Raw genomic sequence first — 72,089 nt, 5'->3', positions numbered from 1 at the left:
CTCTGGCTTGTAGGGAAGCAGGACATACTGGATTCCCAAAAGCGGCACCAGGATGAGGGTGGCTCTCACTGCTTTCATGTAGAGGCTTGACTCTGCTTGATGGGTCACCTTTAACTTAGTGATGAGCACTCTCACAATGTTAAGCAGGAAGAACAGATTAACCTGAGGGAAACAAACCACACCAATGTAACTGGGTAAAAATATAACTAGCATTATTCATGTTTACAATAATATACAGTATAACAGTAATAATTTAAAATATGTTAAAAAAAGCAGGTAAAATGCCACAATTTTTACACGTTTATGTGTTTCTCGTCAAGCATTGCAATTTCAAACTTTGTTTGGTTGCCCTTGAACACACCATAGCTGACTGGCTACACGTTGACTCTTGACAAATTAAGAGTCGATGCTGTTCTTTTGGGGGCTGTGAGTGCTAATCAGGCTCATTTCTATAAAGCAGCACAGGTCTATGGGGAGAATATAGACTCCACGAGCTAAACAGAATGAAATGATATCATCCAAGTGTTGCACATTGTGCAATAAAATTGACGGGTGGCTTTACTTCACAGAAAGCAAACCTTCTTACCAGGAGAGCAGCACAGATGGGGCCATGGATGATGTAGAGGAGTGATGTTTTGGAGCTAATCCAACAGCTAACAGAGGGAGAAGATGAGAACAAAGAAAAAGCATCATTCAGGATTCATTTGACACGAGGAAACAGCTCGCAGGGATTGAAGGGGAGTTAATTAGCAAGTACAGATGTACGCTGAAAGCATCGATCTGTCAATCTAAAAAGGTACATGTGTTGTGTTCCTTACTTGTCATTGTAGTAGTAACTTCTTGCAATTGCGTGAATGGAAGCGGGAATGAGAGGGAAGCCTGAAAAAAAAAAAAAAAAAACTTGGCTGCAGTTACTTTTGTTGACTGTCCACAGTGTGTGTTGCTGACGTACCCCAGCCAAGAAGATAGTACCACATCAGGTGCTGCTTCTCAGCAAACACAGCCACCACAATAAGTGTGTGTAGATATATTCCCTCACACAACATCCAGAAGTAATTGCAACCAAATAGGTAAAGATGAATGAATTGTGACACTTTGCAGCTTGTCTAAAGAAAAACAACATAGTAGACATTGTGACAGCTTGTATCAAATGTTCTTTCTCCTGCATTTCACACATATATTATATAATGGTAAGCAAAACAATTATCGTGCAATATGCAAAACCAATAACAAAAACTCACTGGATTCCTCTGCACAAGTTCTTGATTGTTTGCAACTGCGGTTAACCAAATAATGGTAATCACAGAGTTGAGCACAAAGGAAAAGAACAGGTTTTTGTGAAGTGTGATCCTTTGACAACTTAAACTCCTGCAGGAAGAAAAAAAACATGAGATGAGATGATGAGTCCTAAATATTTATCAATAGATTCTGTTCAAATAAGCTATGATCACACACTTGAAGTGGAAGAATATTCCGAGAGAGACAAATAGCGAGGTCAAGGACAGTCCATGTCCTATGAGAGCTAGGTAGAAAAGATTCATTGCAGTCTGCACGAAGAGAAAAGTGACATCATTAACTTGGAAATAAAATAATTAAATATAACAAGAAAAAATACATTGTAAAAAATATAATTGCATATTTCTGCATTTCATTTCAAATATTATAATTACATACATACTCTAGCCCTTAGCTATATACACACTATTGACCCAATTAGTGTCTTACAGAACTTTATCCTACCACTCTGCCTTCGCTGGTGTGTTCATTGCAGCGAGTGTAGTTGGTCCATGTACGGTTGCTCTCGGGATGCAAGAACCATTGGCCGCTGTCTGTACAAATCTTTGTAACCATCTCTGCACATAAGATGAGGATAAGACAATGATACTCTCCATATTAGGTAGTGTAACCCTGACTTTGATCAGTATTCATTAGGCATTTTGAGTAAATGATGTCAAAATATGTCTGTTAAAACTGCTACCCGATCTAAGGTTTACTTCATCCTAATGCATCTGGTGCACCTAAGTTGAGTATGAATGGAACTCACCAATGATACTACAGCTCGACACATGGAAATGGACTCAGTGTATGTGTCAAGCACAGTTCATGGCTCACCTGAAGGATCAAAATCCTGGAAGTAGTCTGGACAGTGCTGCTCTGAGCTGACGCCTGCCTTGGTGTCATCCCAACACAACCACCCATCCCAAGTGCGATTACACATGGGCTCTAAAAGCACACACACCGCATTCAAATATTCAGACCCATCGAGAAACATCAGCGGGAAAAAAGTGTGAAGAGCCATTAAACCCGGCAAATGACTGTACCTTGTCTGTTGGAAGGGTTGTCCTTCATTATCTTTTGGTAGCACTCAAACTGTGCTGTGACTATCTTGTTCCTGGTGAGTCCCATGTCATGGTACACATTAGCGGGATGGTGCTGCTGAGTTTCATTGACATCAAGACTTGCCCACACGCATATCTGCAAAAAGAATGGACAGGGAAAAAAAAGATTTTTAACGGGCCTGCCTGGTGCTAACCTCTGGTCCGCTGTAGTATCGGTGTAGGTTGTTAGCATGCTAAATGCACAGTGTGGCCTGAATCATAGGTTCCTAATAAAGTAGCCATTTTCAAATTTAGACGTCAATTATATTACTATGGTTACACAAAATGTTACCAGATAAAAATTGGGCTCTTCCCACCACCACTGTCTAGTGATGTAACATGTGGAGTGGGAGTTCCATAGGGTCTGTTTTCAACTTTGTTCATCAATTTTGTTGCTATGATTACACAGAATGTCACAGAGTATAAATAGCACACGACTCACCATAAAGAACTTTCCAGTGATATAACATTCTTTGCATAGTTTGTCCTGCCTTAGTTATGACTGTAAGATAAGATATGCCTTTATTCATCCCTCAGTGGGGAATTTGCAAAGTCCGGTGTGTAAGCCACACTCACTAAATTTTGAGGAAAAAACAGATTTGTACATATACAAGCCGTGTTGGTGTATAAGCCGCGAACGAGTCTGTGAGGACCAGGCAGCTCTTTATGCGACAGTCAATCATGAGTTCAATGAGCTTGTCATCCGATCGGTTGCAGGAGGTCATTATACCATCTGACTCATAGTGTTATCTCAACAACAAGGTATACCTCAAAAATATGCAAACATGCACCAATACAAGTTAAAAATGACAGGAAAAACATTTTGAAGTTTTCTCATCATGCATTTTGTTTGAGCAAACCATTTCATTGGAGGACAAGCAGCATACAAACTGGTGGATGGCACTGGAACGCCGCCTCTGTCCTCTAGAGGGAGCCAGAGGACCTGGAGCCCAGTGGGAGGCTGAAGTCATTGCAGTGCCCCAATTAATCAACTGTCGTTATGCTGTTATATATAATGAGCTCCTACGTTTTCCGATGGGTTGACAAGCCTGTTGAGTGCACTGACAGCTCATGATTGACGCCTGCCAAAAAAACAGCTTTCCTCGCTGACTCGCGAGCGGCACAGTATTTAAACCATTTGTAGTAGTTCTGAAGTAAAGGTTGTCAAGAATGTCAAGAATTTAGCCATAAATTAGGTGCCCTGCTGCATAAGTCGCTGGGTTAACGGCCGAAGCCGAATTCACATCAACACAACACAACCAAATCAAAATGAGAAATAAATGTCGCTGTTGGAATATTACAAGGCAGATGTTTTGCTTTGTTACCAGAGCAGATGTGTATACATCATTAATCATAGTTTTTCCAGGGTTTGCTTACTTGGCAGTCCAACAGAGAGCACAGCAGCATAACTACTACTACTCCACTCTTCCAGACACCCTCCATCTTCATTTTCGCCATGCAGAGACTGTTAAAAAATGCAGATCTGGAACAGAATAGAAATGAAAAATTACAATGAGAGGAAAATTCATCTGCAGTCACAAATGAGATGGTGACAAGCATCGTGGATAGTGCCGATCAATTTTTGGGTTTTTTAGTTAGTAGGGTGGTGGGGTGGGGTGGTTTGCAGGTAAGAGATGTCAACATTTATGTGAAAGTATTTGCAACCATGTAGGTGTGGATGATGAAGCTGGAACCAACCTAAACACAAAGTGGGGTACGTCAATTGCTACACTTTACGTGTACGTCAATTGCCAAGTAATCTAGTATGTTGCTTTCAAAAGGTTTGAGTATTACATTTCATTATGTTGACGCTGAGAAAGTAGTTCTGGATGTTGCGCAAGTGAGTTTTTCAAGAGGTGATCTCTCCCTAGATGCTTCTAAAAAGCACACACACCATTATTGCTCTGAGGTGTTATATGCAACAATTTAACAAAAGTATGTTTACGGCATTTTTAATGGAACATAACCATTTGGTTTAGTTTCCACCTTATGGAGTACAAACCAGCAAATGTGACATTATAAATATGTATAATGCAAAGAAATTCAACCCGATATTAGGCTGCCTATAAAAAGCAGCTGAAAATAAATTGAATATGCTTGGTATTGGCTTTCTTACCAATGTTGTCCAGTACTTCTTTCCAGATAAACATATCAATCAATACCAACATGGGCAGCTGCTCTTCCCTCAAATTAATCAGTTAATCAGGTCATCTTTTTGTCAACACATTATTGTTCGAAACTAAACAGGTCGAAATAGTGATAACACCGGCAAAAGTTGGCGGAAAGTGAATGGAAGCTAGCGGGTTAGCTTAGCTTAGCATTGTATTGTGGTTGTGTGCGCGACTCGGGCTAGAGTATATATATCCTCCTTACAATAAAGCGGTGAATATATATTTTTTTCAACCCGATTATATATATATATACATATATATATATATAGTATATTTTCACCACTTTAATGTAAGGAGTGTTTTAAAATGCCCGGTGACAACGTGCAGGTTCTGACAGGAAGCATGCCACCCCTCACCCCCAGCTACCCCCAGGAATATAAAAAAACACGACTAACATAACTCTTAACTCCAATAATTACTACAGTGGTCACATTTTCAGTTGAAAAAATACACTGTCGAGGTACCAAAGGGGCTGAATTTCCTAAATATAATAAAAAAACTCTTGTCACTGTTGAAAATACCTCTTGACCTACTTTTACAAATAAAATCTTTAAACCACAATTCGTGGAACTACAAACAAATCCATTCCAAGACTTTGAAAATTCAATAGAACAACAGATGCGATCCCATAATTTCCACAAAATTTTAATAAAAACTATTCTCAACAGGCTAATACCAGCTACAGTACACTTGAATGTTGATCTTTTAAGGTCCATTTAACTTAACCACAAAGCAGCGTGGGCGGTGCACCATTATGTGTAGGGTCTCACAGAAGTGGTTAGTCATGTACAGTTTGATCAAGAGCTGACGTCAACTATTGCATCTGATACCTGGAAAACAGCTTCAGCAGAACAGCTGTTGTCTTCCAACCCTGTGCCAGAGCTCAGCTTGCACTTATCAACTCCCACCATCCCTAAAGAGATACTGCATTGTAAACATCTCTCAGTGATTCAGGATGTTTGGCACCACACACTCCCAGCTTCCGCTTTGTGGAAATCACATGTTCGTTAGGCTGGTATCCCTCCAAAGATAAGGCAAGCTAGGAAGACTGTATATTTCATAGTAATAAAGGAAATATTGTCTCATCAAATATATATTTCATATATGGATTTATACTACAACGTTTCAAAGTCTCCCCCATGATCTGACCAAATGCATACACTAACCTCCTAAAAGTTATCCACCTGAAAGTATTGAAAGTGCAAGGAACCATTCCTACAGTCACTCCATATGTCAACACATTTCTACATTGCTCCAATATATGTCCATATTCATTCTACATTTCAACTTTCAAACATTTCAACAGCAATTCAATACAGCTTCAGCTGTACACAACATTTTTTACTTTTTATTATCAATGTGAAAAGATCCAGCCCTACATGGTGTGTGAAAAAGCGATTGCTCCTGGATTCAAACGTAATTTAACTGGGATTAATTGACATCGTATAAGTCTAAAAAAATAAACATGGAACACACACAATTTTTTTCTTGAGTCACTATCAGCCTTTAAAAAAAACAAACAAAGTTGACTGGCTGGGGCACAGTGGTGAGTATCTTGTGCTTATTGTATCAACATGGGACATGAAAATGTTCCATACAGGAAATAGCTCAGTTGTGCTGACCCGCTGTCCTTTTTAGAAACTGTGGGAAGCAGGAATTAGTTCTTAGCTATGTTCAATTTACTTAATATACTTATTTAATAATCATAAAACATCTATCTTCACAACAATAGGTAGTAGTTAAGGTAAAGTCATGTTTGTAGTTTAATGATGTTTCCAAAAGCACTTAAATCCACCACGGGTGTCAAACTCAATCCTGTCCGGGGCCAAAAACTCAAAACCAACCCCCCATTTTCAATAATTGTATATTTTTCTATATTCCAAGAATTAAAAACCCTAAAAAGCCTCTATTATGCTATTTCCAATTTTCTGATCCACAAATGTAGTTACAATTTCACACAGGACTGTTGAACATAAACGTGAAATATCTGCCGAACTTTTGCTGAAGACAGAAGCAGGGCGCTCTTGCCAGGAAAGGTGCACTAATAGATTGTCTGTAATGAGTAAACGGGGCGCCCTCACGTCCAAGTTCTGAGCTCCAGGGCACCAGTGCATGCCTCTGACAAAGTGTGTCCAACAATGAGTGCTCCTCCTCGGGCAGGCGAGGTGGACGCAGCGCTCTCGCGTTCCGGTTCTTCTGAGTTTCACGGCACTAGTAATGCTTCTGACAAAGTATGTCCGACAATGAGTGCGCCTCCTCTCCAGCTAGTAGATTATGAGCTGCCAGTCGCTAATCATTTATTATCAACTCCTATACTTACTAAATTCGAAACTGTTGTTTTAACTAGTCAGGAAGTAGTTTGGGAGTTTGACCAATCACATTGGAGTGGGTGTGCCCCGAGACGGGCCGTTTGTGGTATAAATTACAACAGACCGTTTTGGCAGGAAGCACAAATCCAAGGAAATACAGCTGGAATAGGTGCAGATTCTGGAGGATCTAGAACAGGGGTGCTCACACTTTTTCAGCATGCGAGCTACTTTTAAAATGACCGCGTCAAAATGATCTACCCACTACAAAAATGCAAAACATCTATTTATTTTCAAATGTATTGAGGATTATTTGTACGTACAATGTATGTTGATGTACCTTACATAACCAAATGAGCCAATATTGCAAAACACACATAATTAACTATTAAATTTTTTTGTAATTACCTGAGTTTACTTTGATGACTTGCACTGAATTGAACCAGCCAGGGATGCATAGTCCGGACAGTAGCTGCTGATAGCCAGCCTCAAGCACACTTCCAAATGTTTATCAGTCATGGATAATATCCGTATCACAATATCCGTATAATATTCCATATCCGTATGGAAGTGATATGTTTTTTGCCTTTTTACTTGGTCCAGTTTTTGCCTTTTTACTTGGTCCAGCTCCTTCACTCATTTTAGTGACCATAAACTTTAGCGAGGGCTTAAAATCTCGCAATTCGCCGACTAGCTTAGCACTTTGCATCGCTGTTTACGCATGAGCGGTGACCTAAAGGTCAAAATTCAGTTGTCATCTGATTGGTTGTCCTGTATGTCAATCAAGTAACGGGGATGGATGATAGGCTGACATCGTAAGTTCTGCTGCACTTACAGACGTTGTTTGATTTGATTGGTCGCCCGAAGGGCAACATTCAGTTGTCATCTGAATGGCTGCCCTGTATATCAATCAAGTGACGGCATTGATGCTGGGATGATATTTTTTTAATATCACGCCGCGATCGACCAGTGATCGACCAGTACCACCTCCGCGATCGACCGGTAGATCGCGATCGACTTAATGAGCACCCCTGATCTAGAACAAGGGTTATTGTGTGTAGCTGCTCGATAGGAGTCCACAATTCAATACAAAGGGTAGAAAAATGAGCAAAATAGGTCTCCTTATCTAGTTCCTTAGTTAATCCTACTGGAAGGGTCTCACAGTCCATCAAGCAAAGCGCCTACCAAAGTAGCACAACAACATTTTTGCAGATTTCTGAACTAATAATAAGGCACACTGTCATCTTTGTAGAAAATTAAGTGCACCTTATAGTGTGGAAAATACGGTAATGAAATACCAAAATAGTCGTCGATTCATTGCACAATTGCTTATTCATCAATTAATTGTTGCAGCTGTAATTGTAATGCCTACCCGGACATTGTAAGGAGGGGGTGGTCGATTGGCAATGTCTTCATTGCAAAAACAAACAACGCTTAAACATCAGCAAACTCAACTGTCTTCTTTGCTTGCAGCCACACACACAGTAAGGACACGTCATGTTCACAGAGGGTCGGAAATCACACTACTCTCTCAGTACACAGTAGAATGCAGTACATTGCCAGGTCACTGATTCTCTGAAAGCAACCATAATAACCAAGCAGTGCCATGTAGTAGTCGTATCATTGAGAGAGAAAGGTTAAACCTTTTATTCTTTAATTGGCATTCTTGTTGTTTGCATACAATCCAAGAATGACTCAAAGAAGTTTCATCCATTCACTTTCTATACAATCTTTACTTTATGCGACACATGAACTACAAACATGAATCAGTTACACCCTTACACAAGGGTGTTGATCATTCTCACATGGTGATCGCAGGACTTTAATCAGTATAACACTAAATTACATCATGGAGATTTTTTACAGTTGGACTCCACTGTCAACCTTATGTTGGATACCAGCCCGGTTTCCCTTTGCATTGAACACATGCAACACCTCGCTCAAAGTGCAGTTTATGATGTATTAACATCAAACATGCTCTGTGGGAAACCACCTGCGGCGTGCAGGTGTTCATGTGGTGAATTAAACTACACTATATGAATTGAATTAAGCCATAGTGTTTGTGAAATGTTAATGTTTCCTGATCAGATCAGATATGATAGTTAACTCATTCACTACCTAAGGCGTGTTTATATGTTTTTTTGCACAAGAGGCACAAAGAGGTGATGTGCACAATAGAAGAGATCTTGTTTAGATCTTGTTTTAGTGCAGTTTTAAGCCATAAAAATGAGTAGTGGTAGAACATATCTGTGTGGAGTTGGCATTCTTGAGTGCATTCCAAAAACATGCATGTTAGGTTAATGGGCGACGCCAAATTGTCCATAGGTATGAATGTGAGTGTGAATGGTTGTTTGTCTATATGTGCCGTGTGATTGGCTGGCGACCAGCCCAGGCTGTACCCCGCCTCTCGCCCAAAGACAGCTGGGATAGGCTCCAGCATGTCCGAGACCCTCGTGAGGATAAGCGGTATAGAAAATGGATGGATGGATATATATGGCTAAATATGTTTCAAAGTGAAAGTTATGCTTGAAATGTATGTTGACAAAAATCACTTTTTCTCCTTTATTGAGAACTCATATCTTGCTGAAACTTACCTTAGTTCTACTGCTGATTAATAGAGAAGGGAAGAAGGGAGAAACAAATCATCTATTTCTGATGAAAGATGAGAGCCGAATCTTTCTTTTGGTGTATACCATGTTTATACAGCGCTAGAACCCAATATTCTATGGGCCTTGAAGGATCAGTCAAAATCCTTTAAAATGGTCAGTACTGGAGAAGATGTCTTTTGGAAAATGTCTGGTCGTTAATGACTTAATATGTACACAGGTCAATAAACCCAGAAACTTGAAAATTTGTCAACCCTTAAAAGCTTACAAACTGTATGTTATCTGTGCTTGAAAAGAGCTTGGTTTGAAGAGGAACTCCAGAGCAGGAAGGATCAGCTTGGAAACACACTCCCTCCAAGGGTTTCCTCTCTCAGTCAACCACACCAAATATAGCTAGTGGACATTTCCCCTGGGATCAGCTGTACATTTAGATAATCTCTCTCATGTGAGTTTAAAAAAACATATGGATCAGAATTTATCATCTTAGACAGTGACATTACTAATCCCAGGACATAAGAGTCACCCTTGCAAAAACCTCGCATTCGCCAAAGGCACTAACAGATGTCATAGAGTACAATAACATTCCCACACAGATGTGGGGGTGGAGCCTTCTTCAACTCTCAAACATTACATCCGATGCATGCAATATTGTGTGCGTTTACATGTCGGTGAAGTTGTGTTTCGTTTAATGGGAAACAACATGAGATGCATAAACATTCGAGTCACTGCATTCATGAACTTGCTGCCAACAGTTCTGTGTTCCCAGGGCAAGCATGTGGACGTGCACAGAACTGTGGTTATGGAAGAACAGGATGACTGGATTCCACTATTGGTTTCGCTCCTGGGAGAATGTGGATACTGAATCTATTAATTTTTGCTATTTGATTAATTCTTTGTGTTTCAGGGAAAACAAGATATTTGCACCCATCAGCTTTGACTTTGGAAAACTGTGACCAAACCACTGCGTTGGTTCATAATGATCTGGTCCTCTGATCTGATTCCTTGGTTAATCAAAACAGTTAGCTTCAGATTATGCAACTAAGAGAATAATAAATGATAATAAATTATTTGCAGCCCTAGCGGTATCTAATAATGTTGACCTACATTAAAAACCAAAATGACTTGCCCATAGGGAATCCTTAAGGTGAGAACTACTTGCCCGAACTTGCCCCATGTAAAATGAAAAGACTGCCATAATGATATCATGTAATTTTTTTGTGGCATCACATGAGAATCTCAAATAAAGATGAAATGAGAGTCCTACCATAATACCTTACACTTCGTAGTCGTAGTAAGCAGTGATATTTAAAAGTTGTGCACCACAATGGAACATTATTGAATAGACACATTTGTGTACTAGTATTGTGTTTTTAATCCAGAAAAAAAAGCTCAATGGTCAAACAATAATTTGTGAAGCAAAGGTGAGAAAAATACACAGAGAAATGGAAGCGCTAGATTTTGTAGCTCGTGCAAAATCAGCACTTGACAACTTCAAATTGTCACAGCAATGTGATTCACTCACCTGTGCCATCATTTGATTTGCTGCCGCTAATAAAATACTTGTTTAGGAGGTTCATCACTTTTTGGTGTTTCCTTCAGAATTAGACGACATTGGCAGCGACGCCATGATGGATGTTTTCATAGTCAAACGATCGCTGATTGGTTGATCGCGAACAAGAACGGGTGTGGGTAAAACGCGGACTGTGGATTACGGACCGCGGTCTAAATAAACGATTCTGATGGGTCCATTTCAAGATTTGCAAGGATTGCTTTGCAAATTACCACCAGAATTACGCAGTCCGTGTTTTACCAACACCCAACAAGAACCGCTTTAAAAAAAAACTCTTGGCAGTATGGCATGCCAAAGTGCACTTGCCCGACGGGAATATCACTGATTAGATTTACTTGCCCGAATTTTGTTTTAACTTGCCCCAGGCCATCGGTACATCGTTATTGTCGAGCCCTGCCACTGTGAAGCAACACGTCCCAGTTGAACAAGTCCTGGTTCCTTTCAACAACAATATTAGACTAGGATCAGGATTATTGATCTTGCCAAATGCACGGACAGTGTTCATTTTCAATGATACCCAAAAAAAAGGTGTACGTGATGGACAATGTAAAAGGTCAACTCTGTAAGCTTCTGACATTTTCAAGTGGCACGAATCATACTGACTCCCTCAGGGTTGAACGTGTGCTCTGTTGAAATGCTAAAGGCTGTGTTTTCCGGAAAGTCAACTCAACAAGCAAACACAACACACATCGACTATTTATCTCCTGAGTTTCCTGTGTTGCTTGCCACTGAACAATGGTGACTGAAGAGAGACACAGACTGTTACTTGAGTTGGAACTAATCAACGTGGAAGAAAAGTTATCCGTATGAGCTAGAATCACACCAATAAGACCAGAAAGTCCAGGTTAGGAGGAGTCCTGTGCACCTTCACCTCAACACAGAAGGATAAACTAAGCTTTGGGGATTGTTGTTAGACGTAGGGATGGAGCAAATCCGATCCAGTATCCGTATCGGGTTCCGATACCAATGTAATTAACGTATAGAAAATTTCCAATACCACCTGCTGAGATTTCCGATCCATGAGCCAAGTCTGTGCCATAATGTTGTTGTAAGCTTGAATAATATCGGCAAACGTCACTGGGGCACATTTTTTGGATTGGTTGCTGTTATTTAGTAATTGAAATAATTTATTTAAATTGCATGATAATAATAACACATATAATATTATTTATTTTTAAATAACTTTTGATATCCGAAAGTGAAACAATGTCTTTCCATTTTGACATACATGTGGACATTCCATTACTGCACCAAAACACGGAGCCAGTACCTTCTCATTTACAGAGAGTAGAAGGAAAATACATTCCTTCCCGAATAAAATAAGCTGCAAAACACAGATGATGACGGTACACTATGATAACAAGCATGCCAGTCGTTGCACTTGCACATTCCCCTTTCTGTATTTCTGTATTTCGGATCAAGAGTTGACTTTGGAGGGTTAAGGGTACTTGGGGGTTTTATCATAGCAAAGGGATCAATTTCCAGGGGCCTCCTGCATGCGCAAGGGAAAATTGTACAAATAGCTTGATAAAAATACACTGGTTAAAAATAAACCCAGCCAGCACCATCATGCATTGCACCAGCACAGCTACTTCTAAATCTCCTCGTATAAAACGTTTACTTTGCATTCAAGCAAAACATGACATAACCAGCTAAGTATGTGCTGTACATCCTTAACCTTGGGCATGCAGTGCAGTCTGGTGGGAAAACGTACTTAATTCCACCAATTCCTTCCACTACACGCACTGATACTTTCACAGGTCACTGGATTCCATTTGTCAAGTGCAGAAATAGGAGGACTAAATGACCATCTACAACAAATACTGGATATATTTTTAAACGGTTGTTCATATCCTCATCTTATTATATTTTTTTCCCTTCTTCTCTGCCAGCCAATACAAACACCACCACCCACGACTTTGTGTTACTGACGAAGGTATCCAAGCAATATTCCAACAAAGCAGACGCTACACTCACCCCTCCAACTGAGCTATTCACATCATTAATAAATAGCTTGAGTGTTCTCATCTTTTTGAGGCATAGTGCTGTATGTTAGTCTGAGTGATTCTTCCTGAGGTGTGATAGTAGATATTAGTGCTTTAACAAATTGTATTGTATTTTCAACCCGAAGGTAAGACACACCATTCGTATTAACAGCAGAAAAAACTGCAACAATATCGTCTGATATGTCATTTTTTATGCTTATATTGGTTGACATTATTGAACATCCCAAATAATACTCGAGGGTTCACATTCTGTCCAAAACATTATTTTCCAGGACTTTTTCAGCCGCTACCGAGACAAGTTAGTGTCCTATGAATCAATGCTGGAGATGCTTTAGCTTACAGTTGCTTGTTTTGTCTCTAGGTGCTAAGTTCTTAACGGGGTCTGAAAAGATGCTAAATCTAGCAACAAAGTCAATCAGAAGCACTAACTTGCAGAACTGCTTCAGACATGCTGAACTTATAACCCGTTTACATTCATCAGGCAAAGAGAGGATAAATCATTTCACTGTTTCCAGCATATTTGAGCATTTCCCCCCCTCATTTTCCATGTTTTGCATGACTTGAACCGGGAATCATTTCTCCGGTTTTCCAGGGCACATGTGAACCCTGTACTAGATACGAATCACTGATTGTATTGCTCCATCACAGGACAATTACCGTAATTTCTGGACTACAGAACAAACCAATATGTAAGCCACACCCACTACTTTTCAAGAAAAAAAGATTTGTACACATATATGGTCTATAAGCCACAGGTGTGCAAGGTGTAACATAGGATATTTAGTACACAGAACAAAATTCAAATTAAACGGTGTGTGTAACACAGCTAGTTAAACCTAGCTTACCAGAAAAGTCATTCATCACTTAATTCTCCTCCTGGGAATTAAAAACACTAAAGTTGTCTTCTCTAGTTTCAGAATTGAAAAGCCACATAATTCCATTGTCACACACTTTGTCAGCCCCTCTCACTCTTCCTTGCTTTTGTTTTTGTGACACCAAGCGTGACATTGCGTCAGATAAATTGACTGCGTTAAACTTGAAAGCTGCATCATATGCACTTCTTTGTGTGTTATCCATGATGCGGGGTAGAAACTACGGTAATATTGGTGGGTGACGACATAGGTAAAAGTTCCTGACTCATGAAATGCAACAGAAGGAGTTGTTTATAATAATAATAATAATAATAATAACAACGATATTTCATGAAGCACTGCACTATGTAAAGTATGGATTGAATGGTGGAAGTCCAGAGGCAGACATAATTAGTACCAGAGCAAAAAGTAAAATTGAATTACAGTCATATTTCCATCTTGCATAAGGAAGACTTGGGGGAGAATATAATTATCTTGATTGATGTTGCAATCATTGTATGCAATAAGAGCACATTTATTTATTGCATAATTGTAATCTATGTGTGTATTTGTGCTGGAGTTGTACTGTGTGACACCTTACATCACAAATACAGAATTTGTTGATGATACACTACCAAACAGGTTTTGACTATGCTTATGTGTGGCCAGCTAATTTCACTAATTCAAATGTCAGCATGCAGCGGCACTGCATGCTCACCTTTGGAGGGCAGATGCACACAGAACCTCCCCTTTCCTCTACATGCACGCCAGATGACCCCTCCCACACTGTAAATCAGGAAGCTTGTGTCAAGCCCGATGCTTTGTTTAGCTCACGCAAACACGGAACACCTTTAGAGAGTCCACGGCCTCTTTCCACTGTGCACCATTGCACACTGACAAAGCTCCCCGGAGGACATTAGCCTGCGAGAGCTCTCGTTAAGCACCTTGTGTGCTGAAATTAAAACTGGATAGGAAAACATTATGAAAGAGCGGAAATATTACATCAAAAGGTTTCAGAACTGAACTGAACACAAGGGTGGAATTTTAATACTCATGCATGGGTATACTGTTCTTCCACGTTAATATAACTGGAAACTGAGATGAAGACATAAAGAATTGTTTTTCACCCGAGTTGCTGATTGAATTGAACTTGTAATACAATCAATGCTCAACTTGAATGTCTCTGAAAGACGCTAACACAAATGAGTGTTGCCAGGTGCCTTATTAAATGTACTGTATGCTTGCATAGTCGCATCGGGAACAAAGGATTAGGCCATAAGAGGAAGGCTGCAGGAGCCCACTGCACCTCAATGATTTATGATGTGGTTATGTTTCATGAGAATCATCATCACTCAAGCTTTATGAAGCTTTTATGAAGAACGCTTTTGCTCCTATCTTATCGGGTTAGAGTCCATGATGGCTGGCAAAAAATACAACAGACAATTACTGTTATGTTAAAGATATAGGGAATTGCTTAATTGGATCGTTTTTCACTAAGGCTATTCTGATTTATTTCATGTCAGTGTTAATGGGACAAGTCATACCTCATCCGTATGCAGATATAAACCCAATGTCAGGTCGCGAACGACTTTTGGCTTACGATACTTGGATATGGGTACACATTGATGTCGGCAAAAGCTCTACTTGGCACTCCAAAATTATTTTATTATTATTGTTATTATTATTTGTATTAGTGAAGCAGCTCACGGAAATGTCCCAGCACCGACATGTGGGGTAGTGTGGCTCCGACATCCACCCACACACTCAGAACAGACATCACAGCAAGTTCTCCATGAACTGCCATAGCCAAAATTATTGCCCTCCTTCTTAATCTGCCATGCATGGTCATTTGGTTAAGATAATATTGACTCTTTTGCACAAAATCCTTGCCACAAATGTGCAGAGAGCACACACACACAAACACACACACTTCTACGGTAAACACATGCAAATGCGGGTGACATCATGCGTACATGTCACTTCCTGGACGCTTTGCATTCACATTGACAAGTCGTATGTTTTTTGGTAATATGAAAGATCACATAAATTGAGACCACATGATGCACCTGAAAGCACAATTTTAGAAAGCTTGAGCAGCACTGACAGCAGTTTGCTAGTTTTGATCCTGCTTGTTGAGTATTGAGTGTCCATTATCTGATTGGAATAATTCCATGGTGTCCCAACTCTAAAAGAATTTTAAGAACTCTTCAAGATGAAACACTCTTGATGCACAAAGTAATCATTCAAACTTATTAATTTGTTGATGTGATGCAAGGAACAACTGTCTATTCCCTGATGCAGTCTCCTCGCACTGTGACGCATTCAGGCTCACTCATCATTTTACCGCAAATTGCTTTTCATTTTTATTCACGTACCTCCTATGGCAATTGACATACCCCCAGGGGTACGCGCACCTCACTTTGGGAACCACTGCTGTACACCATTCAGCTGTGGTGTGAATGAGATTCCACTGACACACTTTGTAAATGCCACTGCTTTAGGAACAGATCCACCAGGCCATTGAGATCGCCAAGGCTTTGGGAGCTATGCTGCCAAGACCTTTGTCTGGCCTACATGTACAGGCTGCCTTTAGACTCGGACACTAAACACCCAGCGTGAGAGTTTGAGTGTTAGACGTGACGGCATGCTCACCATACTCAATGCACTCAGCTTGTGCATTTAGTAGGTGTACCTCGATTTAAGGTCAAGGGTTGGTTCATTTTGGCTACAGTAGGGGAACATAATGCTGGCAGAATGGAAGAATCATTTTTTGACTCAAACATTCATAAATTAATTTTCTACCGCTTATCCTCACGAGGGTCGTGGGCGTGCTGGAGCCTACCCCAGCTGTATTCAGGCGAGAGGTGGGGACACACATCACACCCTGTCCGAGGAGTGTGGGGATGATGCCCTCAGCTGGTCGCCTGATGAGGAACAGCCCGCCGGACCGCCAGCGCAACCAGTTCTTCCAGCTGACCGGGATGTGCTGTCCGGTAGGTTACCTCTCGTCAAAGACTCACTGTGCTGTTCCTCTGCTCCACAGTCCAGCCAAGACCGAGGGGTCCATCCATGGCTTCTGCTGGGCCTGCCGTCATGGCCGTCCTCCAGAGGAGCCCGGTTCCCTTCGGGCTGCTCACCCTGCAGGCCGCCCTCCTACGTGGCCCTGCCACCCTGGCCGACCTCTGGAGAGGTCCGGCCAGCAACCCACCTCCGGTCCCCCCCCCTCCCATCCCTCTTGGTCTGTGGACTTTTTGGACGTCTGGGATCCGTCCTTGAGGGGAGGGTACTGTCACGATGTGGGCGTCACCCTCTCGTGACAGCTCCCTTAGTTTCCTTCCTTGCCTTTGTTCCAGTTTTCATGCCCTTATTTTGGTACTACTTCCTTTCTTGTTCCCTTCTGCTTTCTCTCTGACTCATTTCACACACCTGTCTCTAATTTCCACTCTCCCTATTTAGTTCAGGTGTGTGCTCCTTCGTTTGTGGCTTCATTGTCTTTGTTTTTGGTTTGCCTGTAGTTGCTGGCTACATTGCTCAAACGCCATTAAATCCCTTGTACCTACATTTTTGGTCCTGCTCTCTGCATCCTGGGGTCGCATCGCTAAGCTCGCAAGCCCGCTCGTGACAACTATATTAATAAAACGCTAATGGTTTCATGGTTGACTACAGCCTGTTATTAACATATTTGTTATTAACATTGTTATATATTAACATATATAAGACATTGTGATGATAGGTAGCATTCTACACTAGTCACTAGGTATCAGTAATGTAACTGCAATGCTGATTGCTGGAACAACAGGCCTTTATTGCATGTTTGGAATAATATTTCCTAATTAAAAACAAGGGCTGCTGTTGTTACAGTAACCCAGGCTAAAACTTGACTCTGTACCCTCATGTCACTTCCTGTCCACTCATGTACTCGGCTCCTGTAGAACCCGACCATATTTCCAGTCTTATAAATAAAGGATCCTACTTCTGGGAAAGTCGCTGACTACAGTGGGGTCTGGAACCAATTAAGCGCGATAAACGAGGGATTACTGTATACAGATATTGTGCAGCATTTCATTTCAGTGGAAAGACTGCATTACTGCAGATGCTGCACCAATCTCATGCTCTAATCTACCCTCACTCATGAACAAGAGCCCAAGACTGGGCCCTACGATTTTCAAGTGAATTTGCTGTTAAACATGGAATCTCAAGGAAAATGATATAATGTCAATGGCATTATTGCATGTTCATGTGGGGAAGTATTTCTCCGTCAGAACGCCCAATAGTGGCGAATCTGATCACAAACGCTAACCCACTTTCATTCCCAACACACACAACAATGTCCGTTTTTCAAAATAAGAGCACTGCTGCATCTTGTAAGCAAAATAAGGGTATCATTAATGTCTTCCTCTTTTAGTTTAATGACGGGTTGCAACCATGAAAAGGTAGAAGGCCCTAGAGGATCTAACTCCAAAGCTGCAGAGTGAAATCCACCCTTTTCCATCTGAGAACCATGGCCTCAACTTTGGAGGTTAACCCCTTACTGCCTCTAAATTTCTTTTTTTGGCCAAATTTCTCAAATAGTCATACCTTAAATAAACCATTCTGAGTAGAGTCATGTCTAATAAGATGAGTTTTAAACCCAACAGTCAGAATGTCTATGTGCTACTGACAGAGGATTAGGTGTTTGTTTGAATTCACTGAATAGGAAGATAGTAGTGTTTTTGTACAGAAAAATATGCCTTCAAAATAACTAATTTGGCGATATAGACTAAAAAAATAATCGCTTGAGTTCTTACCTAGTCCCATTTCAAATTTGACAATGCAAGTACAAAAATTGAGTATTTTACACAGGTTTGAATTAGGTATTCCAAAGATGTGACAAGTCATCACTAACGCCATGCAAACACAACTCCATGGTTTCCTGTCGTGTCTCGTATATCTGAAGACTGTTTTGTCATGATTATTTCCAACCATGACACACAGTCCACATTTTCCCACATGTAGGAGTTCCTTGCTTTTATGGCAAAAGCCGACCAGTCATCTTCATGTGTTCATATTTCATCTTCATTAAAATGCCATCTCATTGATTGACTTCGCTTATGTCATCCAACTTTCCTGAAGGGCAATAAACTCAAAGCCCATGTGTATTAGCATCCTCGTCATATCTTACTCTCTCTTAGACATCATTCAGCATGTTTCTGTCCACTCTTGGCAGCCCGCAAACTTCCAGCATGTCCAAATCTGCAGCTTATGTAACCATGCAGATGATTTAGCAAACCATGGGCATGCCTTACATCAAAAGCCTCATGATCACCATCAGTTTGGCATTGTGCTTCAAACAGCCTCACATTCCTGGGCCTAACAAAAAAAACATGAATGAAGTGCTTGCATCTACTTGACTGTAGTCTGTATGGGAGCAATCAGTGGTTTATACAGTTCGAACACAAGACAAAACGCAGAAATTAAGCTTGTATAGTACAGTATTCATTAAAAAAACATCATAAAGAGTCAATCCATGACAAAGTCTCAACCATCAGCGTCATGATCGGTACTTCTATGTTGTTATGTGATGGTTTCTAAAGGATTGAGGACATGCATTTCACATTAACACGCACGGCTGCGCAAACCGCATCGTCAACCGAGTATTCATTTGCACGACACATCACTGTGACGCTCGGCGAATAACACACACACGTCACGACGACAGCATCTTACCGGAAGGTGAGCCCGATTCCGTTAAAAGAAACACACACACAAAAACAAAATCTCCAGTCTTCGGTATGGTCGATGCAGACGAAGACGTAGTCTGACAGGGTGAGTCCCAGCTCACACTGAGCGCTGCTAAAAGGCTGTCAGGTTGATATTGCAAAGCCACCCACCGCTTCCTGTGACGTCACAGCCAGCCTGCAGTGAGAGACACACACGCACACGCACACGCAGGATTGAATTTCCACAATTTTTTTTTTGTTTTATCTCATTCATGAAACCCTCACACACTTTGCACAAGTAAATAAGTAAATAAAAGATGGTTTCTTGCTAAAAATGTAAAATGAAACCTTTTATTTATTGTATCTTCAAAGTATACATTGGGCCACTTTGTAATGTTTATATATTTAGTATGAAATTAATTTTACATACTTATATATAAAGTCTTTGTCCCCACCCTGATTTCTATTTATTTATTTCACAGACAGATTTAAACATTAGTCAGCGACAACAAAAAGTGCAGTTTTAAATGAAACTATTATTACAGGAGAAAAAAATCCAAACCTACTGTACTATAATGGGAAAAACAACTTCCAAAAACTTTTTATCTCGTCAGACATGCGTTAGCGTTCTGGACTTCGGAGCGGGTTGGAATCTCCACAAGTAAGCACCATCGGTATTTGTCAGGAAGGGCATCCGAAATGTAAAGGTCTCAAGCCAAAAATCAGTATCAAAAAGATCCGCTGTGGCGACTCCGTAATCAGAAAAAAAGCCGAAAGAAACAAAACAAAAGACCACAGAGTATTTTCCCAAAGGTCTTGGAGATCATCAAGATGTTTTCTGGCAAAAATGAGATGAGCTTTAATGTTCTTTTTGTTCAGCAGTGGTTTTCTTCTTGGAACTCTTGCCATGCAGGCCGTTTATTCCCAGTGTCTTTCTTATGGTGGAGTCATGAACACTGACTTTAACTGAGGCAAGTCAGGCCTGCATTTCTTTGGATGTTGTTGTGGGGTCTTTTGTGACCTCTTGGATGAGTCGTCACTGTGCTCCTGGGTTAATTTTAGTTAGCCGGGCACTCCTGGGAAGGTTTACCGCTTTCCCCATTTGTGGATAATGGCTCTCACTGTGGTTCGCTCGAGTCCCAAAGCTTGAAAAATTGCTTTATTGACTAATAATTAAATGTGTTTGATTTCTGATGGAACATTTAAGTATGCAAAAAATAAGAAATCAGGAGGGGGCAAACAGTTTTTCACACCACTTTATATAAACATATATATATACACACACACACACACACACACACATATATATACACACACACATATATATATATATATATATATATATATATATATATATATATATACTGTGTGTATGTCGCCATAGCAGATCTTTTGATCCGCATATTGAGTTTAGGCCCTTTATATTCCGGATGCCCTTCCCGATGCTTACTCATGGAGATTTGAACCCACACACAAACATACATAGCAAAGCCTTGCGTTTTTAGTTACTAGAATCAATATTTTTCACATTTTTTCTGTTCAATTTGATTTCTACAATGTGCCGTGGTCTTCGGACACCCCTGCATAAGGACAATACTCATAAGCATGCTTAACACTAAAAGGCTTATAACATTCCATAATCAAATCACTACTACTACTACTACTATAACAATAACTGATGCTTCAGGTGGGGCAGTGCCCTCTACTAATTTAATATCCAGTATTAAAACATCATGGTTCTAGACTCCATCCATTTTCTATACCGCTAATCCTCACTGGGGTCGCGGGGGTATGCTGGAGCCTATCCCAGCTGTCTTCGGGCGAGAGGTAGGGTACACCCTGGACTGGTCGGGTTCTCGACTCTTAAATTATTATGACACTATGCCAGTAGTAGTGATTGTTCTGCTTCTTGGTGTACATCACTGGCAAGTGATAGATGAATAAAAATATATTTGAAGGCGACACAGCCGACACACGTTGATTGCTCATCGAAAACGATTAATGTCAGGTCAATAGGGTAAACGAAATTAACACCTCTCATATAGGAAGTGGTGAAATTGATAGCAAAGTATATTCTTGATACAAATTGTCTAGCTCCTAAACCTTCCACCTAGCTCACGTCCGAACCCTGAACTCCTAACTCTGACCTGCCAGGGGAGGCTGTAAAACAGTTTTTTTTTAATTCTGTTTTTTGTCGTTCAATTATGGAACTTATGCTCAATTATGGAACTCCTATATTTTACTGGTATAAACCTTAATAATGCCATAATGTTTCTTGTCAATTTAAGTCACAATATACCAAACCAACGAGTAAATTTCAGTATGTATTTCACCTCCCTGCTGTCTTCATGCCATAAAAAGAGAACAATGAATACAATGAAGCGTAGTTACATTTTAAAGAAGAAACAAGAATATTTAAAAGTCAACACTGCCACCTAGTGCTTTGTAAAAGCATCTCTGTGTGAAGTTTGCATGTTCTCCCCGTGCATGCGTGGGTTTTCTCCGGGTACTCCGGTTTCCTCCCACATTCCAAAAACATGCTAGGTTAATAGGCCACTCCAAATTGTCCATAGGTATGAATGTGAGTGTGAATGGTTGTTTGTCTATATGTGCCCTGTGATTGGCTGGCGACCAGTCTAGGGTGTACCCCGCCTTACGCCCGAAGACAGCTGGGATAGGCTCCAGCACCCCCGCGACCCTCGTGAGGAAAAAGCGGTAGAAAATGAATGAATGAATGAACTAGCAGTAGAATGTTTGTGCTGTGGTATATTGTACAAATAAACACGTCCCATGCCTTCGTCTTTAAATTAATTAAACTGACTATTGTACTGTGGAGAGCAATTAACAAAACAGTGGATATCTCCACTACTGTGGAAAAACAAACTACATAGAACGTACAGTATTTAATAAAGTGCAAATACAAGCTGCATATACATTCTGTGCTCATAAAAGTTACTTGTCAAATATAAAAGCAAATACATTTTCTTTCCAACACACTTAAAATTTGCAAAACATGCAAATGTGTCAATTACTTGGTGAAATCGTGTGCATAATAAAATTGCACTATAAAATGTGGTCAGTACATATGATTACAGTGTATTATCAAACCGACTTCAAGGCCCAAATATTGAAACAATATGCAGATAAATACAGGGGACTGAGAAATGCGGAATCCAGTGCCAACTTTGAAAAAAAGGGTTCAGGTGGAGCTATTAAGAATGTTGTGAAAATTTTCCTTGCTCATTCGGATCATCTTCATTCCACGATCTGCAGAACGAAAAAACAAGTGTCAAATGTGCAACACAGACTTTTAAAATAAAACAAAACACTTCTAGATTATCATCAGAAAAATACCCTTTCGAATTTTAATGCATTTCTTGACACATTGTCTGCGGTGTTTAAAATTGTTGTTGTTTCCGCCGCAGCCGCTGTAGTGGAACACGTGGCACCTCTTCGTCTTGGGATTGTACGCGAACCTGCGCTCCTGGCTGAGGCAAGCGCCACTGTCCACGGGACTGAAGCACAGACCCGGCGGATGTGAGTCTGCAACAGATGTTTAATTAGCTTGGCTGCTGGTGAGGAAGCAAAATTCAAATTTTGGTCTCGGGTAGTAAAAACCTCGACCTTATGGGAAGCAGGTTGTAAAGCTGTGCATCTCGGTGTTGCCACAAGGTGTCAGTGTTTGATTTCAAAGGTGCAGCATTTCAAGGTCACATAACACCATATGACTCAATGCAATAAAATGGATTGGCGGGTATTCCAGGACAATAGCTGTTGTGTTTTGGACATTCAGGAGCCCAAATACATATTCCAATTATAAATCTTGTATAAATCTTACTCCTGCTGGAATAGCATAGGACGTGAGTTCATTGCAGACACGTAATAAGTGTTGACAAACGAAAGCATCCAGCTCCTTTTCACCCTTTAACAAAGACAAGTGCAGTCTCTACCCCGGTTCCTTAATAATTCCTCCAGGTAATATGGGGATTCCCTCAGAATTAAGCATGAACTTTTTTTCGACACCAAGTTTCATTGGAATTTCTTTACCACAATGAAATACAACAGGCAACTCAATGTAGCCACAAACTGCCATAGCCATAATTGTTGCCCTTTATTCTTAGTCTGCTGTACAGAATCATTTGGTGAAGAAAATATTGACTCTTGTTGCACAAAATCCTTGAAATTGCCACACGAGTGCACACACTGCCCTAATCTTTACTTCCAAAACACATGGAAATGCATGTGACATTGTGCTTTTGCATGCATGCCACTTACCTGTTGATGGGCTTGGATCAGTATCATTCATTTGCACCACAGCATTGTTGGCTGTTGGCTCATCTGAGAAATACACGACAAACATCTAAGAATAGGGTAGACATTGTATTTTCACACTGTTTCCATAGTTTGGCTGTATATCGTATATATTTGTATATTGCTAATTTGACATAGACCGCCTTTAAATTAAAGTGTGGTTGGTGGTTGAGTTTTTGACAACACTTGGTGGCTGCAATAATTGACTGGGTTGAGTTTGTGTTGCAGTAAGACACACAAATATGTATATATATATATATATATATATATATATATATATATATATATTATATCTATATATAACAGCAACTGATTCACATCGTCATCCCCAAATTGCCAAAAAGCAAAAATTACTTTAATATATTGGAAATGTTACGAATGCCATTCAGAAACATTATATAACACCTCAAGGGTGAAATTCTATCGGAGTCTCACCAGTTAGTATGGTTGGTTGCACATCACTGATGTCTCTAGAACTGGTCTGGAGGGGGACTTCCACTTTTTCTAGTGAGCCCAAAGAGGGGTAAACAGACAAATCATGAATCAAGTCTACAAAAGCTGAGTTACTCTGTAAAGTACTGTCTCCTTAACCCAGGTCAGCTGTTTTATTCTTTTTTTTTAAATTGGTACAGACAGACAACCTTAAATAGGGAGGTTTTTTTAATGCATGCATTTAGTACAAACGAGACTGCCATTAGAATTGGTCACAGTCCAACAACTTGCTGTTATTTTCTTTGGCAATTTTACTATCCAAATTACTTCTTAGTTGTGCCTCAGTCTGGGATAATAGAATGCACTTTGACATCATTTAAATGCTAAATCATTTGGAATGCGATTTCATGGTCAGCCTTAATTTATCAGGAAGTTCTCTGAGGTAGAACTCTCTTTGGATTTTTGAATTTTCTCTTTGGATATTTCATGTTCCGATGAAACAAAAATTTACGAACCTCTGGCTAAAAATGGAGGTCTTCATTTTAGATATATAGTGGTATATAAAAGCATTTGCTTCCTTCCCGAGTGTTGATTTTGTCACACTTAATGTTTCAGATCATCAAACCAATTTCAATACTCAGTGACAGCACAATTGAACACAAAAATGTAGTTTTTAAATGAAACTTTTTATTATTACGGGTGACAAAAACTGAGATTAAGAAAGATCTATCAGTCTACAAAAGGTTGTAAAGTCGTTTCTCAAACTTTCGGAGTCCAGCAAACCACAGTGAGAACCATTAAACACAAATGGCAAGAAAACATGGAACAGTGGTCAACTTTCCCCCAATAGCGCAGCAACGACACATCCACGAGGTCACAAAAGACCCCACAACAGCATTCAAAGAACTGCAGACCTCACAAAAAACACTAATGAACAAAAAGAACATTAAGGCTCATCTCAATTTTGCCAGCAAACATCTTGATGATCCCCAAGAGCTTTGGGAAAATATTGGTCGGATGAGAAAAACATTTTGGAAAATGTGTGTCTCGGCCTGTCACGATAAAATAAAATAAAAATACAAAATCAGGTCGGTAATTATGAGCCCTCAATAAATTGACATATACCAGGGCTCTACGTTAAAAACAAAAATGACTTGCCCATGGGGAATCCTTAAGGTGAGAACTACTTGCCCGAACTTGCCCCATGTAAAATGAAAAGACTGCCATAATGATATCATATATCAATATATGCTGATAATTCATCAGATAATAGTACTGATGCATTGTATTTGGAGGAATGTCTGAAAATTTGTGGAGATGTATGTTAACATGGCAAGCCATGCTACCTTACACATGGTAGTCGTAGTAAGCAGTGATATTTATAAGTTGTGCACCACAATGAAACATTTGACACATTTGTGTACTAGTAAAGTGTTTTTAATCCAGAAAAAAATGCTCAATGGTCAAACAATAATTTGTGAAGCAAAGGTGAGAAAAATACACAGAGAAATGAAACCGCTAGGTTTTGTAGCTTGTGCAAAATCAGCACTTGGAATTGGATCTAATGGGTGGTGTTTCATTGTGACCACTTCAAATTGTCACAGCAACGTGATTCACTCACCTTTGCCATCATTTGATTTGCTGCCGCTAATAAAATACTTGTTTAGGAGGCACTGTTTCATCACTTTTTTCTGTTCCTGCAGAAGTTGTTGAAGAATTAGACGATGTTGGCAGGGACGCCATGATAGATGTTTTCCTAGTAAAACGATCGCTGATTGGTTGGTCGCGAACAAGAACGGGTGTGGGTAAAACGCGGATTGTGGATTACGGACCGCGGTCTAAATAAACGATTCTGATTGGTCCATTTCAAGATTTGCAAGGATTGGTTTGCAAATTACCATCGGAATTACGCAGTCCGTGTTTTACCAACACCCAACAAGAACCGCTTTAAAAAAAACTCTTGGCAGTACGGCATGCTAAAGTGTACTTGCCCGACGGGAATATTAATGATTGGATTTACTTGCCCGAATTTTGTTTTAACTTGCCCCGGGCCATCGGTACAACGTTATTGTCGAGCCCTGTATACAGTAAGTGAATGCGCGTCTGCGCCATCAGTTTCTCTGTGCTATAACGGCTGGAGACAAGAGCGTTCACTCTGCATGTGCCTGTGTGCACTGGCTCTATATGACATGAACACAGAAGAGGGTGAGCTCCTTCTCAGCTATTAAGCCTCTTTGGGCTACACGAGTGCAAGCAGTTAGCAAGCAGACACGGATATGAATGAAGGCACAAAGGAGATTGTAAGTCGAATGCCACAGTTCCAGTGTGAATATACAGCGCAGCATTCCTCCTGTCCAGTCAACACTTACTGAGATAAATGGAACCTTGAATTCTGCTGTCTACCAAAAAAGGAGAATATCCGGCCATCTGTTCGTGACCTCAGGCTGAAACGAACTTGGGGTCTGCAGCAGGACAATGATCCAGAACACACTAGCAAGTCCTGCACATTGTGTTCAAATGTGTTGTCATAGACCAATACTTATAGTTTGATGACCTGAAACATTTACGTGACAACAAAAAAGAACCCAGGAGGGTGGCAAACACTCTTTCACACTACTGTAGAATTGAAAAAGGATCCGCTTGTTGATGTCACAGTCTTATATTGTAAAAAGTTGATCCTGACCCACCTTGGTTTTGACATTTTGTATGACACTCTGCCATGCTTCTAAAGTTGTTGGCATTGCCAAAGCAACCCCCATAAAAGAAACGCTTGCATTGCTGACTGTTGCTGTCGAAGAAGTAACGTGCCAGCAACCCGCGGCAGGGACCTGGAGCTTCTGGCAAATGACAGGGGCTCTTGTCATCTACAAACGGAACAAAGAAGGAGAGAGGGAGAGCAAGATCATGTCACAATGGAGAAACGTGTAGCTGCAGAAACTATCTATGCTGCTTTGTAAACAAATATTATCGTGACATGTTTGACAATGGCACAGAGGCGACTCAGGATGCCAGGTCCTTCTGGCGGATCTCCTCAGCTACCAGGCCACCTGCCTCCTGGTCTCTTCCTCAAGGTGCAGTGCACCTGCTTTTGAACACTTTACCTCCCATGAAATATGCAAATGTACCACAATGAATGCATAAGATGAAAGCAGCATGCCGTCGTTTGGAACAGTGATAGACGCTTCAAGGATTAACTCTGCACTTCAGGTAAGGAACATTACTAAATATCAAATAATCATCATTCTGTTGAAACTCTTACTCTTGCACTTGTACCTTCCAGAAAACCCCAAAACAAGACCGTAAACTTGGGGTGTCCTAAGTGTGGCCTATGGTCCATTTTTGGCATGTAACTTGTTCTTTATTGGCCCGGGGCTTATTCGTAAAATGTAACTTGTTATTCATGAAATATATTATTAGGTATTACGGCAGTTTGTTTTGTCACCTTTAACAAAGGATATCTAGCTTATAGTACAATATACTGACTTGTGTTTTAGTATCTATAATGTACACAAAGTGGCCTCCAAATCCTTAAATTGTTCTGTATGCTATATAAATATTTAAAATTTTGAGAAATGCATTTATCAGAGAATTACCTGCCAGTAGACTGCAACTGCATTTTAATGCTAATGATATATATACCTGTATAATAAATAATTATTTATTTTTACAAAAACTGTAACAAAACCGTGGCTCATAAATCAAATACAGACCAAAATCAAAACTTCCCCGCGAAACCTCTGATTCTGAATAAATGTACCGTTAACACCCTGAACAACCCACTCTCAACACAAAACTTTAGCAACTTTCTATATAACAAAACAAGTGCCACGAGGCATGCTGGGAAGCAGAGATGGTCTCCCAGTGGAATACTTGATGTGACCCTGCCCTTTTTAGTAAGGTGTCGAAAAAATAACAAGGACTTTAACGTGTCATAATAGATGATAAAATACATGCAACACAAAATGGTAAGAAGCACTTCTATCATATCTAAACTATTGTGTGGCGGTACAGGGAAGTAATTATAAAAGCACACTCCACTCACTAACCACACTGCAAAAAGGGATAATCCATCATACAAAACACACAAAGCCCTTTTTCCTAAAATCAACAAGTTAAACACAAGTCATGAGCAGACTGAACAGATCAATAAATCCTGAGACATGGAGAAGGAGTCAGATTAAAAATGCTTTGCTTCTTCTGACTACTTTGGTCCTTAATTTTAATTCAGTTCAGCATTTTTGAAATACACTAAACCATTACCATCGGAAACACCAGTGCCATAGCTCATATGCATCAAGCCTTAGCAAAACCAAGTGGGCGATTGCCACACCACCTACGGAAATCAAAGTTAAGCAAGCAAGAAACTCATCATCCCCAAAATATCGACATAAGGCATTAGATCCCGAGCCTGCACGCAAGATGCATTAAATGAACTGCAGACCCACTTTGCAGTCACTAACCACCTGCTCACAGCAAGCTCACTTCCTGTCTCCACAGCTATGTATATCATCTGATTCCCAGATCCACTCCCATGGACATGGAAAGGGCAATATTTCCAACAACAACATCTTTATGTTCCCTTTGTGTAACTCTGCTGTCTTGTGCAGCATCTCAGCTCCCATTTTGTCTCCAGGATTTATTTAAAACTATACATTGTCAACATTGGCCCAATCTTGATGTGTACTTGCTATTTGTTCGTTTGTTTTATGATAACATGCAGTATATGTCTGAATAAGAGGGTGTAACATAATTTAAATGGAGATAACTGGATCTGTTTTCCAAAGTGAATTCAGGTTGTATTTATTCTGCACTTCATCCATGTCCATTCTTCTATGTGAGACATGAACACATATGTCTCTCTTTTCTGTGTGTTCTACAGACATACGCAAAAACATATAAAAAGAAACCGCTCATTAGTGCATGTAATGGGAAACATGTATTCCGCCTGTAAAGCCTCCAGAAAAAACCTCCAGAAAACCAACCAACAATGCTACAACAATGTATAATGTGACATGTGTATTAACGAAGATACAGTGACATTGTTATCATTATTATTATTAACATTGTTATGCCAAACTGCATTACTACTGTATTGACACCTTGCCACACCACACCGGCTTTCACCATACACTCGTCTGCATCGCGCTCTCAATGGCTCGGGCCACAACCAAAAAGGTAAGGCTACATATTAGAGCTGCCTCCCCTGCTGATGTGTTTTTAGTTTTGAGTTTGGAAAACTTAACGCTATGTGTAGGTGTTTGTTTCCATGTTCCTATGTAAAATCCAAAAGTTGAAATTCGCAAAAATGTGCAGTTTTCCTTTATCAATCTACATGGTTGCTTGCCCTTTCTTAGTGTGTAGAAGTTGATGGTAAACGGGACGCAATTGTCATGGAGGGTTGTCTGCTGCCTGCTGTTTATTTAATAAGCAAGCAAAGACAAATTACACTTTATGCCAGATGAAATACATCACCTTGCAGCACTATTTGCAAAATATTTTCAGTTGTAAGAAATGGAACCACACAAGTGGTTGACTAAACACTGTGACTGACTAAATATCATTCTGGGGTGCTAGTTCAACACACTCAACACATTCAACAAAAATAATGTGTCATTCAAGAAGCGGTGCTGCTTCTAAAATATATTTTGTGTGAGGAGTCGGCTAATGCACGGACTGGCTTTGAGCAGCTAATCCCCTCTGAAATTAAAACAATGAGACTTAGCTTACTTAGCAAATGTCAACAATAATGTGGAGGTGGAATAAGGGGTATAGTATGAACAAAATCATAATGATAATAATCTAGGCTCCAGCATAGTCCTGCGACCCGAGGATAAGTGGCATTGAAGATGGATGGATAATGACAGTAATAAACATCACAATCATAAATTACAGTAATCTCACAATAATTTGAAATATAAACCAAAAACATAGCTGACGACATCCATAAGCCAGTACAGTGGAAAGTTTTTTGTTAATTCCTTCCAAGAGGTTAGGCAAAAACTGAACATGCAAAAAAAAAAAACATGGCCAATTAAACCATTCCAGAAACACAAAAATATTAGCAAAATGTAAAGATGTAATAATGTGTAAGAGTAGAGTTAAGAGTTTGTAGATTGCTATTACAGCAATATCAATAAAGTTGATAAATATTCATAAACAAATCTAATTATGTTATACTGTAGTTGATATATCTTTTGATGATAAGTGAGTACATAACATGTAAATTATTCAAGTAATCATAGGGCATGAAGAATAGGTAGTAAGTGCAGGTGTAATTTGACATAGCAAAGTATGCACCCTGCAGTTCAGGATTTATGGCTCCATAAAGAATAACAGTGTTTCACTGCAACCAAATACCTTTGCATTAATTTACTTAGGGGTACAAGACATTTTATCATTGGGACTCATTTTGCGACTACAACTCTTGACTATAAGTACTTTGTTTGTTCATTTTCCATTTCATGCATGTGCTGTATACCTGAGCTGAAGATGCCAAGTTGACTGACAATTCAGGGTTTTTTGTTAATAATGTGGCTCCTCTAACCAGGTCTGTAGTTTGGAAAAGAAATGTGTTGAAATACAATGACTTCTAAGCCGAAAATGCTTTTATTTTGAATGTATACCACTAAGGTGGTCATTCAAGTGCAATTACAGGTGAAGACAGAAAGTGGCGAGGACGAGAGAAAGAGTGACTACTCACCAAAATCTAAGTGAGTACACAGAAACCATACAATGGCAACCCAATTTAGTTGAACTCTTTGACACAAACCGGCCCCTGTCATCTACAATCCTTATGTGAGACATGAACACACATCTTCCGAAAAAAGACACAGGTAATTAATGCACATAATGGGACACACAAATTCTGCCTATAAAGCTTTCTGAAAAAAACTCCAAAGCCTCTGCTTTCTGGGCATTAATTACCAGCCTCTTTTTATCTGTTTGTATATCTTTAGAACACACAGAAAAAACATGTGTGTCTCTGTTTCTGGATGATGGGTAAAATAAAAAACTGCAGTTTTCCTTGACATATGAGCACTGGCAGAGCTAATCAGGGAAATATACTCAATATGTAAAGTGTTTCTGTAATCAACCTTGGGTGTTGTTTTTGTAGCCATTAAATCTGGAGGACCGTTACAGAGAGTGGATACTGACATTTGCTTGTTAAATCTTAAAGGGGACTTATTATGCTCATTGTATTGCGTTGTGGGCTCCTATGGAGTAGCTACACACGAACCCGCACAGAAAGCTTTCTAGATCTTCCTGAATGTGCATCTATTGGAGCAGTATTTCCTTGGATTTACAAAAAAGTCTGTTTGAATTTACTCCACCCACAGCCCACCTCCGGGCAAGCCCACTCTAGTGTGTTTGGTGACACTCATCTTGTACAGCAAATAGCTTGGACAGCTTGGACCCAGTCACACCCATATAAGGAAGTCACCAGCTGAAACCGAGCGTTCAGAGCCCTCCCAAATTTCTTTCAGAGCTCACTTCCAAAAGGCGCAAGTGTAAAAAGCCTAATAGGCCTCCTTTAAACACCATATGGCAGCACTAATAGTTAGGAAGTTTATGATGATGCTTACAACGATAATGATGCTATTAATGTACGTACATCTGTTGTAAAAAAAAAAAAAATGGGTTGATAAAGAGCCATCTACAATCTTCTCAGCACTTCTGAAGTTCAGGAAGGTTAAATTACACAAAAGCTTGACAGTAACAGTGTGGTGTATTATGACCGAACCCCAGGTTTCGGTCGATGAAATGATGTCAGCCGCTCAGTCAAAAATGGGGTTTTGCATTAACCATGATTTGTTTGTTAAGGATTGGACATTGAAAAGTAAAACTTTTGAGAACGCTTGAATTCACTCCTCTGAGTCATTCGGATGTTTAATGGAAAACTTGAGATGAGCCTGTACATGTGCCCTCTTGTGCAGTGTAGCCTTGCAGGCAGTGTGGGATCTTAATCCAGCACAGGAAAGAGTTCTACCAATGTTTTTTTTCACTTTTCTCAGAATGATCCTTATCCACGAGGTGAGATCATGCATGAAGCTCCATAGTGAGGGCAATCGAATGTAATGTAATGGTTCCATTTTCAAATTATCAGTGGTCTCTATCTTACGATGAGGCTGATTGGGTCTTGCTGATGGGAGATGAACTTTTCGGAACAGCGTCATTCTAGTGGTTTGATGAAACACAGACAAACACCTGAACAGCACAGCTGTATGCACTGGAAGAAACGGAAAAGGTTGGCTTTACTTGACTCACCATATCATTTTGCAGTATGGCATGTTCTCACAAGCCATCACCCCATCCTGCCTGAAATCATCTACCGTCATCCCTATCCGAAAAGGACAGCCTCAGTGACTACAGGACTGTTGCACTTCTGCCTTGAGTAATGAAATGTTTCCAGATACTCGTCTATCAGCACACCTGTCTTCCTCTGATCTAATTGATATACCATTTATATTATTGTGTCTTTTTTTATGTGTTTTAGCTTGGCCATATTGTAAATCACCCCACTACCTAAATATAAAATAGATCAATAAATGGCCAATGTATTGTATTCTTTGTTGTTTTTATTCTTTACTTTGATAAACACATGGAAGTGCAAGTGGTGATGTGCTTTTGCACATGCAAGTCACTTCCCAGACACTCTGCGTTCACATTAACATGTTGCATTTGTTTGGTAATGTGAACAACCAAAAATTTGATTTGAACAACAAATCCGAATTGCGCATCATACGTAGCCTTGGAGTTTTTACCGTCAACAATCAACACTATCATGCACTCACCTGAAACAATGCATGTTTCTTCACACATCTCCAAGGTTTCAAAGTTGTTGGCATTTCCTCCACAACCTCCATATTCAAACAGCTCACACTGGCCCGTGTCAACATTAAAGAAGTATTTGTCCCTAATGGCCCTGCAAGGCCCTGGGTCCTGTTTAAGGGCACACAGCTCCTTGAAGATGAACAGTTCAGGTAACGGTCCCTCTTCTGAAAAACAAAAAGATATTCATGGCATTGTATAAAATGTGTCTTTAATGTCAGTGGTCTGACATTCATACACCATATATACATACCAGCATCTCATCAGTGAGCATCTCTTCACAATTGTTCCCTTCAAAATGTCAGAGAATGTAACACAAGCAAAAGGTTTGCAGAGCGTGAGCAACGTCTGCATCAGCAGTGATGACAGAATTATTATGGAACACTTTCAATAATTATCCCAACTGTGCAAAACAGTTTAATTGAGGTATTTGTGAATGTACTTTTGGCCAGAAGCATTATTCATAATTGGCAGATAGTTGTCTTTCAATCTGAAATTGTCACACAGGAAAAAAAGGGTAAAATTAATCACTTGGGTAACAGCCCCTCATTTTAGTTATGCTTGGTCTGTATTAAAACGACTTTCTTAAACCCATTTACTTCAACGGTGACAGAAGGCGTCACTCCTTACATATCTATCTTCTCACAGCTAGTTCTTATATTAACACAATGATGTCAGTCTCCCCTGAGGTTGAAGAAGTGTTGTATTAGTTTGTCCGTGTGTCTTATAATAATGAGTAAGATAATGGCACCATAATAATAATTTGTCAAACATTTGTCAACAATCAAAGTAAAAGTGACGTTAAATGTTAATTTATCCCTTTTGTTCATCATTTATATTGAGTTTTCTGCATGCAAAACTATGATTTGAAACCTATTAAAGTGTGTTGTGTTAACATTTGAGTGTCTCAGACCGAGAACAGACCCTCGAAAATCCCTTGGATTCATGATATATATAATTGGTAGAGATGATCCTTGTATACAAATTGCACAACAGAGTGTTGTGTCAGACTAAAACAGCAGGTTTTGCACTGCCAGTATTTTTAAAGAAATATTATCAGTTCAAGCTGTTTATAATGAAATTTCTTGCCATTGGCATTGTTGAGTATTCCCAGTTGTTGCCATTATAAGATTGGATTTTTTGCCGAGTATGTGTTTTTTCATGTAGTTTATCGTACAACCCTAAAGAAATGCATTAAAAAGTTTGGAAATGGAGTTTTCCTTCCTGCAAGGTACACATTTTAATACAAGTTGGAACTGCTATAATCGGGGCAATCAGACCATAGTGGCCTGACAGGGTAGGAAGGCCAGCAGCCTACCACTGCAATCTGTCAGATTTTAATTTATAACCTTGGACTGGGGGACACTTATCAAATTGTCCAAATGTACGTGTGCTGAAGTATTTGGTCCCCTGACTTACAGAACGAGTGTTGCATCCATGAGGTGGGATGGGAGCAGAAAACGGGGGTGTGAGAAGATATACCAGGGTGTGACAAGATTTCTCTTTGAGAAAAAATGTATCATGAGAACAGAGTAGCCAGAACCCAATCAGACTGAACTATGGCCTCGCTACTATGAATAATACGGCAATATGGAAGTGGCCATCAATCCATTTTCTATGCCGATTATGCTCATTAGGGTCACAGAGGTATGCTGGAGGTCTATCCCAGCTGACTTTGGACTAGAGGCAGGGTCCACCCTGGACTGATTGGGAAGTGGCAGTGTGGCATAATTGGAAGCGCACATTAAGTGCTTTAGACAAACTTGCAATGAAACCTACCTTGATGTTCATAGCATCAGTGTGATGTGTGGCTGATGTCCTAGCAGAAGCTGTAGTAATTCTACATTTGATCAACTTTACCTAAATATTTGTCAGATCAACCTATGTACATGTTCTGACTTGTCTGCACACTGCACCCTTAATCATCGAGTTGTTCTTTTGACACTCATTGCATTCTCAGCGTAGAGATCCGTGTAGACAATTTAGCAAGTATTTGGTAATTACTGTAAATACAAGCTATCAACAAGAGTTAAAGCATCCCCCAAGCAGGCATGTGGAAGTAAGCCCCACTCTGTACAGCCATGCAATGCACATCTCAATTTTGCCCATCATCCACAATCCAGCTGTCATTGGGATACACCTATTTTGACTATGAAGCCTTCTAAAAAAAACTAACAACGTTGCATTGTTTGATATACAATACATGCTGTGATCAGGCATTAACACGTACAATGATGATAACATGTAAAATACTAACAACACATCGCTGACTGCTCGCCTCAGCGTCATTCACAGACAGAAGAGTGGATACGTACCTCTCAATTTCACTACAAACACTCAACAAGAAGCTTGTTTGGTCAGTCTAAATGAAAAGGTACTATAGTGAGAGGGGGAAAAAATACATGAAGACAATGTTAACGGATGTAAGCTTCTAAGAAACCTATAAAGACATGACCTAATTTTTGTTTGAGCCTCCACAGTACTTTACTGGAGGATCAAATCTGGCATACTCCTTCTCAGTGGCATTAAAGAATCTGACAGCAAAAGTACACGCCTTTGGGAGAAATCTGTAGGCATTTCTTTAAACAATACAAGCTTTTTGAGTCTTTGTGACTGGGAAAAAAATGACTCCTCAAGGTACAATATAATTATGATGGTGTATGTGTCTATGAATATATCTGGCTACAAAGTACGCTACCCACACAAAGTTAGAGATATGCATAATTGTTATGTTAGAGAACAGAAAGTTGTGTGTTAAGCATTGAACATGTTAGTACATTTTAGGTTAATCGTGAATTGTATGTGAAATATCCTTAACATCTTGTGAGTAGTATACAACGAAGATTGTTTAGTGCCAGAGCAGCTGTCACGGTTTTGCACAAAATAGAAGGGGCCACAGGAAAATCACAGAAAAATGTGTGATGCATTCATTTTTAATCAGAACCTGCATGCTAATGTGGCAGGTGATGAGGGAGGAGAAATGCACAGTCGATTGTTGCATTATCGCTCGAGAGGCTTTGTCGACCTATTTGTCCAAATCAGATAACATTCATCACAGTTTGTGTTTACTTCCACGGCCTCAGAAGAGTCCTATCTTGTTCTTATTGGAAAGATAAACAACAACACCTCCCTTTGTATTACTATTATATATCTTTACTAAATCTAAGTCGAGACCTATTGCCAGAAGCCCAATCTTAACAACCAAGTACAATAAAGCTCTTAAGTTGTACTGATTTTTAGCTGTTAGCACAATACAAAAGTGAGTCTGTTCTGTAATGTACTGTGAGATTATCTGAATTTTGTGTCGCAAAATTCTGTTCTCTGAAACTATGGTTGTATAAAGCAGATGTAAAACAAAGTCGGTACTGAAGTGGGTAGTGAAAAACTTACAACTTTCATCATGTATATCATTGAGGTAATGTATACCTGGTGTTATTGCTGCAATTGAAATAAACAAATACATTTTGTGTACTGTTAAAACCCCCAAATAATATGTTTTATCATGCCACGTACTGTATTTAGCAAGCGTCTCCATTGGCTGCCATGTACTTTTACTTCTGACCAAAACATCAACCTTTGTGCACCGCAGGGACTGAACAAGAACTTTTCTGATTTATCTGGGTACACATTAAAACACTGACAACTGATTATATCTCTGTGGTTTCACAGACTACAGGTCAAAATCATGACCAATTACAATCTGCATCTGTTGTTGTTGGCAGTCTAATATTGCTTTGTGCCTTCATTTTAAAGAAAGTACAGCAATATTGTCTGCTGGAAAAAAAAAGATTCAAAAATGATCATTAAGCCTGAAATGTATTGTTGCCATGTAAATTATTACAGCCGAACTAGTTCTCTGAAGAGAATGCTGATATTCGGTAATAAGGCCACAGGCAGGGTAGGGTTGCGTCACGAAGACCATTAGAAATGCAAGCCAGTGCGCAAAGGGGACAAAGTTCAAACAAATGAACTGAGATGTTACGAGATACAAAATGACACCACTTACACTTAATTTTGTCATTTTCATCACAGGCAAAGCTATTACCATCTAATTAACACAGTGAGGTCTGAATGGCACTTCCAAAGAGACACACAAAGACAGCAAACGCTCAGGAATACATTCTTTTCTGAGTTGTACTCCTTTACCGTTGTAGAAATATCCCTTTGAAGTAAACACAAAAATGTGATTGGATAATCTCTGTAGATTGTGATTAACATTAAATTGGAAAGTTTCTAATTAACAAATTCAGATCCTATGACGAAACCACTTCACTTAAGAAAGACTTAAAGATGCAGGAAATGTAGCCATAGCCTTCAACAGATGGGCACTTGGAAAAACTTTACAGGCTCAGTCAAGATAACACTATCGTTTTTGAAGAAACTCCAGTTCAATGACTCACAAGGAAAATGTCCCCATGTCTCCAAATGATAAACTGACTGTACCAAACAAAACCGAAACAGTTTAGAAATATATATTTTTAAACCAAACAAAAGACCGTAACCACAAATAAACCGTTGCATCTTTTCTCCTTGGTTGGTGTGATGTCCCTTTTTCTTCGTGAAACCTACAAATGTGATTCGTCTTACAAACAACATTGTGGATAATGGCTCAATTTTTTAATAACTGCATATATTCAGACACAGCTAGAATGTGTCTTCAGTCAGCGTATTATCAGGGGCTGTCATATCAAAAATTCAAAGATTTCAGCAAATAAACAGTTTCCCAGCAGCAGCTCTGCGTCTGAATTTGTGTGTGTCAGGAAATAAATGATGTGGCCATACACCATGCTATGTTTACTGTGTGTACTTCAAAGGCATAGTATTTAATAATTCTATCGCCTTGCCACCCACTCAAAAAATACAGAAAAGGGTTTTAAATCACATTTTATTGTAATTTAGCATTACAGTTAATCCACAAATTGCTCCATGTACATTTGGGTTACATAACTTGTCATAATAACCTCATGCCTCACCACAAAAAAAACACATGCTTGTGACTCTTTTGTACTTTTGAAAATGTACAGTATGTAAACCATTAATTATGACAATTGACTAGATCTCTGCGATACCAAACCAGTAGACATGTGATTTCAATAGCAGGGAGCTGCTCTCGAGCACTTTAAAATAATATAATAAATAAATAAATAAATAAAAATAAAGAAATAAATAAAATCTGAAAAGCAAAATATTTGACATTAATACAATAAGGGGAATATGAGAAAGGATGAGGAACAAGCAGACCACATAAACCAGGTGTGTCTGTACTGAAAAATGAAAGGATGCAGGGCCACTTTGCTATTTTTGTGGGCAATCATTTTTATATTTCGGTATAGCAGTATGAATATAATATAATAATAATATAATATAATAATATAACATAGTATCCTTATAAATGATAAGCAAAAAAATATCGAGTTGATGGAACTGTTTTTCCTGCAACCGCGTGCCGCGGCATACTGTAAAGACGTATTGGCACCTCAAGTCTACCACAGAATGGTCCAGCGGTGGTAGAGAAAGCAGAGCAAACAACAAAATAACCTAAAGTGTCAACAGCTTCTTGCAAAGCACACCACAACAACCAACGCGGCGTATCATTTAAAACAGGTAAGGTTGTGATGCCAAATTCATTTTAAATCCCCACTGCGGATTTCCATCCAAGATATTAGGCTGCTAACTGCGAGTTTTGGCAAGCTGTCGTTTTTCAAGCCATGTTGTTCCAATTTGATGTGCACTTTGTTCATCTAATTATCTCTGTCACTGTCAGGTTCATAACTAATGCTATATTCATTCTATCTACATTTTATTCTAACAGTCACCAAATAAATTAAGATACTTTTTTTGCGCACCTACTATGTTTGTAAGGTATCTGAGTGTTTGAGCCCTTTTGTTTGAGGTGGAAAATATTGTAAATGAGATGAGTTTATTTGTAGGGATGGGCATAAGCTAACAAATCAGATTTGACTATGAAAACCGTAGGTCAAAGACAGCCCTACATTAGCTCAATTTTACTTTTTCACTATGTTTTTTTTTTTTTACATTGTGTCTGTTATTTAAAAAAAAAATATGTACCTTTCATATTTTTTGGAAAGAGGGTGCACTTACAAATTCAGCAGGGCACCACCATGCAAACCACAGAGCTCATTGTAAAGACCATAGGTTTTGCAACGAAGCTCTGAATTATTCCCATAATAGCTCGGACAGGAAATTGCTTTCAGTAGATAGCTTGTGTCAAATGTCTCCCAAAGCCCCGTAAGACTGAGAAAAGATACCACTATCAGAAAAGAAAATTCCAATGAGTCATTAAGCTATGTGACAGGGCAGTGTCTTCATTACTTTAAAGCGGACCCATTATGCTCAGTTTTCGACGCTTTGGATTGAGTTGGGGATTCCTATAGAGCAGCTACAAACAATACCCGCACATAAAGCTTTCTAGTTCTTCCAGAATGTGCAGCTGTTCAGTTGTATTTCTTTGGATTTTGTGGCTCCCAGAGATGGTCTGTTTTAATGTATTCCATCCACGGCCCAACTCCAGGCATGCCCACTCCGCTGTAGTTGGTCACACTAGTGAGTGCTTAAAAGCAATTCCAAGCTACGAATGGTACAGGAGTTAAATCACTTACAAAGTAAACTTCACTCTTCACTAAGTTACAGATACAGGCATGAGTCCGTTTTCATCAAACCCAAGTTTAAAAGGGTCAAGATTTTGAATTGTTCTGGGAAAGAAAACCCACAGCCCCGTATGTGAACAGGGAATCCAATGCTTAATAGATCCTGCTTTAACAGGAAGAAAGGAAACAGACACAGAGATACACACTGAAGAAAGATGATTAAAGGATTCCCTGGCCAGATTATATCCATAGTGTACCAACTCTAAAAGAACCACTATCAATTCTTCACAGAGCGTAAGTCACCAACATGTAGATGCTTTGTTTGGGCACTCGATTACATGGATTGAATGGCAAAGAGACTAGTTTGTTGGGCGCAATATGAAACATTGTACAAAAATCAAGACAGGTTTTTGGTGAAAACCAAGATTAAATGCAACAATTAAATGATTAATCCATTATCCAAGTAATTCAGAACTATATCGATATTTTTTTAACCTCTGATTTCAGCCTCTCAAAGGTGAATATTTTTTAAATTCCTATGTCATCCATGAAAACAGAGCTATTTGCGTTGTTATTCAACAGTTTTGCCTCTTTTCTGATACGTTTCATATTAATTCGGTCTAACCAATTAATCAAAACAACAAGCTTCAATGAATCTACTTATAAAATCATTGCAGCCCTAAAGCCGACCAAATCCGGTGGCATACGAAAACTAATGTACCACTATATTAGAACTGGGTGTGACCGTGTAGTCCACTTCACTCTTTTATAATGTAAGAATACAATAACTGAAGAAGACAATTAAGTTTTTCTCAAGGTGACCCTGAATGCATCTGAAGTAGCCATAAATGTGGCTCCTATGCAAGCATAGTAGGCTGCTACACTAAACAGCAGTCCATCTGAGCAAGCAATAGCTTTCTGATCAAATCGGAGAAAAACAGCAAAGACTCAAACTCAAAGACTCAAATACATAAATCTCAATGTATGCAAAGTTGTGATTCCTCATTTTTAGAAACGTCAAAAGAAACACTCACAAAGAGACAGCAGTTGAGAGTAATCAAAGGTTAGAAAATAAACTGATATGGCCACAATAAATATGACTCAACTCACATTCATGCTGCTCATCCATCACCTGTATCACAACACTTGTGTCACACCCAAATGTGAACCACTACACTGCACTCCAACATTGCTCAGAGGTGAAAGTCATGCAGGGACAGATCTGATCATATTTCATAAAATAGCATTTTATGTGGGTGATGGAAGAAGACATTAACCTAAAAATTAAACTGACAGGGAAGCATTCATGCATGCTTATTGTATATTTTTGTATCCCCTTTTGACAGTGCCAACGACTGTTGCTTCTTGTAAAAGCAGCCGAAATGAACCCATTTTCCTGTTGTCTATGTCCTTATGCCTGAACTGCAAGCGAACATCTATATAATTGCATGTCTCCTCTATATATATTGCGACTCAATTGTTTATGCCGCCACTGTTAAAGTGTACAGAATCGTCTGCCCCATATAACTGTGGATTTTGTGTCATTGAGACACATTTTAAATTATCATAAATGCACTGAAATTGACACGATACAGTCGAGTAAACGTCATTATGTATAGGATCATGGTGACTGATTTTGATACAATTATATGTAAATACAGTGGCAGTGTTTCCTGTACTCGTTGAAAATGTTCAAAATCGTTCCATTATTTTGTGATTTGCAAAATCACAAGAAAGTAGTTTGTACTTGGAGACACTTTATGCGCAACTTCCAGAACGTAAACATTAAATTGGCTCCACATGACGCAGCGGTTAAAATTAAAATTCCGTTCTTTTTCTTCTTACCTTGTTTGGCTTTGCCGAAGGTCCCAAAAAGGCAGGGGAGCCAAAAGACAGATAAAACGCAGCACTCGTTGGACAGAAACATGCTGGTGATAGCAGGGCAGCCTGGTCCAAACTGACACTTTGGACGTTCGGAAAAGTTGTCCCCTTCAACTTGTGGGCGCGTACTTCCGGTTGATGGAGCCGTGCCAACCTGCAAGCACCAAGATAGTGCAATAAAAAATTAACTGTCGTTTCCTTTCGGAAGAGGAATAGATACTGTATTAATACATACATGACAATAATACTTTACCGTCTCAAAAATACGTACACACCACAACTATCTTAAAATATGCCCTATACAGCTTTGTGCTAAGTGAGTGATTGTCATATTTCAGTCACGTGACAACCCCAGGAAGCGGCTTCCCCTAAATGACAGCAAGTCAAGTAACCTATCTTATTTACAGAAAAAATGTTGCCATTAAAAGTTATTTTGAAGGCCGAATAGCAGATATAATGTGTTACATAAAAATTGAATTATATACTTTATTAACTTTATTAATAGTTACAGTTAATGTATATTCAAAAATATGCATGTTAAGCTAATTGAAGAGTCTGTATAGCCCATAAGTGTGAATATGAGTGTGAAAGTTTGTTTGTGTCCTGGAACATCACACATTTTTTATTTGATTTTTAATATATGTAACATGACACATTTTTAATGTGCCGCATAGTGGCGTTGTGGTTACCATGTTGGCCACACAGAAGATCAGCAAGATCTGGGTTTGAGTCTCTGTGATGGCATCTCTGTGTGGAGTTTGCATGTTCTTTCTGTGCGTGTGTGTGTTTTTGTCCGGGAACTCCAGTTTCCTCCCACATTCCGAAAATATGCATGTTAGGTTAACTGGAGACTCTAAATTGTCTGTAGGGATGATTGTGAGTGCGAATGGGTATTTTGTTTATGTGTTCCCTGCAATTGGCTGGCGACCAGTCCAGTCCAGTGTGTACCCTGTCGCTCGCCCCAAGTCACCTGGGATAGGCTCCAGCATACCCCCTAATGAGGACACAGTCATGGACACAGTCAAACACTTTCAAATGACTTTAACCATCTGCTGGCTGTATTTGAGCGAATGGTCTTCTCTTTTGTTTGCTTTAATCAGAGTGCTCCTGTCACCAAAAAATGTTTGGAAAAAAACATTTCAAAATGAAGAATTCACTTCAGAAAAACAACCTTAACAACAATAAAATAAGTGGGAAATGAAGTTGCGATCTACAAGTGTCCCCTGGTGAGTTTCTCAACCCCCGCCATTTTAGCTGTGATGTCACACCAGGGAGCGGACTGAACCAAACAGACCCATAAATGCACAGCAAAGTGATCAAAGTGTAATATTCACAACAATATGACTGATATCGTGGCGACAGGCCCCAAACCAGATGGTGGACACCAGAGGTCAGGGTCAAGCTGAAGAAGGAGTCCTATCGAGCATTGATGGCTTGTGGGACTCCGGAAGCAGCTGACAGGCACCGTCAGCGGTGGCTGTTGTCGAGGCAAAAACACAGGTGTGGGAGGAATTTGGTGAGGCCATGGAGCACGACTTTCGGTCGGCCTCGAAGATTAGTTCTGGCAAACCATCCGGAACCTCAGAAAAGGGAAGCAGTGCCCAGTCCACACTGTTTACAGTGGAGACGGGGGCCTGCTGACCTCGACTGGGGATGTAGTCGGACGGTGGAAGGAATACTTTGAGGCCCTTCTCAATCCCACTGACATTAAGATTAAGATTAAGATATGCCTTTATTCGTCCCTCAGTGGGGAAATTTGTATTGCACAGCAGCAAGAGTACAGAGTCAGTTAAGCAGTACAAAATATAGTACAAAATATAGAAAAATAAACAATATTAACGCACCAAGTATTAACAAAAATCAACAGTTTTTCCCAGAGTTATATACAATACAGTATGTAGATAATATGAGACGAGATGAGATATATGACCAGTCTATACACTGAGATCTTGTCAGAGAGTTAATATGAGGCATTATGGAAATACTTCACATAGAACTTAGTTTATTGCATTTAGAGCCCTTAATATTGCACATGGAGGTTGATCAGATATTGCACAGTGAATGGGGTCTGGAGTAACTATACTGAATGTAAAAAGCAAAGTATTGCACAGATGTACATAGCAGTGTAGAAGTCTATTTGGAGCAGTGCTGGTTGTACAGCCTGACAGCTGCAGGAAGAAAAGACCTGCGATATCGCTCCTTCACACACTTGGGGTGAAGCAGTCTATCGCTGAAGGAGCTCTCAAGTGCTGTCAAAGTGTCCTGCAGGGGGTGGGAGTCGTTCTCCAACATGGATGATAGCTTAGCCAACATCCTCCTCTCCCACCACCTCCACTGGGTCAAGAGGGCAACCCAGTGCAGAGCTGGCCTTCCTGATGATCTTATCCAGTCTCTTCCTATCCGCAGCCGAAATGCTGCTGCCCCAGCAGACCACTCCCTGGAAAATGGCTGAAGCCACAACATACCTTTCATAGAGGAAGCAGAGTCTGAGGACACATACGTGGACAGTGCCATCACCGTGGCTGGTATCTGGGGTGGTTAAAACGCTCCTCAGTGGCAAAGCTCCGGGGGTGGATGAGTTCCGCCCAGAATTCCTCAAGGCTCTGGATGTTGACGGACTGTCTTGGCTGACACGTCTCTTCAACATTGCATGGAAGTCGGGAACAGTACCTTTGGATTGGCAGATCGAGGTGGTGGTCCCCCTTTTCAAGAAGGGTGACCAGAGGGTGTGTTCCAACTATAGGGGGATCAAACTCAGCCTCCCTGGGAAAGTTTATTCCAGGGGGCTGGAGAGAAGGGTACGAGCGTTGGTCGAACCTCTGATACAAGAGGTCCAATGCGGTTTTCGTCCTAGTCGTGGAACACTGGACCAGCTCTACACCCTCATGAGGGTGCTTGAGGGTGCATGGGAGTTTGCCCAACCAGTCTACATGTGCTTTGTAGACCTGGAAAAGGCATTCGACCGTGTCCCTCGTAGCTTCCTTTGGGGGGTGCTCCGGGAGTACGGGATTGGTGGCGCGCTACTACGTGCTATCCGGTCCTTGTACAAACGGGGCAGGAGTCTGGTTCACATTGCCAGTAGTAAGTCAAGCCTGTTTCCAGTAAACGTTGGCCTCCGCCAAGGCTGCCCTTTGTCACCGATTCTGTTCACAATTTTCATGGACAGAATTTCTAGGCGCAGCCAAGGTGTTGAGGGAGTCCAGTTCGGGGGCCTTAGAATTTCATCTCTGCTATTTGCAGATGATGTGGTTCTTATGGCCTCTTCGGGCTGTGACCTTCAGCGTTTACTGGGGCGGTTTGCATCTGAGTGTAAAGCGTCTGGGATGAGACTCAGTACCTCCAAATCAGAGGCCATGGTTCTCAGTCGGAAAAGGGTGGAGTGCTCCCTCTGGGTTGGGAATGAGGTCCTGCCCCAGGTGGAGGAGTTTAAGTATCTTGGGGTCTTGTTCACGAGTGAGGGTAAGTGGGAGCGTGAGGTCGACAGACGGATCGGTGCAGCTTCGGCAGTAATGCGGTCGCTGTACCGGACCGTCGTGGTGAAAAGAGAGTCGAGCCGGAGAGCGAAGCTCTCAATTTACCGGTCGATCTATGTTCCCACCCTCACCTATGGTCATGAGCTTTGGGTCATGACCGAAAGAATGAGATCACGGATACAGGCGGCTGAAATGAGTTTCCTCCGTAGGGGAGCTGGACTCACCCTAAGAGATAGGGTGAGGAGCTCAGTCATCCGGGAGGGGCTCATAGTAGAGCCGCTTCTCCTTCACATCGAGAGGAGTCAGTTGAGGTGGCTCGGGCATCTAGTCCCGATGCCTCCCGGACGCCTCCCTGGTGAGGTGTTCCGGGAAAAGGCCCCGGGGCAGACCTAGGACACGCTGGAGGGATTATGTCTCACAGCTGGCCTGGGAACACCTTGGTGTCCTCCCGGTGGAGCTGGAGGAGGTGGCCGGGGACCGGGAAGTCTGGGCTTCCCTACTAAGACTGCTGCCCCTGTGACCCGGACCCGGATCAGCGGAGGAAAATGGATGGATGGATGACTGATATTGTGTTGTGATGTAATAATATCACACAAAAAAGTCAGCCACAACAGGTATGTTGTTTGACTGGCAGTGATTTATAGCCTGCAAGATACAAGGTGAGTGACCAACAATTGCTGTTTAGCTAGCCTTGAATTTTGGCTTGACCCATATTATGATTATTCTAAGATCCATATAATACAGTATATCTGGTAGAAAAAAATCATCCCTGCTTGTGTTTTCCCCAGTGTGGCTCGAAGAATGATAGCCGGACAGCTGATGGCAAGGTCTATCCAGCTGACGTAGGATGCAGAGGTTCTGTGGCTTCCTTTACCCCAAAGCTCATGAAAGACCTTGACATTCATGGACAGGCACTGCGAAAGACAATAAGATCAGTCCCTGAAATGGCTGAAAGAAAGGCGTAAGGACCCTTGCTGGACTCAAAGCAGGGGGTGCCTCTCTTGGACGCCTGGTGTTGCTGATGAACTCTCTGGAGGTGTCATGGACTATTAGTGGACCTATCATCAACACTGCCGAGCTCACTGCAACCCGCTCCATCCAGGCTTAATCACCCTGTATTTGATGAGGGTGTCTAGTGTGCGTTACAGATAATGCATTTTTGCCGGGTATGAAACAAGTACATTTCGTCATTATCCGTATTTGTGTTTAAAAAAATGCTCATTATGTATTCATTCTTCACGCCCTGTGATTGGCCAGTCCCACACAGTGACCGCCTCTACCGAGATGGCGGCAGTGGCTCAGCATTGCAATTGGGAAGATGGAAAATGGCTCGGTGTTTGTCGCAATGCCTCCACTTTATTAGGTTTTCTTCAGCTCGCCTCTATTTTGGTTTGTATCTAAAGTTATTGTCACGCCCTGTGTGGGTTCCCTCGTGATAGTTTGTTTGGTTTCCTTTCTGGACTCTTATTTTGTATTTGACTTCCTGTTTTGCCTTTTCTGCTTCCGTTGTCTTAGTTACCCACACCTGTCTTTTGAGTAATTTGAGTATCTATTTAGTTCAGGTGTGTGCGTCTCCCTGTGTGGGATTATCGTTTGTCCGTCAGCTACCTGAGTTGCTTTGTTCTTCTGTTGCTATTAATGCACAGAATAAATATTATTTACCTGCACTTGGTCCTGTTCTCTGCATCCTGGGGTCGAACCGTAAAGCAATGAAGCCGCACCGTGACAGAATAATCCCACCAAGTGACGACGACCTTGCGGAGAGCGAGTTTTGGACCTGGCAGCCCCTCAAGGCCATGGAGGATGAGGAGATGGCTATACCGCCATGGGAGATGGAGGACTTGGTGCGCGGTGCGCAGATTGTCGCTACGGCGTGGCTGTATCCCGGACCCACCGACGACGCTCCAAACCCTCCGCGATGCCGACGCAAGCCGTGGCGCCACAGAGCGACGCCTAGCTCGTCTTCCCCTCCACGCCAAGTCGAGGTGCACCCGCCCTCTTGCCCTGCCAGCTTCGGCGAACCCGACGACGATCTCGCGGAGCTCGACGAATGGACCCGGCAGTTCTTCAAGGCGATGGAGCAGGAATGTGCAAGGTACACGCCGCAGGAACTGGAGACCATGGTGTGGGGGCCGGACGGTACCCTAGTGCCCATGGCGTCGGTGTTCCCGGTACCCGCTGCACACCCTCCGACGCGGCGGCGGCGCCGACGCACGGCACGTCGCCAAGAGGTGTGGCCGCCCTCTTGTTCCTCGCCATGTCACGCCATGGCACAGCTCTACCCTCTCGCTGCCGAGTCGCCGCCCGTCGTGCACCCATCGACGGCTCCCGTGCCAAGCGGCGAGGCGTCTCAGACTCCTCCAGTACCCAAGCCACGCAGCCCCAGGGGTTCCCAAGACCCGGCTCCCGTGCCAAGCTGCATGGCGTCTCAGTTTCCTCCAGTGCCCAAGCCGCGCAGCCCCTGGGGTTCCCGAGACCCGGCTCCCGTGCCAAGCTGCGTGGCATCCCGGATTCCGCCTGTGCCCAAGCCGCGCAGCCCCAGGGGTTCTCAAGACCCGGCTCCCTTGCCAAGCTGCGCAGCGTCCCCGATCCTGCCCGTGCCCAAGCCGCGCAGCTTCAAGCCCAAACAAGTGGCTGCGGCCGGGACTGCTGACCTGGAGGAGCCAGTGTCCCTCCTCCAAGCCTCCCTCCTGCCTTCCCTGGTTTCGGCTCCCTCTGATGACGGCGTCTGGGATCCGCCTTCGAGAGGGGGGGCTAGTACCACCTGCTGGGCTATGCTGGAAGCACAGCCCAGCCCGCCAATGGAAAGGGAAGATGGCGCCACCTGCTGGGGGAGTGAGGAGGCACAGCCCACTCCACCTGCAAGACGAGGAGCAGGGCTTGCTGGAGCAGATGGAGAGGCTCTGGCATGGATGACGCCTGCTGCTTCGCCGTCTCCGCGTCAGGGCCGGACGCCTGCTTCTTCGCCGTCTCCGCGTCAGGGCCGGACGCCTGCTTCTTCGCCGTCTCCGCGTCAGGGCCGGACGCCTGCTTCTTCGCCGTCTCCGCGTCAGGGCCGGATGCAGGCTTCTTCGCCGTCGCACCCAGGGCGCCCCCCTGAGGACGCCTACCTCGCGCTTGGTCGAGGGCGCCCCCCGGAGGGTGTTTACCGACCCAACCATTCCCTCCATCACGTGGAGGGGTCTTGCTGGCTCCGCCGGGCCTGCCGCCCCGGCCGGCCCCCAAAAGGGTTCCGTCGGCAACCCACCTCCGGTCCCCCCACCACCCATCCCTCTTTGACTGAGAATTGTTTTGGACGTCTAGGATCTGTCCTTGAGGGGGGTGTACTGTCACGCCCTGTGTGGGTTCCCTCGTGACAGTTTGTTTGGTTTCCTTTCTGGACTCTTATTTTGTATTTGACTTCTTGTTTTGCCTTTTCTGCCTCCGTTGTCTTAGTTACCCACACCTGTCCCTAATTTGAGTATCTATTTAGTTCAGGTGTGTGCGTCTCCCTGTGTGGGATTATCGTTTGTCCGTCAGCTACCTGAGTTGCTTTGTTTTTCTGTTGCTATTAATGCACAGAATAAATATTATTTACCTGCACTTGGTCCTGTTCTCTGCATCCTGGGGTCGAACCGTAAAGCAATGAAGCCGCACCGTGACAGTTATTTGGTAACCGTGTTCCCTAACATGCGTGATTGCACGGTGCGCAGCGCTGCAACACTCACAAACTCAATACATATAACCTGCATTGACTGGTTAGGACATTAGGTATACTTGCACACAAGCACAAGAGTGTGTATGGCTCACATGAGCCATACATAAAATATTACTCCCCTTTCAATATTGTCACACAACTGTGGTCAATTACAACCTTTTTATTGCACACAATAATGGCTACTGCAAGTGACTACACAAATTATTCCTTCCTGGTTCCCCTGAACGACACGCCTACACCCCTGGTGCATTCACAGCCACCCGAAACAGTCAGACATTCTGGAACACAACATGCCGACAAGAACACAGCAGGATTGCTACAGTATGTTGCAGTGTGCACCTTGCAATCTTAAACTTGTTTCATAACTACACAATGCATTTTTTTATGACAGCAGGCACGATCATGCATCTGACACTGAGGTTTTTTCTGCTTTTTTTGGGTGGTTTGGCTCATGATATAAATTGCAAAACTGCTTGTAGTACTGAATGTGGTGCTTTTGAGAAAAATACAGTCCAAAAGGTTGACACATTATCGTTATATTTATTGCATGAATCCCCAACTTCACACAGCTAATATATATAATATAATTCACCATATAAATCCACCACATAACGAGCCAAAAAGTAATGAAATACACTTGTCTCAAATAAGGCACATGTATTTATAGGTAAGAAAGTGGCAAACTTTTCTAATGGGATGAACAGCTTCTGCACACATTGCTACTAAGTCTAACAAGCTGCAAACAGTGGTCTTATTTTGAAGGAAGGTCACAGAGGTATGTTCTGAGTGTGGAGAATGTGCAGCTAAGATGGGCAACGTTTAAAAAAAAAAGTTAGTCATATTTTTCACTTGGAAATTGTACATTGTCACCGGGCACTGTAAAACTTTCCTTACATTAAAGCCGAAAATATACTCATAGAGCCCAAGTCGCGCACACACAATCACACAAGCTCACACAGGTCTGTACTAATATTGAAAGTCCTGCCTATCACCCCCACCTCCCCACCCCCCCGACAGTTCACTGCGCCCCTCTGAGGGGGGCCACCCTCACTACTTGAGAAGCACTGTCCTAAAATCTTTTGCTGACATTATTCGAGTAGTGTGGACATGTTGATTGATGTTGAGTAATTACCATAACAACACAGCCACAACACAGCCGCTCCAGCCAATTTTGTGTGGCAGAACCACATTACAACAGCACAGCAGGATCTATCATAATACCAATCAAATAAAGTGTGGTCCCATTTCTGATTTACACAATACTATGCCATTAAAATGCAGACTTAGCTGCAAAGTGATTCACCTTCAACCAGCAGTACATCATCATTGACAATTATTAAAATATGTCTAAACGGCATTCATAAATGTCTGCATTAACAAATCTTTGTCTCCATCCGCTTATGCTTTCACTTCATCTGTTCTTTGAGGATCTCTCTGATTCCAGTGATTATACGGTGCATAATATTATTTCTTGCATTTTTATGCGAATAAGTTACCCAACCATTAACTGAAATTTGCGGGGCAGTAGCACAGTCAGTAGAGCAACTTGTCTAATAAATGTGTCCAATATCTCAGTCCTCCCGGTCCCTGTCGGGTTTATTACAGTAAAAATTAAATGTTGATTAAATTAAATAATATTTCAAAGTAAGTTACACTGTACTAAAGCCTTTAGTAAAAGAAAAACACACATTTTCAGGTATTACATTTGGCTAAACAACACAGCCAACAAAGCAACTTTTTTTCAAGTTTTTCTTTGTAAAATGCAACTTCAACAACAAACACAATCATATTTGGTTAGGAACATACCACTTCCACTCTAATCTCTGGAATTAATAATGGGCAATTTGATTAATTTCACTGGCTTGAGTTCTTATTCAACATAATGCACCTGGCAAGTGTGCACAAACATCGTTCAATATCTTTACAAAAACAAAGATATGGCCCAGGTCTTGGTACATTTAACTGGAGTCAACATTTTCTTGAACAAATTATTTCACTTCAGAAAGAAGACCGCAAGACTTTGACTATGGCAGTTTGTGAGGAACAGGCAGCAACGTAGGATAAGCCACATAGAAAATGGATGGATGGATGCAGTGACATCTGTTACACGTCTGCTATATCAGCCTTATTGCGATTATGATGCCCAATTCAGATTTTTTGCTAAAATCTGATCTTTAATATGGTTTTTCACATTACCACAAAAATGTGACTTGTCAAAAGACTTGACAAAGCGTCTGTGACGCACTTGCACAAAAGCACGACATTACACGCTTCTTTCGTGTGTTCAGTGAAGTAATATTGCCTCAATTTGTGCTCTCCTTGGCCCATAGTTAGTACAAGGAGTGTGCAACAGGACATCTACTCCCAGGAGCGTGTGGGCGAATATTAGAGCCAGGAGTGATGGAAGCTGCTTCACTGACACTTTTTGGAAATAATTTTCAGATGACAATAATAACTTTAGCCTAAATATTTGAGCAACATTTACTTGTGTAAACACACAGCAATGCGTATGACAATGTGCTTTTGAGTATGTCTCATTCCCCAGACGCTTTGCTTTTACGTTGCCCTTTTTTTTTTATTTTTGTTAATATAAACGAGCAAATCAAAAATTGGATTTTAACAAAAAATCAGAACTGGGCATTATTGGGTGGCTCTGGATTTGAATGTTAGCTCTTTTACGATTCGCTGCAGGCATTACTGTTTCCTCACATGCATGTTTGTGTCCTCTTGTCCAAGGTCACCCGGGAAATGTTCCAGCTTACCCTGTGACCATGAACAGCATATGCATTAGACCATGAACGAGTCAATTAATGCTTCAGAAGGATCAAATGTTTTTCCTTCCCTCACACTTTCATTAAATATTGAATCAGTGAAGGCTTTGTTTTATTTAGTGTTTCATTTCTATTAACAGAATGGTGAAATATGTATTGGCAAGAATGTAACTTTTACCTTCATTGAAAAGAGAACAAAGTTTGACCCATTATGGTTTTTCAAATTTTCTGACCTATAAGTGTTAGAATGGTTTATTAACGAAGCCGGAGTTTCAAATAATGCGGTTTGTGCATTTTGAAGTGAGCCCTGAAAGAAGTAGGTTCTTAACGCTCGGTTTCAGAGAGTTTTTTCTAGCACCATCTCACTGTGACGTCACAGTGAGCCAAATTTCCTTATATGGGCATGGCCGGATATAAGATGTACAAGCTGTTTGCTGTACAAGCTGAATCACAGCAAAGCGGTTGTGCCTGGAGGCACGCCGTGGGTGGAATAAATTAAAACCGACCGTTTTGGAAATCCTAGAAAATACAGCTGGAATAGGTGCAGATGCTGGAAGATCTAGAAAGCTTTCTGTGCGGGTTAATGAAAATTTGCATAATTGCTCACCTTTAAAGTGAAAGATGTCTCTGCTTATTATACCCATAAATATGCGCTCATGTTGTCTGAAAAGAAGGAAGCTTAAAACACACTACACCTCAGAGTTTCCACATACTAAATACTAAACTAAATGCATATCTGAAGGCCATTATCCTAACTCTTCATCATTCTTCATCACCTCTTCAGCCTCCATGGGACATGTGGTTGTGACATATTCTGTATTTAAACTGCCATCCTCTTTTTGCCTCATTACACGATGTAATGAATTCATTAGGCTATTCAGAACCACACTGACACAAGATGAATGCTGGATAAAATGTACTTCAGTACTTATAATGTTTGGGTTTATAGCACAGAAGACAATATGGAGTTCACTGAGGGAAAGTCTTGTTTACGATCACAGAGACCTCTTTACTGGTGTTTTGATGCCAACATCAGAACAAATGTCTATAACTGGCTGTGATATTGTTTCCAAAATCATAGCAGAGCTACGTGGGATACGGGGACACGTTAATATTATGTCTTGGCTGTAAAACTGTTTGACAGCAACACTGCACTTCCTCCATCCTCACATTCTGGGTCACTGGGTGTGGAGCCTATCCCAGCTGACCAGAGTACATTATTGAATCCATGAGTCAATCACAGACTGACACGTCAGCTGTTCTTTGCTTAAGACATTGGTGAATTATACAGTATGGTGACTGCATATACAGACACAATGGATGGTCTTGTACCAGGGTTTTTTATACCAGGGTAGTTTTACGGTGACAAAACTTGGGTGTTTGTTGTATGCGGAGAGAAGTTGGGTGTTTTGTCTTTTTGGATTAAAATGCTAAGTAACTACCTAGAACTTTCCACAAATATTCTTATATTCTTTTTTTTATGTATCAGTAAATGACAATCACATTAGATTACTATAGCATATGACTTGTTTTTTCATGTGATGTCCATTAATGTTTGAAATAAGCAAAACTATTACCACATACACCACCATGCCACAGGTCAGTGAATGAAAACAGAATACATTGATTTTAAACCAGATCCTACCCCCTCCAATGCACTTTTTGTGTCTTTGTATGTCAGATCAAGAACAAATGATGTAAATTCTTGGTTCTAACTATTCCACAAATATTGATGAACAGATATATAGCCAGTTTTTCTTCCTTTGGTAAATAAAGATTTAGAAATCATAGAAAAAAAACTAAGGTGGCAGTATGAGTCAAGTGAAGCACACCCTGAGTAAACTATGACCATTACTGTACATTGCTGTGAGATTATTTTCTTAAGAGAGCATGAGCTATCATGATTTGTTGATGCTGGGATGAGGTCATGATGGTTTCTACAAAGACAGTTTCTATAAAGACAGTATACAACTGTCAACACAAACAGCAGGTTCCCTATATAGTAGTATCATTACCAGTTTTCTGTAACATTCATGGCATTGCCTTTCAAGTAAAGGAGGCTCAGACGAGGTTCAGTTCAGCACTACACAAATATACAGTACTTTATCATACAGCTTCACTACACAAATGAAAAGGCTGCAGCAAAATGTAGTGGACAGATCACAAATGACATTTTGCCGCAATGTAAAACAACAGTGAACTGCATAGGCATATATGTGTGTGTGTGTGTGTTCCTGTGCTTGGTTGTGAATGTGTGAGGGCTGTCAGACAAGAATGTGCTTGTCTGTAAGATAATTCAAGCACCGCCCTTACTCACGTTGTTCAGGGAAACAGTACCTCTGTGGCCACTCCGTCATCTGTGTTGAAAAAGTTCAAGAAAGTAACAATGACCAATTCTGCAGCAAAGCTGGCTGCAATTTCCTGTGAGCTCATTTTCCACAATATCATGACCTCAAAGACGAAAGAGGTCTGCTGAGATTTCATTCCAGAAGAGAAGTTATTCTGTGTCCTTCGTTCTCAAGATTTGTCACAGTACAGATCTGAAGATTTCCGTGATTTCTTCAGTATACATCGAAGGTATGATGTAATGTATCAAGGTTTCCTGCGGTCCTTTTTTTTTTTTTAAAGCAATTTATTTGATAATTACTTCAGAGTATTAGTAGTACAGGGAGGGATATTGCATTATCTTGAAAGGCAATTATCAGATGATGAAAAATGTGTTAAAATGACTGCAACAATATGTAGTATCTGCTAACTGTCTTGTCAAGATCATACTTGCCATTGCCATGAAAACACAAGTTCACCTACTTAGGTTGTCTTGGTAGTGGTGCAAACCTGACTCTTCAGCATTGTGTGTAGTGCTTGTACAGACTTGCAGACATAACCTAGAACCGTTCTGTGCTGACAGTATGCAACCATTATGATCACGGACAGGAAACAGCACAGACTCAGCATCACTTGTATCAGTCGAGACATACTGTATTTACAAGTATCAAATTAGTTGACCTACATGTGATTAAGGGCAGTCCAAAGGCAATATTGTTGATGTTCACATTTGCTCAAGAGCCATTGCCAGGTTTGGGCCAAACCTAAGAACCCATTTTGTTACTAGGGCCAATGTTGCCAATTATAAGAGTACTCCAAGTACTCGAGGCTCTTTGACTTATTGAAACAACCAGGCACACATTTTCTTTTTGATATACTTACACACATATTTGTGTACAAGCACAGTAGCAGGATGAAAAATCTTGCCAGTTATTAGTTATCCGTTGTAAGTGACAGGCATGCTTCATTATTTCACTGATTTCAGTCTTATTAATGCTTTGGGGCTCAATGGCCAGTGAATGAGCAGCTCACATTCCTGTTGACTAAACCCACCCACACTTGAAAACCTAGTTACTTTCTTGGCCGCAGCGGCCTAGCACAAATTAACTTTTTGTTCCGTTTAACGTGTTCAGGGTCACAAGAAAGCTGGAGTTGCTTCGCTACCATACAGTAAGGCATAGGGAACACATTGGACTGATATGGCAAAAGAAACGTACGTAAGCAGAAGAATAGACAGACATGCACAAACCATTGTGCAGGGGCTTGTGGGTTGTCTATTCATTGTTATAGGAGCAACAGTGAGTGAGGCCATCCTCCTCTAATACATGACTAATCCATACTGTATGTTTGAGCACTTAGGATACCTCACTTTTGCCCAGGTAACCTGGGATCTACTTGTGGCATGGACACTTCTTTTGGATGAAAAGTGAAGTGTGCTTGTAGCAGCATGTATAAAATTAACACGTGTTAAAATTGATGCAAGCATCCAGTCATCAGTAATGAAGTGCTGTAACGGTGACATAAGCCCTGGTTCTCAACATCTGAAGGTGGCCGCAAATCCTTCACAATAAAAATTGTGGGGGAAAATTAGTTATCACCTGCTCATTGGTCCTCTGGTTAGCAGAAATTTCAGTTTGCTGTTTTTCGTTCACATTCTGGTGGAAACATGTTATGTGGTTTCTCGTATTTGTCGTGTTCCCAAAATATTTTACGTTTGTATGATGAAGCTTGCAGATTGTCTGGCTCATTTTTACCTTCAGTTATGTGAAAGCCAAAGTGAGTTTACATCCTGTGGGTGTGGGTCGGATTTTACACTCAGCCATTCTGGTAGTATCTTACACTTAGGTGCACAAACCATAAGCTGTTGAGGCGGAACTTTTTTTTCAGCATGAATTATTGACATGAATGAATCAACTAATAATTGTCAATGTCCGCATCACGATGCTACAAAAAATTGATTATTTCCCCCACCACAAGTTTGAATTCATTTGTCCAATATCTAACAAATTCAACATGGAGATAAAGTGTTCAAAAATAGGTACCCAGCACTTCAACTCAGGGCCGAGAGGCGGGGCCTGATTCACCGGCTCTGAGTCAACACGCATTGCAGAGACAGAGAGGCGATTCCTCTGCAACATATACGCAGTTTGATACTGTTGCTGAAGGCCTCCCATTTTTGTCTGCTTTTAGGCAGACTCTCCTTAAGTTGAAACAGGGGTGCTCATTAAGTCGATCGCGAGCTAACGGTCGATCACGGGGGTGGTACTGGTCGATCGCTGGTCGATCGCGGCGTGACATTACAAAAATATCATCCCAGCATCAATGCCGTCACTTGATTGATATACAGGGCAGCCATTCAGATGACAACTGAATGTTGCCCTTCGGGTGACCAATCAAATCAAACAACGTCTCTAAGTGCAACAGAACTTACGATGTCAGCCTATCATCCATCCCCGTTACTTGATTGCCATACAGGACAACCAATCAGATGACAACTGAATTTTGACCTTTGGGTCACCGCTCATGCGTAAACAACGATGCAAAGTGCTAAGCTAGTCGGCGAATTGCGAGATTTTAAAGCCCTCGCTAAAGTTTATGGTCACTAAAATGAGTGAAGGAGCTGGACCAAGTAAAAAGGCAAAAAACATATCACTTCCATATGGATATGGAATATTATACGGATATTGTGATACGGATATTATCCATGACTGATAAACATTTGGAAGTGTGCTTGAGGCTGGCTATCAGCAGCTACTGTCCGGACTATGCATCCCTGGCTGGTTCAATTCAGTGCAAGTCATCAAAGTAAACTCAGGTAATTACAAAAAATTTTAATAGTTAATTATGTGTGTTTTGCAATATTGGCTCATTTGGTTATGTAAGGTACATCAACATACATTGTACGTACAAATAATCCTCAATACATTTGAAAATAAATAGATGTTTTGCATTTTTGTAGTGGGTAGATCATTTTGACTCGGTCATTTTAAAAGTAGCTCGCATGCTGAAAAAGTGTGAGCACCCCTGGTATATGAGAAATAGGACATGATGTTGCAGATGTTACATGATGTCCAGAGCCTGGACAAGCACACACACTGTAAAAAATGTATTGAAAAACCACAGTCCATAAAGGCACACTGTACGTACTGTGCAGGGCAGATTGAATGCTACAATGTTTGACAGTGTACACTATACAAAAACATCTCTGCAGAAAACTAACACCAAACATCACTGCTACTTTGAGGAGTTTGAGCATTTTTATTACTATTGTTTAAATGGTGTAAACGTCACTAAATCACTCTAGTTGACTTTATTTTATTACACTTTTTATGCATAAAATCAATCTGCCCTTCATAATAAAGCTCGCATTTGTTCTGGCAGGAGCTCAAAAGCAGCCAAAGGCCTATTCCGGCTTTAGAGTAATTCAAACCCAAAACAAAGTCTATGCCTTTATATCGAATTTCTCGGAGACCTGTCTAAACACTGTCCTGCTAGCTTAATCACGCACCACAAACACATCCTGCATGCATATACACCTTGTCTAGACACTGCAGAATTCATTTAGCCAACTGCAGTGCATAAAGTCTTGGCACAATAAAAGAAAAAGTGAACTAGACCCACAACAAAAGAATGGCTGTATGTTGGGTAACAAAGGAGGCGAAAGGGACTTTCACACTGAGTCCATACAAAAACAGCACAAACGCTTTGCTGCGATTACTGTTCATGTTCTATGAGTATCTTCGTGTGGTTGGAGGGTAAACATAAAATAAAATAAAAACAAACAGAACTGTATGCTGCTGTCTGCTCTATATTATTATTATTATTATTATTTTAGATATCTCTTTTTGAAATAATTTGATGAGATGCAGACACCCCACTAACGCACATCTGCAAATCAAACATGAAATGCATCACATTAAAACCCAGTTTACATTCCTGCAAATATTAGGTGCCACCATATTAGGAATTACAATGAGCAGGGCAAAAAAAAAAAACTAAGGAAAGGAATACTGTATTTTCTGCACTGTGTTTAAAAGAACATACTCTTACATTTGACAATGAATAACTGCACATTCACGATTGTGATTGGTCACACTGCCGAGTGTATAGAAACACTTCCGGTTTGTGCTGCCAACTTTGAGCCATCCCAAACTTCTTTAAGGGCTCACTTCCAAATGTGCAAACCTCATTAGCCAAAACCTTGGCATCGTTTAACACGATAAAACAACAATCTAACTACATTTAGAAATCAGAAAAGTGGAAAAAGCATAACAGGTGCCCTTTAACCTTTCTTGGCAAAATGTGGATCATATGTGATGGGGACTACACGATGATAATTGTCCCACAACACAAAATGTTGATCCTGCCTGTACCTTTTGCATTTCTTCTTTTTCTGTCTGAACATGGATGGGGACCCAGCACCCTCTACTGACTAACCATCCCTTGTTGGTGTTGCGTAATGAAATAAATAAAAGTTATAGCAGCACCTGTAGAGTATCAGAAGCAGCCAAATTCAAAAGGGTGACTGTGAACCAGGTACTGAGGTAAACAAAGCCTGGTAACAGCGCCAGCGGATTGTGTCAAAGAAACCACAAGTGTTTATCGATTATTTATCGATATCAAACCACGAGTTGAGGTCTAATTGCACGAGTCACAACGTTCCCCCTTTTTCTCTCAGCCTTCAGTAACAGCGCTCACACCGAACACGTCTTTCTATACTGCTGCATTACGTCAATTTCCCTGAAGGTGAAGATTATTATTAACTTGTAAGAGCAGTGATTGCATTAACTAACTGTGGGTCTCACAGTCCAACCAACCACTTCCTTCGGAAACCTGTATGTGTAGTTTTGAAACAAATGTAATAAAAAATATATTTACAAAATGCACATTTCAACTGTATATTGGTGTGTTTTGTAGGAATTATAACAGTAGCTGTGAGAGCTCAGTCATACTTTCTAATCTGATGACTTTCTCTACCACATTTGTTTTGATTTTCCAGCAACTTGAGAATATGATGCAATTTGTCAGGATGCTTGTGCAAACATGTTTGATTACAAAGAAATAGCCCTTTTGCCAATTCTTTTTATCTTATTAACACCAATGTCCCCAAAGACATGCACATATTCTTTTACTTTGTCAATGTGTGTCCCTTTCAATACCTCACTGCACACACACACACACACACACACACATCAGGAATCAGCGTCTGAGGTTATAGGAGGCAGCGGTGTCAGGATGCTGCTCATAGTCCAGGGTATTGCAGCAGTCCTGCACTTTAGAGCCTTGTGCCAACATCCCTCTCTCCCACTGGCACTAAGGGTTTAATGTGAGCCATTTTTTTCCGTTTTCCCTCACCATGCTGCCTTCCCAACAAGCAGACAAAATCAGAAAAATAACAGGTTGCGAGGAATGTTTTTATCAAATATTTTTCATATACTCCTAATAAAAATGTTAAAGGGGACCTATTATGCAAATTTTTTTTGCTTTATAGATCATCCAGAATCTGTACCTATTCCTGATCTGTACCCACCTCCAGGCACGCCAACTTTGCTGTGATTGGTCACATGACGAAGCGAACCCCACTTTCTAATTTTGTGAGTATAGGAGTCGATAATAAATTAACTCAAAGAGTGGTAACGTAGGTCCATGTTTACTATGTGCAGACAATCTTGAGACACCATCGGTAGTGCAAATGTGTTCATTACATGTTTTTTGAGGGACTACCTATGTATAAAAACAACTTGGGTAGACATACCTATTGTGGTGAAAAAGGCTAATAATTCCAGACTAGGGATAAGCGAGTACACCACTATCTGTATGTGTATCTGTTCACCCATCTAAATTATCCGTACTCGGACTAGGTGTGGCATAAACCGGAAGTAGGAGTGGTTTAACCGGAAATGGGCAGAACGTAAATCTGTACATTATTTTAAGTCTGAAATAGACATATGATTGAGCAGAAGTTGCCATATGTATTGTTTATTATTCAGCTATATGTGTATGTGTGTAAGTGATCACTGAGACTTTATTCTTTAATTTTTTTAAAGATCTGTGTGAGGTTGGCGATTCATGCAAGCATGGCAATTAATCTGTCAGATTTGTTGACTGTATTTTTTTCAAAAGCACAGTACTACAAGCAGTTTTCCAACTGACTTTAGATCACCAGCCAAGCCAGCCGAAGCAAGAATGAAAGAAAAAGGAAAAAGAAAAAGAAACACCGTCAGTAACTGATGCACGATCGTGCTCGCTGTCTTGTTATGTTATGAAAACAAATGTAATATTGCAAGGTGCATACTGCAACGTATTGAGAGGGGTGTAATATTCTAGCACGGTTATGTCAGACCTACATGCAGAATGCTTGATGCCACGCTTGTGCTACTGTGCAAGTGTCTCTAATGTTGGGGCCAGTCAATGCAGGTTGCCGTCATCACTGTCTGTGTACTGCAAACTGAAAATGTACAATATTTTTATATTGTAGGTAGCATGCCTGTTTTATGATAACTTCATAGAATAAGACAAAAACCTATTTCAAGGGGGAAAAAGCGGCAATGCAACCCCAATAGAGTTGTTGAGTGTCTGCACAGCGCTGTTCACCGTGCATGTTACATAACAAGTTTACCATGTAACTTTAGATATAAACCAAAAATAGAGGCGAGCTGAAGAAGACAATGCATTGTGACAATGTATGTGTACGTGTATGAGACACCGCTGAGCTCCTCTGGCTGCCACTTGCAGAATCAGCCTCGAGAGAGGCAGTCGCTGTGTGTGACCGGCCAATCACAGAGTGTGAAGATTGAATATATTATGAGCATTTTCTTGAAACATGACTGGATAATGATGAGATGTGCTCGTTTCATACTTTATTATTGTCTCAAAATTTTGATTTGGAGTATATTGAGAAACTGTTGTGTTGGTAAAATAATGCCCTGTGAAGTTTCATGGTTTGCAATGCATTTGTAGCAATGTATTTCCATGAAAGAGATGTGACATATTTAAGTTAAAATATTTGAAGTATCAATAATTCCTATGCTATCGAGTACAAATGGCAACATTTCCAACTGGTTTTCCCTGCGCTGGGTAATGTGTTCTAATTTAATATGGCACACCAGGGTTGCTTCATAGTTGCTCTTTTTTATTTCAGCACCTGACGAAATCAGCACAAAGCAATTCTCCAGTCAAAATGCAGCCATTTAATGTGTCCCTTGCTGCATTAACAATGTATTATATGTAGTGTATGGAAACAAACATTGCATATCTGACAAAGTCAGCACAAAGTGATTGTCCAGTTAATATGTGGCCATTTAATGTGCACCTGCACAGATGAAAATGATGCGAAAAGAGTAATTACAAAAAAATTCTAGAAGAAACACACATTTTGCCACATTGTCACCTCCATCTCACACGGTGATCAAAAAGAAAAAGGGAAGTTGTCAGACGTGCCGTCAACCTATAATGGGAATATGTTGCATTGATTAGTGCCATAGGGGTACACACTGACATTTAAGTTCCACATTTTGACACAACATAGAGAGAACACATCAGGAATTATTATTTACCCCTACATATTTTGTGCAATTATAATTGGAAAAATAACATATGTTATGTAGAATTTAAAAAAATCCCATTGTGGGACTAATAAAGGCATGTCTCTCTCTCTCTCTCACAGTAAAAATACAATATTTTGATAAGGGCCAAACCCACCTTGTTACATGTGGAGAACCCCTGACAATACAGGATCTTAATCTGATAACAATATGACAATATGTAATCCATTTTAAAATCTTATAGACAAAAAGCTTTTTACCTATCCTCCCAAAAATTGCATTTCCATTAACAACTTCATCAGTACATATTGAAGACATTCCAGCATCTGAGGTCATAACTGGTTCACAAAATGAATCCTTTCATCACTACTCAGAAGTCCAATCAACAGTGTTTTGCTTTGCCTAGCCTTTTCCTGAATGACCTGTGACTGAGTAATGCATGATCACTTTGTCTGTGTTAACCTTCCCACACCTCTGACACAAGGTCAGCTGATACCTTGCACACGGTTCTTTTATTAGCAAGTCATCTGCAGAGATTAATGGGTTGCAGCATTTCGTGGGGAGTGTGCAATTCACGTACAGGTTAGTAGAATAATTCAAGAACACGTTGAGTTCTATTTGGAAGGAGGAAATAGACACAGAATAACACAAGTAATTTTGTTTTAGTAATTTTGTCTTCCTGTACTTTAAAGATGCAGTACAACACATGAATGGGATCCAAGAGCACTAACGGACATGCCCTATGCTCTTTAATGAGAAGATGTGTAATATATGGCATATTCATTAAGTCATGGATATGCAAAATAAAATGTAAACAGACCTATTCATGTCATCGTCCTTCACTGCCATTTTTGTTTTCTTCATATTCTATCTTGACATTCAGCTGAAACATTGACCTGTCAGTCCTGATTCTACCATGCTGTGGTTAGCAGTCAGACTGCAATTGCTAATCGCTATCCAAAGCTGGATGTCAAAAACATGCCCATAATTTGGACATTTGTCGACATTTAGATATGTCTGTAAACCAGTTAAAAAACAATTAAAAAGTCCAAAACAGTGCGCCTGTGTTTCTCAGGCAGAATCGATAAACAATGCCGCAGGACAGAATCATTACAAAAGTCAGCACAGCATAGTCCGACCGCATATTTTACACTTACAATAACATAAACCAAACACAACCCACACAAAACTGAGGACGGGAAACTCCACTCGCATATAATATTAAGTCAATACAAATTACGCAGCTCAGTGGAACATGCCACTCGTGTGTTTTCAACATCAGTGTTGTTTTCATTTTTGAGTTATTCGTTCATTCATTTTCTACCGCTTATCTTCACAAGGGCCGTAGGGGGTGCTGGAGCCTATCCCAGCTGTCTTCGGGCAAGAGGCGGGGTACACCCTGGACTGGTTGCCAGCCAATCACAGGGCACATATAGACAAACAACCATTCACACTCACATTCATACCTATGGACAATTTGGAGTCACCAATTAACCATACATTAGCATTGTTTTTGGAATGTTGGAGGAAACCGCAGTACCTGGAGAAAACCCACGCATGCATGCGGAGAACATGCAAACTCCACACAGAGATGGCCGAGGGTGGAATTGAACTCGGGTCTCCTAGCTGTGAGGCCTGCACGCTAACCACTCTCCGCCGTGCAGCATTTAAAAACATTTAAAAACATCTGTGTCATTGACTAATATTGAAATTAGCTTGATGATCTGAAACATTTAAGTGTTCCAAACATGCAAAAAAATAAGAAATTGGGAAGGGGGTAAATGCTTCAAGCTCACAAAAGTGGATCCCGGGTTTGTGTTATTCATGATTATTGGTGTCAACATTGCAGCTTTTTCGCTTTGTGCCTTTTGCTCTGTTTTTGCCATTTTTGCTGAGTTTAATTTTGCTCCTCGGCCCAATAACAAATGATACAAGAGGTTGCGGATGGTGCCATCAAAACGTTGGGACAGTCAGCCTGCACGAGTCACGTTGCTGCAGCTCGAGGATGTGTTGGGAGGTGCTTGTTATGCAACGCTTGTTGCTTGTGGTGCGAGCTGGTGTGGCGTGGGCTGGCACCTCCGGATTTTGCACGCATGCCTGGAAAGCCACAAGGCATACAAGCCTGATGGTAGGTCACACTCTGGGAGTGAAGGGCACTGATAATTACATTGGTAAACCTCACTCCCTGATGCCTTAAAGAGCAAAGCTGGACAAGGAGTTGACAGTTGGGGCTTTAAGCTCTCTGCCTCCAAAAACTTTACATTTTGTCTCATCCGTCCATAAAATATTTTCCCAACGGTTTTGGGGATCATCAGTATGTTTTTTTGGCAAGATTGAGTGTCAAATGTTCTTTTTGTTCAGGTTCAGCAGTGGTTTTTGCCATGCAGGTTTGGATTTTTTTCTCGCTTAAAAAGAAAAGTTTCATTTAAAAAAAATTGTTTGGTGATCTGACCTTTAACCTTTAAGTGTGACAAACATGCAACAAACTAAATAAATCAGGAAGGGGGCAAACACTTTTTCACACCACAGACTAAGTGTAAGTACTGAAATGTGCAAATTGAAACACAGAAATGTCAGCTGTATGACCCAGTGCTTTAATGCTGTAAATTTCATATAAGTAATGTCTTTTCACCACATCTTTCTGTGAGAAATAGTATCATTATCATATAGATCATATAGAGTGACGCTAGCTATGATTCCTCTTCATTTCTGATGAAGAAAGGTTTAACTGGTTGTGCTGTATAGCTGGAGTTACTGCACTTCAGGAGGATAATACAGTCTAATTTCAAAGAAGCCCTAATGAGACGCTGCGATCTTGCAGAGAATGCTTGCACTGTGCGCCATTCCCTACCATGCAAAATGATAATAAGCACTGTGTTTTTCACTTGAGGCTTGGAGAGTGTTGGGTTGCTGGCCCGTGGTAAAACTGTGAATGCCTCATTCACCCAAATGACGTTGGTGTAAGGCCGACACTGGATGAGCTGGCCTGGCAAAGAAGAATATGTGCACCACTCTTTTGTTTTGTTTGTGGGTCAATTCACGGGGGGGGACAAGTTTGGCTGGTGGTTTGCCAAGATTCATTAAGGCCTTGCTCCACATTCCTTGTATATGTCTTTGAACATTTCTGCCTTTGTTGTGATTCCTCCACCTTTGGCAAGTTAATCTTTGAAGCGAACACATTTTGTCCTCCTTGGGCCAAGCTATCTGTTCATTGAAAAATGTGGACAGAGCAGAAAATTGCCTTTGTTGGTCCCTGAAGAAAACCTATTAAATGAGAAAAGTGCTGTGATATACTTCCATAAGCGCTACAGAGACTCCACTTATCAGCTTACCAATGTGAGGCGGTATGGACTGCCCCCCTCTGGGTCCTGATGCCTCAGGCCCTGTTTGCATTAGGACTAAGATCATTCAAGTGATAACTACGTAATCAAACACCTTTCATCAAATGAATAATTTTTATTTTATCCATCAACATGCATACTGTATGTGAAAACTGAAACATACAAAAACCAAAGCAATTTTTCAGATACGATATGATGTAAATCCATTTAATCTGTTGCCGGAACCAAAAATATGAACAAAAAATGTTGCAGTTTTACATGCCGAAAACAATGGAAAATACTTTACAGGATATTGTACTATTGAGTAACCTCAGTATTGCGTTGGGTGTGCGATCCAAGATGAGTGTCTGTCTACATCTTTATGTTTACCACACAATTCAGTGTACTAAAGGGTAAAAGCCAACAGTTTGTTACCCGCAATATTTTCCAATAACTGAGACAGTGTACAAGAAATTTTAATTGACTCATGAAAATTGGAGTGTTTGAAAACCGAGGTTTTCACAACAGTAACACACATCTGCAGAATGTTACACATCCCAGGCTCATTAACCTTCAGTTAATATGCATATAATAAATGTTTTTGACTGCGTCATCACCAGTCACAAACTGAATGACAGGTAGGAAATCAAGTGCGATTTTCATAATGGGAGCAGTGTCAAGTGTCAACAGTTTTCTCTGAAAACCATCTCACCATCTCTTTTGCTCTTTTCCCTTAATGTATTGACTGTAAATTTATTTTTGATGAAGTCACATATGCTCTGATTCCTCCTAATGAGACAATCCGCTTCTTGCCGAGCTAGAGGCCACGCTAATGAGTCTGAATATGGCCACCCTTAACTAATGTATTCATATACTGCTCTGCAACTTGAGAGCAATTTCCAAATAAAGAGAGACATTTGTGCAGACACAAGACCAATGATAGGCGGGGCAACAGGAAAGGAGATGTCACTTATCTTCAAACCTTTGTGCAACTAACAAAATGCCCCCTAAATTTTGCCACAATGGAGGACAACTGCTGTATGTGGAAAAATCCTGAATTATGGCCCATTTTCCCTATGTCTCATGGGAATGTCACAAGTAAATGTGTCAGGTTAGTGGTTGGGGTGCAGCGACAGACACTAGTGAGTCTTTATTGAACTGGAGAGATTGAGGAAGCAAGGACTACTCAGTAGAACACAAAACAGAAAGATGCAAAAATAGCAGCCCGCGGAATGCACAGGCAACTAGTAAGTAGGGGAGTAGACAATAGATACCTCAAAGGGTAGTCATGTCAAATGGTCAGTTTACAGGATCTGAGATTAAAGTACGATCCTGCAACCACAAGCCGTGTGGTCGCAAGTTAAATCGACACAACTAATGAAACAAATAGGTTGCATCCAGTGGTACCGCCCATGACAGGGAATCAGGGATGTAGGGAAGACACAAACAAAGGTGAAATGACAAGCTTACAAAACTTGTCAGTGCAGCAAAACAGACAACATGTCTGCTTGACCCGCTTCCTGGGAAACTTGTTAAAGAATTGTTCCCAATTCTAGCCCCCTCAATCTTAAATATAATTAATCTATCACTCTCATCTGGCACTGTGCCTGCAGCTTTCAAGACTGCAGTGATTCGACCCCTGCTGAAAAAAACAACCCTCGACCCCGGGAGTATTTCCCACTATAGGCCGGTGTCTAGCCCCCCATTTCTGTCCAAGATCCTTGAAAGAATTGTAGCACAACAGCTCAATGACCACATGGCTTTGGGTGATCTTTTTGAACCTTTTCAGTCTGGTTTCAGGATGAACCATTCCACTGAATCAGCCCTTGCAAAAGTGACAAATGATCTCTTCTTCTATCTATGGACTGTGACACATCTACAATATTGTTATTACTTGATCTCAGTGCTGCTTTCGACACTGTCGATCACTCTATCCTACTGGAACGCCTTCAAACATATATTGGTGTTACTGGTCCGGTACTCTCTTGGTTTAGATCTTATCTTGAGGATCGGACGCATCATGTCGTTTGTGATGATATGACTTCAGAGTTATGTGGTGTCACTTGTGGAGTTCCACAAGGTTCAGTGCTCGGCCCTCTTTTGTTTAACATTTACATGTTGCCGCTTGGCGACATCATTCGCAAACATAAGATTAGCTTTCACTCTTATGCTGATGACACTCAGCTATATGTCCCACTAAAGTTAACTGACCCGCAGGACTGCTCTAATTTGGAGGCTTGTCTCATTGATATTAAACATTGGATGTCCTGTAACTTTTTACTCTTGAACCCTGATAAAACTGAGATGTTGATCATCGGCCCTGCTAAACAGAGCCGCCTGTTTAAGGACACCACTCTGAGTTTTGATAATAGCATAATTTCCCAAAGTGACTCTGTGAAAAATCTGGGTGTGATATTGGACCCGACTCTATCCTTTCATAAACACATTAAGAATGTTACTAAAACAGCATTTTTTCATCTTCGCAATATTGCGAAGATACGACCTATTCTATCCACTTCTGATGCAGAGACCCTAGTCCATGCATTTGTCACGTCTTGCCTTGACTACTGTAATGTACTGCTTTGTAGTCTTCCAATGGCGAGTCTCAAAAGCTTGCAGTTAGTACAAAATGCTGCAGCGCGACTTCTTACAAGGACACGTAAGTGTGACCATATTTCTCCAATACTAGCCAACCTGCACTGGCTAGAGCCTTTTCCATTCGGGCCCCAACGTTGTGGAATGCTCTACCTGTTAATATTAGAGCTGCTACCTCAGTAGAAATGTTCAAGTCCCGACTTAAGACTCATTTCTATACTTTAGCGTTTAGTTAAAAATATTCCCTGCCTGTTTTGACTGCCGCTCCTTCTCTCTCCCATTCCCATACCCCCCCCCCCCCCCGGGTCCAGGAGAGGCTGTTTGGAAGTTGCCTTGACGAAACTGGACATCTGACGTGGCCTACCTTGTGGAGGCGCTGCAGCAGAGGGATAGTGATCATCTCAAGACCCGTGGCTGCCCAACTGTCCTAATGGCATTACATCTTGGACCTGGACTATTATACTCTCTGTTTATATTTAACTGTCACATGTTAACCTCTCGACATCCATTGCAGCCTGGTCATCCTAGAAGGGGGATTACCCCATCTGCGGTCCCTTCTCAAGGTTTCTTTTTCCCTAATGGGTTTTGAGTTTTTCCTTGCCCTGATGGGGGTTCAGATCAGGGGATGTCGTTTGTCGTCTATTGTCTATCATCTACTGTTGCCTGCTTGTTAAGTCCTTTGAGGCTCTTTTGTGATTAAGGGCTATATAAATAAACTTGACTTGACTTGACAAAAGAACAGAACATGACAAAATGTGCAATAATGACTATTTTCGGATAGGTTGACAACCACTAATGTTGACCTAAATCAGCCAATCCGAGGGATGTCGACTGCACTGTATTTGTGGAGTTGACAGTTCTAGTATTCCCTTACAGGGAGATTAATGTTGTCTGTGCACCCTGCAATTGACAAGCGACTAGTGTTTGGTGTACCTCAGTCCTCACGTGAAATTAATTGGGATAGGCTCCAACTTGTACCTCCAATCTTAGGCAGCAAGCGATATATAAAAGGATGGATGGATGTTGTGTGTTGTTATTGTGACTCTACAGTGTGGTATCAGGGGAGTAAACAATAATACAAATAACACCAATTGTCATATGAGTTTGGTTGGCACAGCTGGCTTTCACATATATAACCTGGTTAGTAGGATGGATTCATAAACATAAACACATTTTATATATTATGGTTAAGATAATTACATTTTGCATTGTCGGGTTGCAGTGATAAAATAACTGTGAAGAATAGAGACACTGTACGTTCAGTAGGTTGCAGTGGCAGAAATGCTCCTATGCTGTCATGAGGCAATGACCCATGATGTCCTCCATACTGATCCCTATGGAATTTTTCATTGGAAGAAGTAGGGGGGTAAAAAACACATGAAAAAAAGCTAAAGTAAACCATACAAAAAGGCAATTCTTTGCATGTCTTCTCATTCACCTGATGTCTAAACCTTGACGTCAAGACCTGTAAAAAATGCCGTGAACACGTGCCCCAAGTTATTCAAGACTGGACTTTATTTAATAATCTTGTCTACCAAGATATCACTGAAAATGTGAGCCAAATAATTTTGTGACCTATCCTCTGCACACGAATCATATCAACATATTGTGAATGCCATGTATGCAGTCGGTGGGACAGAATTAAATATTCAGATAAGTAAAATACTACTTTCTCCCTTAAAAATTATTTTACATTATATTTTATTAATAATTAATTAATAAATAATAATTATTAATTATTTTGTACGAGTGAGAATAAAGCTTCACTGTGAAGTACACCACTGATGAAAATGATAAGACCTGTTGAAAAAGTGTTATGTCATGGTCTGTCAAATATTCTCACTCATGATCTCTTGATGGCAAAAGCAAAAACCTTTCCCTCATTGAACGTGGTTGGGTTGTTAAGCTGCATAAGCAACGCCTCTCGCAGTGCACCATTGCTGCTGAGGTTGGACCCAATGAAGCAGTCTTTTCAAACTTTTTAAAAGATCCTGAAGATTATGGAACAAAAACATCAAGCAGTAGACCCAAAAAAATGTCACTGGCCCTGAGCTGGAAGATTCAATTGGCTTTCCGTCAAGACATGGGACAACATTCTGCCCAAATGGTGGGTGTTGTCCAAAAAATATCAAAGCTGATCTGCAAGAGAAAGGGTTTAAAGGGGACCTATATATGCTAATTTTTTGTCCCTTTGTATTGAGTTGAGAAATTGTCCATAGGTATGAATGTGAGTGTGAATGGTTGTTTGTCTATATGAGCCCTGTGATTGGCTGGCGGCCAGTTCCGGGGTGTACCCCGCCTCTCGCCTGAAGACAGCTGGGATAGGCTCCAGCAACCCCCGCGACCCTCGTAAGGATAAGCGGTAGAAAATGGATAGATGGATGGACTCCTATAGAGCAGCTACACACAATAACCAGCACATAAAGCTTTCTAGATCTGCACCGATTCCAGCTGTATTTCTTTGGATTTTGTGCTTCTTGCAAAAATGGTCGGTTTTAACTCTGCCATATGTGTTGAATAATCCAATCTGAAAGAAGAGACTGGACAGTCCGAAGTTTCCCATTAAAAAAGGTTACTTCAAGATGTCTCTCAATGGTAAGTAGCTTTAGCATTTTAGCATTAAGTTTTCAACAGCATCGGTAACGTGTAACATGGTCATTACAAGTTTTTTGCAGGACTGCTAGTGTTTAAAAAATACACTGATTGTGGTGGGAAATTGATATTAGCAATCCCAGACCCTGTATGTACACTCTATAATGGTACACAGACAACCGTTTTTGTTCCATTACTTACACAAAATAAACACAGCTTGCTCATATGACTCTTCGACACGACCAAGTAATGTGGAAAGGAGTCAAGCTTCAGCAAGTTTGCCGGCTTGTCCAGCTGCATACTGGCCCATGTTCACAAAACAGTAAAGTGTGAAATTACGTTGACAGATGAAATCTTTTTATTTTGCTGCTGCTGAATCAGGCATTCCAACCACTTGTGCCTGATTGCGTCATTTGGAATTGTAAACAAATGTATGTTTACAAACTGTCATCTCAACGGTCCTGATGGCTTCCAACATCAATGCCCAAAACATGGCAAAGTGGAGGGGGCGCCATTGTGATCTGGTGCTTTTTTCTTCAATAAACAGGGCTCTACATTAAAAACAAAAATTACTTGCCCATGGGGAATCCTTAAGGTGAGAACTACTTGCCCCATGTAAAATGAAAAGACTGCCATAATGATATCATCTAATTTTTGTGGCATCACATGAGAATCTCAAATAAAGATGAAATGATTATCATTTCTTGTGGTTGTTTTCCTACATAGATCATGACATTGCATGGAAATCTGGATTGTCAAGAGACTTCTAGGCACTTTGCCTTGATAAATAAAAGTACATTCATGATTGAATAAACATTGTGCTTAAAAAAATAAATTGTGGCGATGTATGTTAACATGGCATGTCATACTACCTTACACATCGTAGTCGTAGTAAGCAGTGATACTTATAAGTTGTGCACCACAATGAAACATTATTGAATAGACACATTTGTGTACTAGTAAAGTGTTTTTAATCCAGAAAAAAATGCTCAATGGTCAAACAATAATTTGTGAAGCAAAGGTGAGAAAAATACACAGAGAAATTGAACCGCTAGATTTTGTAGCTTGTGCAAAATCAGCACTTCGTATTGGATCTAATCGGTGGTGTTTCATTGTGACCACTTCAAATTGTCACAGCAATGTGATTCACTCACCTGTGCCATCATTTGATTTGCTGCCGCTAATAAAATACTTGTTTAGGAGGCACTGTTTCATCAGTTTTTGTTGTTTTCCTTCAGAAGTTGTTTAAGAATTAGACAATGTTAGCAGGGACGCCATGATAGATGTTTTCGTAGTCAAAAGATCGCTGATTGGTTGATCGTGAACAAGAACGGGTGTGGGTAAAACGCGGACTGTGGACTACGGACCGCGGTCTAAATAAACGATTCTGATTGGTCCATTTCAAGATTTGCAAGGATTGGTTTGCAAATTACCACCGGAATTAGGCAGTCCGTGTTTTACCAACACCCAACAAGAACCGCTTTTAAAAAAAACTCTTCGCAGTATGGCATGCCAAAGTGCACTTGCCCGACGGGAATATCACTGATTGGATTTACTTGCCCCAATTTTGTTTTAACTTGCCCCAGGCCATCAGTACATTGTTATTGTCGAGCCCTGATAAAGATATGCAGGTTCAGGTTGTGCAGGGGCGTCAAATAACAACTGACTGTGTGGAGATGTTGCAGAGGGCATCCCTCATGACTGAAGGTTCTCCTCTGTGTGGTAATGATTGTGTTTTTCAATAGGACAACACTGTATTTCACTGGCACAGCAGGTATACAATTCTTTAGAATGCAATGTGTGACCGAAAGACCTGGTCTTTGTATATGTTGACACCAAACTTCACAACCCAAGTGATGCTTCACAGCATCAGGGATTATTTCTGCACAAAAAAGGTAAGAGTTTTATTTGAAATACTTTTTTTGGAGTGTAGGAAGACTAATTAAACAGCAATGTACCAAAGTATCCACTATGTACAGGAACTGTACTATAATTGCTTTAATTAACATGCAAACTGGAAGTATTTAAAGGGTGTACAATATACTAGACATAAACATAGACACATTCTGGTGATCTACGACCATAGATTTCAGGGTTTTACTCTCTACTAATATTATAGCCACA

General features: G+C 40.8%; 2 protein-coding genes across 4 annotated transcripts in view; both read right to left on the bottom strand.

Moving 5' to 3' along the window:
- calcrla (calcitonin receptor-like a) overlaps positions 1 to 19,762 on the bottom strand; it is a 24,030-nt gene extending 4,268 nt beyond the window's left edge. The window contains exons 1-11 of the mRNA XM_058082515.1: positions 19,595 to 19,762; positions 3,756 to 3,861; positions 2,322 to 2,475; positions 2,113 to 2,223; positions 1,741 to 1,853; positions 1,456 to 1,547; positions 1,242 to 1,368; positions 953 to 1,106; positions 819 to 879; positions 587 to 653; positions 1 to 162 (exon numbers count right to left, since the gene is read on the bottom strand). The exon at positions 1 to 162 is cut by the window's left edge and continues 57 nt beyond it. Coding sequence (XP_057938498.1) covers positions 1 to 162; positions 587 to 653; positions 819 to 879; positions 953 to 1,106; positions 1,242 to 1,368; positions 1,456 to 1,547; positions 1,741 to 1,853; positions 2,113 to 2,223; positions 2,322 to 2,475; positions 3,756 to 3,836 — 1,122 coding nt within the window. The 5' untranslated portion in view covers positions 3,837 to 3,861; positions 19,595 to 19,762. The remainder of the gene's footprint in view (positions 163 to 586; positions 654 to 818; positions 880 to 952; positions 1,107 to 1,241; positions 1,369 to 1,455; positions 1,548 to 1,740; positions 1,854 to 2,112; positions 2,224 to 2,321; positions 2,476 to 3,755; positions 3,862 to 19,594) is intronic.
- Positions 19,763 to 22,477: 2,715 nt separating this feature from the next.
- On the bottom strand, positions 22,478 to 54,116 carry tfpia (tissue factor pathway inhibitor a). Of its 3 annotated transcripts, none has more exons than XM_058082746.1 (8): positions 53,907 to 54,112; positions 41,613 to 41,802; positions 33,123 to 33,326; positions 27,018 to 27,194; positions 24,334 to 24,402; positions 23,863 to 23,925; positions 22,942 to 23,130; positions 22,478 to 22,854 (listed from the first exon to the last, which is right to left on the bottom strand). In XM_058082746.1, the coding sequence occupies exons 2-8, from the start codon at positions 41,692 to 41,694 to the stop codon at positions 22,787 to 22,789; spliced, it is 852 nt and encodes a 283-aa protein (XP_057938729.1). In that variant the 5' UTR covers positions 41,695 to 41,802; positions 53,907 to 54,112; the 3' UTR covers positions 22,478 to 22,786. The 3 variants fall into 3 exon arrangements, with proteins under 3 accessions (XP_057938729.1, XP_057938730.1, XP_057938731.1); XM_058082747.1 differs by lacking the exon at positions 53,907 to 54,112 and adding an exon at positions 41,884 to 41,994; XM_058082748.1 differs by lacking the exon at positions 27,018 to 27,194 and having other exon boundaries at positions 53,907 to 54,116.
- Positions 54,117 to 72,089: the final 17,973 nt, after the last annotated feature.

This window comes from Doryrhamphus excisus, chromosome 9 (genome assembly GCF_030265055.1).
Source record: "Doryrhamphus excisus isolate RoL2022-K1 chromosome 9, RoL_Dexc_1.0, whole genome shotgun sequence".
Lineage (NCBI taxonomy): Eukaryota > Metazoa > Chordata > Actinopteri > Syngnathiformes > Syngnathidae > Doryrhamphus > Doryrhamphus excisus.
The sequence above is the reverse complement of the archived record's forward strand: the minus strand, read 5'-3'. Positions and strand labels throughout refer to the sequence as shown.

Excerpts from the sequence above, each read along its gene's own strand:
- tfpia (XM_058082746.1), bottom strand. The coding sequence starts at position 41,694 with ATGTTTCTGTCCAACGAGTGCTGCGTTTTATCTGTCTTTTGGCTCCCC. Across the intron at positions 23,926-24,333 it reads GCAACCAACCATACTAACTG|ATGAGCCAACAGCCAACAAT; the intron begins GTGAGACTCCGA and ends TGTATTTCTCAG. Across the intron at positions 23,131-23,862 it reads TGATCCAAGCCCATCAACAG|ACTCACATCCGCCGGGTCTG; the intron begins GTAAGTGGCATG and ends CATCTGTTGCAG.